Source organism: Mya arenaria, chromosome 9 (assembly GCF_026914265.1).
Source record: "Mya arenaria isolate MELC-2E11 chromosome 9, ASM2691426v1".
Taxonomy (NCBI): Eukaryota; Metazoa; Mollusca; class Bivalvia; order Myida; family Myidae; genus Mya; species Mya arenaria.
In genome coordinates, this window is record NC_069130.1 from 25278706 (window position 1) to 25350794 (window position 72089).

The 72089-nt window shown below is 35.0% G+C and overlaps 3 protein-coding genes and 1 long non-coding RNA gene across 4 annotated transcripts; 3 read left to right on the forward strand and 1 right to left on the reverse strand.

The window, feature by feature from the left end:
* Positions 1-6052: 6052 nt before the first annotated feature.
* Positions 6053-26671, reverse strand: LOC128245881 (uncharacterized). Its single transcript, XM_052964101.1, has 7 exons — positions 25529-26671; positions 21506-21656; positions 21041-21243; positions 20007-20754; positions 12906-13069; positions 11874-12606; positions 6053-7669 (listed from the first exon to the last, which is right to left on the reverse strand). The coding sequence occupies exons 1-6, from the start codon at positions 25789-25791 to the stop codon at positions 12153-12155; spliced, it is 1983 nt and encodes a 660-aa protein (XP_052820061.1). The 5' UTR covers positions 25792-26671; the 3' UTR covers positions 6053-7669; positions 11874-12152.
* A 9524-nt stretch (positions 26672-36195) lies between these two features.
* On the forward strand, positions 36196-38044 carry LOC128246671 (uncharacterized). Its single transcript, XM_052964985.1, has 3 exons — positions 36196-36311; positions 36800-37120; positions 37961-38044. Exons 1-3 carry the CDS (start codon positions 36236-36238, stop codon positions 37978-37980), a joined length of 417 nt encoding a protein of 138 aa, XP_052820945.1. The 5' UTR covers positions 36196-36235; the 3' UTR covers positions 37981-38044.
* Positions 38045-38112: 68 nt separating this feature from the next.
* Positions 38113-52661, forward strand: LOC128203303 (hemicentin-2-like). Its single transcript, XM_052904669.1, has 13 exons — positions 38113-38163; positions 40558-40845; positions 41850-42140; positions 42712-42993; positions 43728-44015; positions 44382-44702; positions 45073-45372; positions 46601-46750; positions 48808-48829; positions 50248-50336; positions 50976-50991; positions 51173-51252; positions 51513-52661. Exons 1-13 carry the CDS (start codon positions 38142-38144, stop codon positions 51566-51568), a joined length of 2205 nt encoding a protein of 734 aa, XP_052760629.1. The 5' UTR covers positions 38113-38141; the 3' UTR covers positions 51569-52661.
* An 11206-nt stretch (positions 52662-63867) lies between these two features.
* LOC128202816 (uncharacterized) lies at positions 63868-68816 on the forward strand. Its single transcript, XR_008255813.1, has 3 exons — positions 63868-64004; positions 66784-66980; positions 68736-68816. It is a non-coding gene; the product is annotated as an uncharacterized LOC128202816 (long non-coding RNA).
* Positions 68817-72089: the final 3273 nt, after the last annotated feature.

A 72089-nucleotide genomic window follows, 5' to 3' on the forward strand; every position in this document is an offset into this window, starting at 1 on the left:
ATGCCTGCACCCATGGCCCTTAAACTTTACTTGGAATTGGGCCTGACTAGTATATGACCCCTTTTGTTTTTGGGGGTCATCTGGCCAAAGGTCAAGGTCTCAGTCACCTTGAATGGTAAAAGGTTGTCCGAGTGATAACTCGACAATGCCTGCACCCATGGCCCTCAAACTTGACTTGGAGAATTGGCCTGACCAGGAGATGACCCCTATGGTTTTGGGGGGTCATCTGGCCAAAGGTCAAGGTCACAGTGACCTGGAATGGTAAAAGGTTCTCCGAGTGATAACTCGACAATGCCTACACCCATGGCCCTCAAACTTGACTTGGAGGTTGGGCCTGGCCAGAAGATGGTCCCTATTGATTTTAGGGGTCATTGGGCTAAAGGTCAAGGTCACAGTGACCTGGAATGGTAAAAGGTTATCCGAGTGATAACTCAATAATGCCTGCACCCATGGCCCTCAAACTTGACTTGGAGGTTGGGCCTGGCCAGAAGATGGTCCCTATTGATTTTAGGGGTCATTGGGCCAAAGGTCAAGGTCACAGTGACCTTGAATGATGAAAGGTTGTCCAAGTGATAACTCAACAATGCCTGCACCCATGGCCCTCAAACTTGACATGGAGGTTGGGTCTGACCAGTAGATGACCCCTATTGATTTTAGGGGTCAAAGGTCAAGGTCACAGTGACCTTGAAAGCAAACTCGACAATTCCTGGACCTATGGTCATCAAACTTGACATGAAGGTTGGGCCTGCCCTGTAGATGACCCCTATCGACTTTGGGGGTCATCAGGCCAAGGTCAATGTCACAGTAACCTTTAACGCAAAAAAAGTTAACAAATCTTCTCCCACTGATATCTCAACAATGCCTGAACCTATGATCATTAAACTTGACATGGATGTTAAGCCTGACCAGTAGATCACCCTTATTATTTTTAGGATTCATAGAGCCAAAGGTCAAGGTCACAGTGATCTTGAATGGTAAAAGGTTGTCCGAGTGATAACTCAACAATGCCTGAACCCATGGCCTTCAAACTTGACTTGGAGTTGCATCTGACTTATAGATGACCCCTTATGATTTAAGGGGTCATTGGGTCAAAGGTCAAGGTCACAGTGACCTTGAACGAAAAAAAACTTGTCTGTGTGATAACTTGACAATGCCTGCACCCATGGCCCTCGAACTTGACATTTATGTTTCTGGTGACCAGCTGATGACTCTGGATTTTGAGTTCATAGAGTCAAAGGTCATGGTCATAACACACTCTATCCTCACACTTTAATGGTCATAATCTTAAAACTGCCTTAACGGCAACAAATCATCATTTCGGTCCATGCATATTTCATTCAATTGTCCATATAATCCTGACAACATGGCGCTCAGGGGGGACATACTATTTGACAAACATCTCTTGTTTTAATTTTTGTAATTGAAATCAGTTATATAAGACAAATTGCAGATTTTTATATTTAAATTCAAAAATTTATGTTTCATGCATTTTTCTTAAACCGCTACTCTTAAACTGTGAGTAACATTAATTTTCGAACAGAAATATAAAAATGTACGATCTGATTTTTTTTGTCAACAATTTTATATCATTGGTTTGAAGATATTTACGCAAAAAAAAATGCTCTTTCCATACAAAAAATCAAAAAGGATGCAAAAATGGTATATCTGTTAGAGTGAAGCTTTAATTAAGGCCCCTTATTACCGTTAATACCATGGGTTTTGTTTCTAGCGCCGTATGCACAATATTTCCCATGAAGACAATTTGTGTTTCTTCAGAGCGATTCCACAGAAACACAAATTGTCTTAGTTTCAAATATCTTTTGAATGAAAACAGTGAACAAACTCTTCGTCATTTAGCCAAATTTTAGCTATTGTAATGAATCATTAAAAACCCTACCGACATTTTACACAAAACTTTTAGATAATCACAGAAGCATGTATTTTCCTTTTGATAAATGTGTAACCACTTTCCCACACTTTTTCTTCCCTCTGATTGTAACAACCCACAACCTGGTTATTTAGTTATAAGTATATTATTGTATAACATTATATCACATGTATGTATATGCTAAGTGTACCAATAAACTTGGTTATCATCAGTGTAAAACTGATGATATCACAGGTAATAGGATTTTTTGTTGAAACGGCGTACCAAACAATAAAACTGCTTCGTTGTTGCTCTCTGTATTAAAGTGTCGAGTCTTTTCTCTGTCCCCTTAAGCAGCCTTCGTGTGAGTGTAATGTTACAAACTGTTTTGACTAAAAGCAATACATGATATGAAATAAGATACAGTCAAACCTGTATTAAGTGGCCACCCTTGGGAAATGATCAAAGTGGCTGCTTAAGACAGGTGGCCACTTAATCCAGGTTTGACATTTCCGCCACATTAGCTTTATTCAGAGATGGATTATGTTTCTTGACCATGTATCTCCTTGATGCCTCTGCTCCCGGATAAGAATAAGGATATTAAAGCAGCAGTTTACCGTAACACATACAAAAACCTGAAACGTTTAACTATTTGAACTAGTGTGCATCAATTTCAAAACGATTACCACGAAAATGGTCTGTGAAAATATATGACGAACACATGTTTTTCAGTATGTTTGGGTGTTTTGGGGGAGAGCTTTGCGTTTCCATAGTTTTCACATCGTGGAAGATAGGGTTACGGTTTATTTTCAGGTTCTTTAAATTTGAAAGAACGATTTATTCCTGTAAAAAGGTATATAAATGGGTTGAACCCACTATCCCCCTGCGCACCAAAAACTCCTTCATTTTCTCTCGTTTTCTGTATATAACAAAAACTATATTCTGTAAGTCTAAATTTTTACCAAATCATGCCAAATCCTTAGTTTGGGTGCATCATGTATCATGTTTACTCCATAAAAATCGCAAAGTGCAAATCTGGTGTTTGCATTTTAAAACCATTTTTGAGATATAATATGTACTTTGATACCGATACCATATCTGAGCTATTTGCATGATAAAATAATGATTCTAATTTATAATACTTGTTTCAGTTTCTAGTTGCATGCCTGTTATTTCAATAAAGGAAAACAAACGTATTCATGGTCGTGAGATCAGATGAAGAAAGTCAGTCCTGTGTATTGTCTTACATAAAGACCAGTCTTCTTGTCTCATCGTCAACAGCCCGCGTCCTTGTAATATGGGTCATCCTTGTGTCGATTTTGTTTTAAAAAGTACATTAGGTAAATTCAAAAGAGTTCAAGTGTTCTGGAAAAAGTTGAATAAAATGATTATGTCGATGATGATCTCCTAATATTTCGGTTTCTTCCGCTATATTATCATTCATAAAAACTGACTTCAAATCGTAATTGAATAAATGTCAATCTATACAGTAGCTTACGCCCCGAACCATATACACCTTCGTTGGCTGACTGGCCGGTCCTTATAATGTCATATGACCCTCAGTGGACTGGTGTGTTATATTTCTTAAAAAATACCTGAAAGCACCTTTCCAGACTAATAATAGCCAAAGTGTTCTTTGGAGCGGATCCTTATAACCATTAACTAATAAAAAGTTCGGTTCTTGAGGATGTGGTGCACGTCCAAAGATTCGCTCCCGAAGTTGCGTCCCCTCTTGCCCCAAATCCTGGACCCGACCCTGATTTATACATATTAACTGCGTAAATGCAATGTTTGTACAAAAACAAGGTTATTTATTACTGGTTTCATGGAAAGATATTTAATGCAAATTGGTTACTGTGAAAGCGCTAAAGGTAATTAATTTGGTAAAACTGTTTTGTGTGTGGATTGCGCATTGAATGCTTTTTATTCCTCGATGGGTGTCACCTGAGACGGCGCACCTGGCTTTAACGCGGAGACACATACCTTGCCTCTACAAAGTATCGTCTACAAACTTTTTGTTCTCATGGCTGGTTATGGGTCTTTCAACGCATGTAGAGATCGAAATAAAAAAGAGTTTGCATTGTCTAAAGCTACTGGGCAAATGAGCTATATATTTGGCATGTAACATAATGTTGCCTGTTAAAATTGTTCAAAAAGTGCCCATGTTTTCAGGGACGGCAAATGGGCACGCTACATGAAATGATTCGGCCATAGACGGGACGTGCTTCTCATGGTAGGCAAAAGGCCTCACAGCAATATCGTGACCGGGTCTATAGTTGTGGATATCAATACTCATGAAAGTGAAAGTCAACAGTTCCGTTTGGTTTCTGGCTTAGTTCATTATTGGCAGAATCGTGATTTAACAGACTCGTGCGCTCTTTAATCGGGTATTTTTATTTCGAAACAAAATATGTATATCCCAAGTTACAATGATGAAGATGTTTTTAGACACCTTCCCATGTCGTTTAATAAAAGGTTTATGAAATCGTCTAGATTCATCCTTAAAATAGATTGCTCAAGCGCATACGTATAAAAATAGTAATTTGAATAACTATTTAAATTAATTACAATTTTACGAGACCCATGTATGGCATACACTACAAAGCTGGGTATATACGAACTGTTGTTATTATTACAGATGTTTATCTTTTATTTATATGTTGTATCTAGTTCCTCTTAGAAAGGAGAAATATATTTGTCAAAAGTCGAATTGTTATAGAAGCTGTTTAAATATTAATAAAATGACACTTCACAAAAACAAAATTATGCACGAAAAAAACCGGCTTTAATGGAACGCTACTTTAGGAAACACCGTTTCTACTAAACCATCCCATCACAGCTTTGACCGATATTTGTAACCGCGTACGTGGAATGTTATTTATAGAGAATGCGGTTACCTTGTCATCATGTAAATGTATGACAAAATGGAATGTATAACTGCAATACGATATCCAACAACTGCATACCATTTAAAATATTAAAATGGTTAGATTGATGTTTATGATACAGTTTCAAACAACATGCCCGAAAATCCTGTTTTATATCAGTTTACTTTTCTATACTTTTAGTCTGAATTTCACTGCAATCGTTCATTCGATACTTCAAATACCTTGTAAGCTTAAAGGCGATATGACAATTATCATGAATTATCACTTATGTTTGTTAAGCTTATGTTCTGACCCCGATTTCTCAACCTGCCAAATTAGTTATTTAAGCTTGATTTTGCAAAAGAAAAACTATTTATCATGATTTTCATCACGTCATTTTCTCTAGAGATATCAGAATAAAGACAAAAGCACGTAGTGTACCAAAACAAACGTAAGAGTGATTAGTACTTCGCAAAGCGTTAAGAGCCGGCGTTCCCTCGAGGTCGGAGCTTGGTCCCGAACTTTTTTCCTTCTATTTTCATATAAAATATACCTACGATGCATCGAAACCTTATTATGTCGAGGACTCGAGCAATATACTCGGTCCCATCTACACAAATCATGCACAAAACCTTATGGCTCCCTCGAGGTCACAATTTCACACTTTTTCCCAAATGCGTGTTCCAAAATAAACAAACAATTGCTAGGTATTAAAATTTTCGCAAGTTGTAAAAATTGCATTGACAGTTGAAAGGCAATTTGATAGGGTGTGAAAAACCGTTTAAGACTGTTAACGCATGACCGATAGTAGTTGATATGGGCATTTAAGAAGATAATTATGAGAAGTTAGTGACGAGAAATGTAAATGAGTAATAAAAATATGAATAAACACTACCATATCGATCCAACATCGGAATCTCTGAAAAGTATTCCTTCTTGTCTCTTTGTTTTGCAATATGGCAGATTTTACGTTTTGGTGACCAAAAAGTTCCCGGCGAATATTGATTTTTAAAATTTATTGCAGATTTGTGATTTCAACATAATCTTTTACAGCAATTTCTTATCTATCATATTTTAGAACATTTGCAATGATTTATTCATGCATTTTTATTAAAAAAAAAAGAATTTTGTATCACCATACCATTTGTGCTAGTGTTACAATATTGCCGGTATTTTTTTAATATTTTGATCCAAAGAAGTATTTTGTCTTGCACTATTTGTTCATTTATCTATAAAACTGATTGTACAGACAAAAAATAAAGATTGTTTCGTTTTTCGTAAATAAATTTATTGAAACAAACCCAAATTGGACAACAAGACAGAAAATATTTTCTGCAAACATAGGTTTTCTTTTTATATCAGATCAGATAAGCTATAAACATAAATGTTTTGTTGTGATGATATAAATGTCTCTAGTATGGTGCAATTATCATTACCTTTGATATTAAACATATATATTATAAATTGCTAATTGCGAGTATGTGCTAGTGTTACCACAAGACAGAATGAGTAACATTAGCAGTATGTCACATTAGCAATTGGACAGAATGTTTCACAACAAAATAAAATACAGACCTACCACAGACTCTTTAAGCTTGATACAGTATTAAACAAACTATATAAATGATTGATAAACACAGTCAATTGATAATCACATAAAAATCATAATAATCATACAAGATTTGACGAAGATGTAGTGTGACAGATGTACACATTTTATGAGGTTCTACAGTTGAAAATAGTTTCTTTGACTCTTCATTTAGTTTAAATGTTGATATAATGTTTTACTCATTTGAGATTTTAACAACCTGTTGTTACAATATAATTCTATTGCTTCTCATATAGTTCCTACTAGTTTTGTTCATGTTGATTTATAAATACACTGTTGACCTAAGTTTATATGGTGTCAGACTGAATGACGAATCCTGGAAACACTGTTCACACAGCTGTTTGATTAAACAATCTCGTAAAAAATATACCAATCTGGATAGAATAACTTCCAATACGAAAAACCAACAATAGTACTAAAGATCAGACTTTTGTGTGTCTTAAAGGCCAGGTTTAAGCCTTTTAAAAGTGACCCTCCCCCTTTTAAGGCCCAATTTAAGGAATATTTGTCATGATAATCCCCTGCTGTGCATCTCCTTCTAATCACACTGGTTTGACAGTAGGGGCCAATTTCCTGTGTTTACCGGTAGGGTTTATCGGCTCAGGGCCATTAAGGGTCCATTTCTATCTTAAAATCTCCCATACTGCGCAGCAGGATACTCAGATCGGAGATCTGATAAGACAATTAGGCAATTATGCACCAATCAATTGTAACCACGGCCCCCCAGGTCCGGGGGTATACTGGGGATAGCCGGGGAAAAGGGCCGTGTTTTTACTTTACAGGTGGCCCCGCATGGCCGTGTGAGTGCGGTGGTTTTGTCTTAGTGCCAAATTTAGCGGAGATATCGACTTATATAGAGTCTCTGGGGTGCGGGGGGCATTTGGCCGGGGTTTTACCATCAGTTCGTCCCCACAGTGCGAGGATTTTACCCGGGGTTTGCTGGACCAAAAGTCTATTCCCCGGACCTGGGGTGGGGGAGTGGTTACAATTGACTGGTGCATTAGATTAAGATCCATTTACAGAGGCTGTGTACAAATACACAGTGTCATAAGAGATTGATCAGAAATCTTTACCCCGAACTGTATATGCCTACACAGTGACATGGACACTGATCAAAAGATCTTATCATAAAAAAGGCAAACAGACAAATTCCAGAACTTTAAAACCTGTAACAAGAACCACCCCACCTGCAGTAACCTTGCATAGAATCCAACCCGACACAGCGAAAGACAATTCTTTTAAAATAATGTTTAATGTAAGTAAATTGCAACAGTCAAACAATTCAGACGATTTACACATCATCTTCTTGTCTTCAAGGGTATGGTTCTGAAAAAGAAATTAAATTATTACATACTTTCTGTTGAGATATGCAGGCCTTCCAGCGTTCCTACTTTTTCCTACTTTTCCTACTTTTTTAACAGCTTCCTACTTTTTCCTACTTTTTTTCTAAAAAACTCCTACTATTCCTACTTTTTTGAAAATAAAGTCCACAAAAATATTAAAGTTTGATCTTTGTGCTTCTTTTATTTGCAGAAAATGAACAAAAGATATCAAACTGGCTGGTTTCTGTTGTTGAAAGGTGTGGCAACATGTTCCACTTTGACTTGCATCATCTTTTCACCCACACAATTCAGCAACAGAAACCGACCAAGCATCATTCACTTAAATATTCAATGTGGCATATAGAATGGTATGATTTTGCATTAAAAACATCTCCTCTAGGTAAGTTAATAGCTATTAATAATTACATATTTAACCAAAAATATTCCTACTTTTCCTACTTTTTTGTAAAAAATATTCCTACTATTTCCTTCTTTTCTGTCAGAAAACCTCCTACTTTTTTCCTACTTTTTTGTTAGTGGCTGCTGGAAGGCCTGGATATGAGAGTGTTCTAAGTTATATATGTTTGCCTCTAACACAAGAAGTCGTGGGTTTGGTTTGATCCCAACCAGGGGTACTTTCTCATTGCCTCACAAAACTAACACAATACGTAATGTTTTCTACCAAGGGAGCAGATTTGAGAGATTAAATTCACAGAGCTGTCTTCACAATCTTACAAACTAAAACAAAACACTCGAACGTAAATGCCATAAATTCAAACATTTTAAAGTTTTAGCAACATATCATTTTAGATACTACTTTTACTAACACTTCTTATTGTTTCGCTACATTCAAAAACAGTTTTGTTTGAAATACTACAAGAATACAACGTCAATTTATTATCTGTAAATCTATTCATCAGACTCCTTCCACATGGAACAACATTTAGTTCGTCAACTTGCGCCACAATACCACTGGTCATAATGCACCAGTCAATTTTAACCACACACCCTAGATCCAGGGGTGGGGTTCAGGGAAAATAGAAAAGGTCTTATCAGATCTCCAGGGGTGGGGTTCAGGGAAAATAGAAAAGGTCTTATCAGATCTCCAATCTGATAAGACCTGCTGTGCAGTTTTCAATGTTTTATTATAAAAAAGGACCTAAACTAGGCCTTTAACTAATTTATCGTATTTTTATTGTATATATATATATAAATAGGTTTCCGGACAATTCGGCACCAAACGAATTCGGCATACATACCTTTTCGGCACTAAGTTAATTCGGCACCATCCGACTGGATACCAAGATAATTCGGCACCGTTTTATTTATTTTTTGCTCATGTATTTAAGCATTAAGGTTTTAAATGCTTTTCAAGAAAATAATTCCCCGAAATATTTATAGAGCAACTTTATTTTTTATTGTGTTTTCAATTCTTATTTCTGTATTCATTTTCATTGATATACCGTACCGTTTTCTAAATTTTAAGAACTGGTACAAATATTTTAAAGCATTTAAATCCGGTTTTTTTTGTTTTACTGAATTCAAAAGGAATGTTCGAGATAATAAACAATACACCTGTCATAATAAAAATGTTAACATTAAAACTTTATGATGATACTTTCGTTGTTAAAAAAAAACATATGAAAGTATTTTGCAAAAATGAAAATAAGATGCTATGGTATAATACCAAATTTGATATGATTTTTATAAAAATGAACTCGTTAAAGTCGATTTTAAAGGTAAATTCATTTAACACGGAAAGGAATATAATTATTATTTAAACTTAAATCATTTTATTGACAGATTACTTTCTTATTCCGTATGCATAGAATACTTAAATCGAATACCTTCATGAACTACTAAAAACATAATGAAAATAAACAGACGAATTTATTACAGAGTTATTTGTTGTGTGATGAGATTATTATCTATGAAAACACATGTCATAGTGTGTCGGCATGTGTCTCGTTAATTAGCTCTATCCGTTCAACCCCTGGTGTGAAAATTAATAATAATCTTTAACATACCATTGTTTATTGATAACCATATGGTTTAATTGAGTATAGGGGGGTCGCGTGGCAATTTTCTGAATTATATTACTGTGCGTATATATTCAGTCACACTGATTTTCATTTTTAGTTGTAGAATTTTTCTATTTAATTTTTAAACGTTCCGATTAGTTGTTGATAATCTGTATTGGATTTAACAATGATCGACGATTTGTGCATAAAGTGTCGCCGTCTTGTGAGGCATAGGCAAAAGGAATGAACTTGTATATCATGTGGAAAAAACCCCACATGAACAGTGCCTTGAAGGTAAAATCTTTCTTTTTATATGTTAAATGAAACTTTTTTTAATTATTATATTGTTGCATAAAAACTTCCAATGGGTATTTTGTTAGTATAATAAGTGATTGTTTTAGTTTACGTACTTGTTATTCATGTGTTTTCTTTTCTGCATACACATATGCTATTCTGTATAGAAATACATAAAATAATTATGTTTTATCTGTTTTAAACTACAGATGGAGCTGAGACATGTTCGTTTGTGTGCGGGCCATGCGAAGAAAATATTCCGGAAAGGGAATCATGTATAAATGCCGACGATAACGCATAGAGAGCGCGTTCCGTCGTCTTCGGAAAAAGGCAACAACCCCCCAAATTTGAGATTCTCTGTGAATACATAGACGACCAGTGGATGGCCAACTCTTGCTGGACTGTGTGCAAGTAGTCTTGCTATCGTCATTCTGTCAGGACAAACAATGACTGCGAAGGTAAGCAGAAATCTAAATCCCAACTTAAATAATAAATAAAGCATTATATTCTAGTAGCATTATCGTTCAGCTGCACCGACTTAACATTATGTGCAACTATAATGAACAATTGTTGTGCCATAACATAACATTAAAGTTAAAGATAAAGCAAACTACCGATCGCGTGCAATAAATTTTGTTTAAAAATAGTTTTATACCAATATAAACAAGGATGGCACAGTAAAGCGGGTCGCAGTAATTTTCGGTTTTACGTTCTTGTGCCATTGCTGCAGCGTGAGGCCGAGACTGTTGGACGACAAATACAGCTTCAGCCTTTCTTAAGTCAATTGGGGCAATGTATCGACCCATTTGAAAATGCAAAGCGGAGTATCACTCTGTATGTACTAACATAAATCAAAGTACATTATAATTGTCACAAGACAAAAGTTATTTATTAAATAATTTGTTTTAAAATAAGAAAATATGCATTCATTTCGAATACTACAAAATAAAGCATTTAAGTATATTTTAGATTTTAAACAGCCAAATGTTCGCTGACATCTGTTCTAATTCTCTAAAAATCGAAATGGAGAAAATAGACTTAACATTGTTTCATGTTTTACCCATTCATTTCAGATCCATTTGGTGTTACGTTTTAGCTTCACGAAGAAACTTACGCCTCAAGGGAAGATCAGCTCAAGATCCAATCTTTGCAAACTTTCATGTATATTCAATTATTAACTTAAAATTGTACTTGCAAATGACTATTTATGATAATTTATGAATTGCCTTTAAATTTTGAATTAAATTTTTGACAATGAACGTGTCTTGTAATCATTATTTACCCACAGCGCACGCGTTTTACTGATGTTAATTATAGTTACAAAAATAAGAAGCAAAATATCCCCCAATAAACAAATGTATGCGTATGCTATTAAAATAAGAATGTTCATAATCTTGAGCCATCTGTTATTACTGAAAAAAAAACGATACATGATACTCACATTGGATGATCGAATGTTTTTTGAAAGGTAGATTAAATCATTAATTGAAATAAACGAACCATATAACGAATGCAAGTGAGAACAGTTGAGTTAAAGATAATTTGAATTTTGTGCCGAATTGACTCTGCTTTATGGTGCCGAGTTGACGGGGTGCCGAATGTGTTGGTGCCGAATTGACTAGGCCGAATTCGTTTGGTGCCGAATTGTCCAGTTACCATATATATATATATATATATATATATATATATATATATATATATATATATATATATATATATATATATATATATATATATATATATATATATATATATATACTTTAAAACGCCCAGTGGCCATAAACACATTTAGTTTAATTTGTTGAAACTGGTTAGTTCGACAATAGTAAGAATCAGAGCTATATCATCAAACATATCGTTTGTAGAGCAGTTTCCCTTCAATAATTGACGAACCACTCTATGGTAGCGGTGTCACTGCTATGCTCCCTGTCTTGTGTTCCCCGACCGTCCATCGGGACATGTCAACGGAACCCGTGGTCGAAGCGTTTGTGAACCACCAGTACGGATTATTCTGAAAGCGTCGATCCGCCGTGGAGCCGGGGGTTGGTTCCAGACTCACAGAGCGAACGTGAGTGGCGCCAATATCTGCACCATTAATGACAATGTTATCTGCTTCCTGAACTTCTATTGAATCGGATCCATCAAATCTCATAATGTATCTAACTCTCGCGCCTACTTCACCGCGTCCGTTAGCGCCACTTTAGAACCGGAAGTAACCGTTCCGTATTTGTCGTGAGCCAAGACTTTCCGCCAAGGCCTCGTGTCAATGAACCACGTCACTTCCGTCGCAGTGATGGCGCGGCTGTCCGCTGTCTCTGTTGCCTCTCCGACGCGCAGCTTCAGTGTTGTCTGTGTTCCTGTCGTAGTCACCATGCTCCAATCCCAGACTCCTGTAGAATCAAACTCCTTGATGTTACTGTTGCCCTTCAAAACCTTGCTTATGATCATGGCGTTGACGTGGCCGCCGCGGACGCTCACATGTTCGGGTTCCACGGACGTGTAGTCAATCAATAGCTTCACACGGTTGCCGCGCTTTACAGCTGATCGCAGCATATTTAGGGAGCCTTGCAGCTCGTTTCCCGCCGAGTCATGCTGATAAGCCAGCTGCCAACACGTGTCCGTGTACCTGGAAGATAACAAACCATGTAACGTTTACATTATATGATGGCGTTCACGGTATTTAAGTATTATCATACATTCTAACATATGACAGTCATTGAAGAAATTAACATTTGTATGTTGCATTTTGCACATACTTAACACTAACATACTGAAAAAGAAATGGTTTATAAATAAGCCTTAAAACTTAAGTACATAGACATATTAATTGACATTTCAGTCTAATCTGATATCCATGAACAAACTGCAACAAACTGCGACATGCCGCCATTTGGTCCATTATTTAAGTTTATGTATTGCACTTACCACGTGATTTGCCTGTTTTCACTGGTGGCACCAACAGAGGTGTGTTCCCCTATTCTCCACCTAGACATGTAATGGCCTCCACCTATTGGAACCACCAATAGTCGTTGCCCTGGAACTCGATATTGGGCGGGGCTAAACTCTGACTGACATGCCAAACAGCCTGACCAACAACCAGGTTACCGGTATCGGAGATCTTCAATGACATTTTTGATAATTTAATAATTATATAAATTAATGGGAACAATTTTTAAGTGCAACAGATCGACATGATGAGTGCAAATATGCATGCAGCTTACTTAGGGATTGTTTAGATAAAATGGTTTCCAATAAATCTAATGGATCAAACAGATTATTTTATTCACCAACAAATATTTTTTGAAATTTGATCTGTATTTAAACACTTGAAACTTCAATTATTATTTACGATAATGCAGTTGAATTTTATTTATTTAGGAATAAGTTTAAAGGGGATATATTTACTTCCACGTTATCCATTTTCGTAGTGTAACCCAAACTCTCGAGCACTCCGCGAACGTCAGCGCCGTGTCTGACGTCAGTGATGAAGTCATTCAAATGACCATTCAAACGTGTTCCGCCGCTCGTGTGTTTGTATACAAATGGTCCGCTATCCCTTTAGATAATAAAAATGTTATATATGCTGAAAACTTCTTTTAAGAATAGTTTGAGCAATTACGTTTTCGTCCCGTGCTCTTGTGAAATTTAAATAACTACGGTAGAAAGTGCAGTATCTTTTACAAGCCGCACATCAATCTTCAACCGCTAAATACGTGTTACTAATTTTCAACGGTATTTGGATATATGTATTCAGTACTCGTATATGATTCAGACGCCATTTTAAAACTATATTGATGTCATTTCTTAATCTTAATCTCAACTAAGTTTCCCTTATAGCAGCATAAATGTATCTTTTACTGTATTACATCTTTTTAAAAACGCATTCTCTCATAAAAGTGTAGTGAGAGCTGTAACCCCTTGAAAAGCGCGCCAAAAAAGCTTATTTTCGAGAAGCCTTTCAATATTACAATCCTATTAATAATGTTCTTTTTATGTTTTTTTTTTGACATTTCCGTTTATTCAAAGAGAAAGGTTCTAATGTATACAATCCAATCAAAGTAAAATTTATATGCACAAATATTGTATAAATGGTATATATTTTCTAAATAAGAAATAATTGGGTTGATTTTATAATCGGTAAAAAACATAAACATGTATGGTTTTATACTTTGATGGTGACCCAAAGTGCAGGATCCCTATATAGTCTCCGCTTATTTTAAGAAATACTAGCATTCATATAAAATAACACTTTAATGTTTCTTAGTGCAATACATTAAGACTATCGGTTATCTTTACTAACTATTCTAAGCCTATCTTCGTTAATTACTTGTATATTGTTTGATCATATGTTGAATGATATGATCTCATTCGACCATAAAATGTTTTATATTGTTATCTATCAAAACGTTAAAACAAGATTTTTAAAGAAACGAGAAAAAAGAAAGATAAAAGATATGTTAAGTACATAACATATTGAACTTATGTTTGACAATGTGTTATGTACTTACATTTTTTTCTGTTGAACAAGCTGTATTTTATTAAAATCCCAGAATTGATGAAGCAGTGTCTCTTCTCAGCTTTCGCAAAAAGAGAATAGCTTATCATCAACTAATTTCATTTTATATCGGTTGTATTTTGCGAATTATTCTTGTTTCTAACCATTGGATATATGAGTCTCTTGTGCAATTGATTACACAACTATATGCAACATTACTTGTTATATTAATATTTTCAGATAACAACACCCACGTGTGTTAGCAAGTTGGCATATTAGGGTTTCAACAAAATTCTATTAAGGTCCTGTTTTACCAAAATAGTATATACGTAACAATTTAGACATAGATTGTTACAAATAGCAAAATCAACGTCTCTTTTCCTTCAGGTATGAAATTATAATGTAAAAAAGTTTATTTGGTTGCCAACAACCAATTGTGAAGCAACCAGACAAACCATTTTACCATCGAATAAGTCTTTTACATAGTGTAATACCTTAAATAATAAGGCTTGTATGGATACATAATATTCATGGTTATAGAATCATGGCATTATAAAAAATGTTTTGCATTATCTATAATATATGCTATTTATTTATAATTGTATATGATTTCTACACAATAATCAAATAGTATGGAAACATTGGATGTCCATGTCTCTTCAACTTCTACAAAATCTGACAAATATCCATTTAATCGAACAGCGATTAAGTATAATATAAAAACACTCTAATTCACATATCTCCAAATTGAAATTATGCTTAGGTGTTCTCAATACATTTAAACGATACAGAATAAAACGCATTTTCAAGGTGCATTAAGAGTACAGAATTTTGCACACAATTATTACATCATACAATAATCTAGTGTTTTAAATTATATTACGACCTTCAACAAATCCAGTTTGGTCTATAGAAACTAAAACATCCAACACAGTTTTCAATCTTTTTGCTATGCTACATGAAACTATGTTGTAAGTGACTTTAAGCAAATTGATAAGTCTCCATTTTTCAATAATGGTTTAGGTTTATTTTCCTTTGGTACACACACACGCGTACCTGACTGGATATAATAAAACACACTAGGTAGGTAGGCATATGAAACTTGAAACTTGAAACTTGTTTATCTGATTAAACGCCTATTTTTACATAAAATACTCAATGGCGTTGTACAATACAATGATAAAATATTTTAAATAATTTAAAGATATAATACTATCTAGACATCAAACATACTTAATTTGAAATAAACAAAAAAAATTAAATAATTAAGCTAAATACATCGTTAAAGCAAATAAAACACATGACATGAAGTAAGATAAATTAAAATATCTAAAAATAAAATGAATATAAAACATAAAATAAACACTCATCGCATGCTAATTTATCACAGTTAGTTTTCCACTGTTCATTGTTCTATATGATAGAATATGTTTAAATTCCAAGAAACTAAAATGATTATAGGTATTACCTTGATTTTGGTCTCGAATCGAGCGTTTTGGTGACGCCATTTTGCACTGAAACCAACCATTTGGTCACGTGGATTCTCCGCCGTGAGTACCAAAAGGCATTTTTTAATCGCTATAGAAATTTGCATGAAATTACATTGTGATTGTATTAATCTTTTTTTGCCATTCTGCCCGGAAGGACAGGAATAGTTGTCCTTTACTGATACATGTTGTTTAAATTGATTAAAGTATCATTTAATTACAAAAAAGTAATCGGAAACAACCTCTTATATCCTCTCCTCTGTAGAATCAGATAACGTATGCAGTCGCTTATTTCATTCCAAGAACACCGCCCCGTTCCTTCATAAAAAAATGTATCAACATGTTAATGAGTTTGCTAATGACAAAGCTTTATAAATAATACATGAGTTAACCCAATTAAGTGGCGCGGGTGCACGTATGAGGAGGCATTCCAGTCCTAAGTAAACAAGGACATTTATGCACAACAAATAATCAAGAAATAATCATAGCGTGAACAAGTACTACATTGATACAAGACTATCGTCATATGAATATGCCCATAGATATTTAAAGTTTTTTCTTTGAAATGTGGTGAAACCTTAATCTACGTACTTGCGCTAAACGCCTATATTTGACAAGGAAATTTGCCGAGAACATCCGGCCCCAATATCACGAAAATACTCGAGTCAAATCTCAATCTCAGTCTTAACTCTTTTTATCAAATTACAGCATCATATGATTCAAAATTGTAAATCTTTTACCCTTTTTAAAATTGCATTCTTTCATTCATTATCTTGATTTAAAAAAAAGCTCAATATTTTACAGAAAACAAATGAGACCAAAAATTGTACTTGAGTCAAATTTATTATTTTTGTGTTTTACTCAAGTACATTTTGTGCTACAAAAATATTTGTTTTTAGAATATTGAACAAAAATGTTAATCAACATAATGCATGTGTGAATATTTTTTTTAAAAATAGTAAAACATTAGTAATTTTTAATAATGCCATACTGTAATGTGGTAAAATGAGTTGAGACTGACATTGAGATTCGACTTAAGTTTTTTCGTGATACTGGGACCCGATTTACTAATGAGAACATAAACGAGAATATATCCACCTTTTTGTAACTCTCAGTAAATTTTTCAGTGCTGCCCATTTTCTTTAACTAAGCGTATCCTGCCTTTTAAGCCAAAATTAAAAATGACCGCATACGTCACAGCCTCGCATATGACGGGCTATGGTTATTTGATTATTGTGAAAAATATCTGAAAATTACAAGAGGAAAACGAAATGTCGCTACGTTATTATTAACAATGCTTCATAGGAATATTAAGGTTATATATTTCGTTTGTAAAGAATGATATATGCACAAGCATATACATATACTAAGTATGATGTCCAGACAGTTTAAATCAACTATTTACTTACTTCAGCATCGTGACTCCACGAGTATGTTTTAGTTATATTTAATTAAGGTTGTTCCATAAGTCACCATAAGTTCAACCCGATGTAGGCAAACTGTATGAGAATTTTGCATGAACTTGTGCAAGCCAAAATCTTGAAAATATATTTTGTTAATCCTTCGGGGGGGGGGGGGCGTTAATAGCATTATATGTTGTGTTTTAATCTATGTATAACATCATTTAGTTTAGGTATTTGAAACCAATCACGAAACAAAGTACCAGAAAATGAGGACTGCAGACTTAAGTATGAGAATGCCGTTTCAGACTCTAACGTTTTATATAAAATCTATTCAATAAGCGGCATTGTACTCGAAATCGGAGATGATCGTCAAATTAATATAATAAGGTCAGTAAATACCTTGAGCTCTAAAGCACCGTGCGATTTTGAACAAGAAACACCGGCCGCAAGAATGCTGCTGGTCGAATGATGTTTGAACAGAAGACCTCTTCATGTTGATCAAATCACATTTAAACCACATTGAATAGCCATTTGTGAAAAGCGTCTTCTTGGACAGTGGGCACATCTAAATTGTAGTCAGCACAGGTCAATTGAAAGCGGTTGTATTTGTCGTAATTTTCATGTTTTGCACTTCCAGTCGATTAAATATAAAACACAGTGACTGATTTTTTAAATTCTTTTAGTTAGTTAAATAAATGTTCCCTATTGATCGTTTCGAACACATTATACCATTCGCCAAAAGTTTTATTTCCAAAATAGGTCTTTAGGGGGCCTTTTAAGGCATGCAAAGTTATATTGTTTCTTAAATAAAGTATTTCCAGAATCAAATGAAATAATTACGAACACCGAACGTACCTATCACTGGCAATGGTCTTCTGAAAATATTACCTAATGTTCGTAATTGAGCATAGATATCCTTCAGGTATGGTATATATATGTATATCGAGTACGTAAGACGGACACATTGCATCAAATTTCGCCGTGGGTAGTGACCAGTGAATATTTTAACACAAATCTGTATGTGTGTGTGTGTGTGCGTGCGTGCGTGCGCGCGTGCGTGTGTGCGTGCTTGTGTGCGTGCGTGGTTTAATATTTTCTTTAATCCTCAGTAACGTTGGTCTATCTGATAAGATACAAAATCCTACGATACCTACGGGACTTGCTCCTAACGTTATGGGGTTCTTTAAAATTAACATGAACTGAGCCAGGTATAATTTCTGTTAAGTATAATGTATCCTCATTTGTACAACCACCTCCATCATCATCATCATCATCATCATCATCATCATCATCATCATCATCATCATCATCATCATCATCATCATCATCATCATCATCAAAACAATGCAGCAAATGCAGCAGTAAAAAATCTAAAGAGTGTTCATGTAAATTAACATTCATACATACATACATTTCTTGATAAACATACCTAGTTTTTATATATAGTATGAATGCACTGTGTTGTTTGTGGATTTTTGTGCTGTTCTTCCATGTTTCATGTTTGTGGGTTTTTTTTGTGTGTGTTTTATGTCTTTGGCATTTGCCCGGTGCCATAAAACCGGAATTTTGTTTAAACTGTTTGCTACTGAGTTTTTTTACTGTAGTTTTTCACATAAGTTATGCTGTACATGCTGAACATTTTGACGTTTATGTTCCATTTAACACTTTATAATATTGCCATACTCAGATTATAAGTATCTTCCATGGCCGAGAGTGTAAGATAGGTTCATTCCGACCGAGCGTAGGGTGTTTTGCGGAAACGAGGTTTACCGAGTTTCCGCAAAACACCCTTCGCGAGGGTCGGGATGAACCTATCCTACACGAGCGGCTATGGTTGATGCTTTTTCTCCCACCTCAGTTAAACAAAACTTATTGGTCTGTATTACATGCTAAACCTTGTTTCAATGTTTAATATGTGTAATAATAAAATTACTACGCATATTTGTGAACGATCTGACTTGAAAACTTTTTTTTAGTTGATACTTGCAAGTCTCACTTTTATTTCTCATTCTGTTTGTAAACTAAAGATTTATTTGAATGAAGTAGTTATTTGTTCATTAAATCAGGAGAAAAAAAACGTGATATATTTGTGATGAATTTAGCTTTTGATATAATAAGTGTTATGTAACCACCTACGATTGCCTCCTTTAGTTTCATTTTCTGTCATAAACAAGGTAAATATTCTCATCATTATGTTTTAATATAGTGAACTTGGTCATAACACACAAACATTGGGTTAAGTGCATTTTTATCGGCGAATTGAATTACTTAAAGATAAATTGAGGTTTTTATTTCACTCAAGTTATTGTTAACATTTACGATAAACGGGTAGTGAAATTCAGATTTTTGTAGACGAATACTATAATAATAGTAATTATAATATTGATAACATAACAAAATTTACATCATCTTTCGTTCCATAGAATATTTGAATTAGTATCGTAAGCAAGTTCTAGAATTTGGCATGTATGGTACATGGCACCAAGGGAAGTCAATATCATTAGCAGAACATTCAGGTCGTTAAAATGTAATTCATATATATATACTTTAAAAGGCCCAGTAGCCATAAACAAGTCTTGTGTAATTTGTTGAATCAGAGCTTTATCATCAAACATATCGTGTGTGTAGCAGTTTCCCTCTAATAGTTGACAAACCACTCTATGTTAGCGGTCTGACTGCTGTGCCCTCTGTTTGTGTGTTCCCCGACCGTCCAGCGGGACATGTCAACGGAACCCGTGGTCGCAGCGATTGTGAACCACCAGTACGGATTATTCTGGAAGCGACGATCCGCCGTTGAGCCGGGGGTTGGTTCTAGACTCACAGAGCGAACGTGAGTGGCGCCAATATCTGCACCATTAATGAAAATGTTATCTGCTTCCTGAACTTCTATTGAATCGGATTCATCAAATCTCATAATGTATCTAACTCTCGCACCTAGTTTCACTGCGTCCCTCAGCGCCACTTTAGAGCCGGAAGTAACCGTGCCGAATTTGTCGTGAGCCAAGACCTTCCGCCAAGGCCTCGTGTCTATAAACCACGTCACTTCCGTCGCAGTGATGACGCGGCTGTCCGCTGTCTCCGTTGCTTCTCCGACGCGCAGCTTCAGTGTTGTCTGTGTTCCTGTCGTAGTCACCATGCTCCAATCCCAGACTCCTGTAGAATCAAACTCCTTGATGTTACTTTTGCCCTTCAAAACCTTGCTTATGATCATGGCGTTGACGTGGCCGCCGCGGACGCTCACATGCTCGGGTACCACGGACGTGTTGCCAATCAATAACTTGACACGATTGCCGCGCTTTACAGCTGATCGAAGCATATTTAGGGAACCTTGCAGCTCGTTTCCTGCCGAGTCATGCTGATAAGCCAGCTGCCAACACGTGTCCGTGTACCTGGAAGATAACAAACCGTGTAACATTTACATTATATGATGGTGTAATATTATCATTATCACTATACATTCTTACATATTACAGTCACTGAAGAAATATACATTTGTATGTTCCATTTTTGCGCATACTAAACACTAACATACTGAAAACGAAATGATTATAAATAAGCCTTATAACTTAAATACATAAACATAGTAATTGACAAGTCAGTTTAATCTGATATCCTTTAACAAACTGCAACATGCCGCCATTTGGCCCATTATTTAAGTTTATGTATTGCACTTACCACGTAATTTGCCTGTTTTCATTGGTGGCACCAACAGAGGTGTGTTCCCCTATTCTCCACCTAGACATGTAATGGCCTCCGTCTGAGGCGAAATTACTGAACCACCAATAGTCGTTGCCCTTGAACTCGATATTGGGCGGGGCTAAACTCTGACTGACATGCCAAACGGCCTGACCAACAACCAGGTTACCGGTATTGGAGATCTACAATGCAATTGTTGATAAATTGCATTTAATATATATATAGGAATTGGGACAATTTTAAGGGCAACAGATGCACATGATGAGTGCAAGAATGCATGCAGCTTACTTAGGGGATTGTTTAGGTAAAGTAGTTTCCAATAAATTGAATGGATCAAACAAATTATTTTATTTACAAACAAACATGTTCAGAAATTTGATCTTTTTATGATAATGCAGTTGAATCTTATATATTTAGGAATAAGTTTAATGGGGGTATATTTACTTCCACGTTATCCATTTTCGTAGTGTAACCCAAACTCTCGAGCACTCCGCGAACGTCAGCGCCGTGTCTGACGTCAGTGATGACGTCACTCAAATGACCATTTAAACCTGTTCCGCCGCTCGTGTGTTTGTATACAAATGGTCCGCTATCCCTTTAGATAATAAAAATGTTATATATGCTGAAAACTTCTTTTAAGAATAGTTTGAGCAATTACGTTTTCGTCCCGTGCTCTTGTAAAATTTAAATAACTACGGTAGAAAGTGCAGTATCTTTTACAAGCCGCACATTATTAAATCTTCAACCGCTAAATACGTGTTACCAATTTTCAACGGTATTTGTATATATGTATTCAGTACTCGTATATGATTCAGACGCCATTTTAAAACTATATTGATGTCATTTCTTAATCTTAATCCCAACTAAGTTTCCCTTATAGCAGCATAAATGTATCTTTTACTGTATTACATCTTTTTAAAATCGCATTCTCTCATAAAAGTGTAGTGAGAGCTGTAACCCCTTGAAAAGCGCGCCAAAAAAGCTTATTTTCGAGAAGCCTTTCAATATTACAATCCTATTAATAATGTTCTTTTTTTTTTTTTTTTGACATTTCCGTTTATTCAAAGAGAAAGGTTCTAATGTATACAATCCAATCAAAGTCAAATTTATATGCACAAATATTATATAAATGGTATATATTTTCTAAATAAGAAATAATTGGGTTGATTTTATAATCGGTAAAAACATAAACATGTATGGTTTTATACTTTGGTGGTGACCCAAAGTGCATGATCCCTATATAGTCTCCGCTTATTTTAAGAAATACTAGCATTCATATAAAATAACACTTTAATGTTTCTTAGTGCAATACATTAAGACTATCGGTTATTTTTACTAACTATTCTAAGCCTATCTTCGTTAACTACTTGTATATTGTTTGATCATATGTTGAATGATTTGATCTCATTCGACCATAAAATGTTTTATATTGTTATCTCTCAAAACTTTAAAACATGATTTTTAAAGAAACGAGAAAAAAGAAAGATAAAAGATATTCAAGTACATAACATATTGAACTTATGTTTGACAATGTGTTATGTACTTACATTTTTTTCTGTTGAACAAGCTGTATTTTATTAAAATCCCAGAATTGATGAAGCAGTGTCTCTTCTCAGCTTTCGCAAAAAGAGAATAGCTTATCATCAACTAATTTCATTTTATATAACAACGAATTTGTCGGTTGTATTCTGCGAATTATTCTTGTTTGTAACCATTGAATATATGAGTCTCTTGTGCAACTGATTACACAACTATATGCAACATTACTTGTTATATTAATATTTTCAGATAACAACACCCACGTGTGTTAGCAAGTTGGCATATTAGGGTTTCAACAAAATTCTATTAAGGTCCTGTTTTACCAAAATAGTATATACGTAACAATTTAGACATAGATTGTTACAAATAGCAAAATCAACGTCTCTTTTCATACAGGTATGAAATTATAATGTAAAAAAGTTTATTTGGTTGCCAACAACCAATTCTGAAGCAACCAGACAAACCATTTTACCATCGAATAAGTCTTTTACATAGTGCAATACCTTAAATAATAAGGCTTGTATGGATACATACTATTCATGGTTATAGAATCAAGGCATTATAAAAAAATGTTTTGCATTATCTATAATATATGCTATTTATATATAATTGTATATGATTTCTACACAATAATCAAATAGTATGGAAACATTGGATGTCCATGTCTCTTCAACTTCTACAAAATCTGACAAATATCCATTTAATCGAACAGCGATTAAGTATAATATAAAAACACTCTAATTCACATATCTCCAAATTTAAATTGTGCTTAGGTGTTCTCAATACATTTTAACGATACAGAATAAAACGCATTTTCAAGGTGCATTAAGAGTTCAGGAATTTTCACACAATTATTACATCATACAATAATCTAGTGTTTTAAATTGTATTCCGACCTTTAACAAATCCAGTTTGGTCTATAGAAACTAAAACATCCAACAGAGTTTTCAATCTTTTTGCTATGCTACATGAAACTATGTTATAAGTGACTTTAAGCATATTGATAAGTCTCCATTTTTCAATAATGGTTTATGTTTATTTTCCTTTGGTACACACACACACGTACCTGACTGGATATAATAAAACACACTAGGTAGGTAGGCATATGAAACTTGAAACTTGAAACTTGTTTATTTGATTAAACGCCTATTTTTACATAAAATACTCAATGGCGTTGTACAATACAATGATAAAATATTTTAAATAATTTAAAGATATAATACTATCTAGACATCAAACATACTTAATTTGAAATAAACAAAAAAAAAATAATTAAGCTAAATACATCGTTAAAGCAAATAAAACACATGACATAAATAAGATAAATTAAAATATCTAAAAATAAAATGAATATAAAACATAAAATAAACAATTATCGCATGCTAATTTATCACAGTTAGTTTTCCACTGTTCATTGTTCTATATGATAGAATATGTTTAAATTCCAAGAAACTAAAATGATTATAGGTATTACCTTGATTTTGGTCTCGAATCGAGCGTTTTGGTGACGCCATTTTGCACTGAAACCAACCATTTGGTCACGTGGATTCTCCGCCGTGAGTACCAAAAGCCATATTTAATCGCTATAGAAATTTGCATGAAATTACATTGTGATTGTATTAATCTTTTTTTGCCATTCTGCCCTGAAGGACAGGAATAGTTGTCTTTTACTGATACATGTTGTTTAAATTGATTAAAGTATCATTTAATTACAAAAAAAGTAATCGGAAACAACCTCTTATATCCTCTCCTCTGTAGAATCAGATAACGTATGCAGTCGCTTATTTTACTCCAAGAACACCGCCCCGTTCCTTCAGGAATAAAGTGTATCAACATGTTAATGAGTTTGCTAATGACAAAGCTTTATAAATAATACATGAGTTAACCCAATTAAGTGGCGTGGGTGCACGTATGAGGAGGCATTCCAGTCCTAAGTAAACAAGGACATTTATGCACAACAAATAAATAACGCAAAGGCATTCAGGTTAAAAGAGGGAAGTTATTAAACGATCATTATATGAATCTTTTTCAACCACTTGATTTAAATCACGTTAACATGGCATGTATTGGCATGGCAACAGAAGGCAAAAAAATGATTAGTATATTTTTTTTAAGAATTATAAGGACCAATTATCCTTCTCCCTGGTTCTACACATATAATACAATTTATACCGAAATACATAATAAAATGGACTGCTATCCTACATTTCATTAAGTCATGGACTTCGTTATCATTATAATAATTTGCTACTCAAACTCCACAATGACATTGCATAGAACATTATAAATGGTATTGTTATGGTGATAAGCTTTTAAAAGGTTGGCGTGCAATTTTTGGCGCGTTATTTTGTGGTTGAGCTCAAACTCCACATGCAGGGGGTATACAGCTCCCTCTACACTACATTACAGGTGATTGAAACTACGATCACTATTCCAAAGAAAAATATAACACCGCCAAAACATAATTGAGTACAAAACTATGCTTTTGAGCAATAATTTAGAGTCATAATTTGCTCTAAAACTATGTTTCTTTGCAATATTGACGAAAGGTTCTATGAAATACGACGCTATTAAAAGAGCAAAATCACACAAGATTATGCATCAGTCCATGACCTTATGTGATAAAATGAATAGACTTTGGGAGTGTGGTAAGTATTTTCGTGTGATATTGCATTGGCTTGCAGAAAAGCTGAAGCAATACTCGATGCTCAAGTAGGGTGTTTGTTCCAGTAAAATGTAGTATTATGTCAGATATTTCTAAACTATTAAATTAGAAGACTTTGTCTCTCTGGTTTTGGACACATTACGTATTTTTAAACGCTAAAGTTTAACTACGGATTTGGAAAGTTCATAGACTGTAAGTTAAAGTTCTGTTTAAACGAACTGTGTTTGTAAATTTCTTAATAAAATGATCTAATAAGGACTTACCTCACAAACCAATTGATCTGCGAGGTTCCGAAGTCCGTGCTGTGTAACACGTGGTTGCCGACGTAATAACGCATCATTTGGAAACGTCCTGTCGAGCAGACATTTAGGAACCACCAATATGCCTTTTCTTGGAACGTTTTCCATGACGCTTTGCTGATGTGAAACAAGGCCTGTCCGCAGATATTATCCCCGACGGTATGGAGGTTTTGGACGCTCATGAATTCATTATCCCCCAACTGTATTCTGACGTCACTTCCGCTCATAGCCGCAGAAATGAGGTCAGACTTTGAGCCATATGTGACCACACCATTCGTGCTAGTCGTAAGAATATGCGTCCAGTTTTGAGGACATGAACCTAGCGTAAATTAAACTTAAAGTATCTTTAGAACATTGTTATTCGGCTTAGACACAGATCAGATTAATTTTAACAATTGAATGTAGATATACGGTTTCTATAACTAATGTGCCGCGAAATGATTGACAACCATTAAAGCATCACCTTAACCAACAATTAACCAAAATATTTGTTAAAATTCATTGTGTAAAGAAATTTATTTGCTTTCAGCATTGATATCAATATTAGATTTTAAATCGGTCAGAATATTCAATTTGTTCATTAACAAACGATCTCACTTATACATACATACATATCAACGCTATGGAGGATACACGCTTGTGTCAGTGTTAGATCGAAATAAAAAAAAACAAAACATGATCCTCCACTCCAACCAATACGATCTGTTTTAATTATATGACGAATAACGATATAAAATTACATTTTGTGGAAGGTATTTTTTTCAGAAAAACACGCCATATGTATGCGAGCGTAAGCGTCATTTCAGAAATAGTCAACAAATCAAGTGCTAAATTCGAAATGAGAGCAGATTAAAATGCCAAAACAGTGAAAAAAACAACAACATGTTATTTCACTGCTCAAAACATAATTTTAATTTCACTGATTAGTCTGTACGAATCAACGGAAATCATAACATAAAAAATAATACGTACATGCCAAGCTCAAAATATTAGCAGGAATCAATGCCAATGCCACGACGAAGTATACCAAATAATACCGTCATTTTCAGTCACTATAGTGATATGTTTAATATCGTAAATAGTTTTCTTGCTGGTAATGTTACAAAATATGCGGATCAAAATGCCGGTTTTCGTTTAGGTTTGGCGATTTATAGGGAAGTTAATGGCTATAAGCCGGATGTGTTTCGGTAGTTAGACTTTTTATTAAGTTTAACAAACGGAGCAGGAAAATATAAGAAAACAGAATCAATAAGTTATTGCCACAACATGCAAACGATGTGTGGCTAATTATATTACTTACACGGATCTTTTGATCTATTTATTTAACGAAAAGGAAAACTATTGTCGATGGTTGAAAATTTTGCCGAGCTGATATATCTTTATAACTCAATACGGGCACGCCGATGTGGTTCCCCTTGCTAAATCTATCTTATATCCCCTGCGGTATTGGTAAGTCTTACTTTCCCTTTATCGTAAATTACTGATTGTAAAACTTGACATAATTACAATTAAAATGAATCAATTCATCGAAACGCAAAGAACAATCATACACAAATCTCGGTGAAGTTATACGTCTGTACAATTAAAATGCTTATTTCATTAAGTGATCAGTGAGTCTGTTAAAATGGGCTCTTTACGGATTGTTTACAATGTTCTCTCTCACAAAACAATTAGTGGAAAGATTCGGTAAATTTCTAAGCGCCCACTAAATGCTGTACACATAGGCACTTTTCACAGAACTTGAGGTGCGTTTGTTAATCAAGTCAGTCAAATATAATGCTACATGAATGGGCAAAGCTGGTATAGCGGGTGCACACTTTAAGATAGTTACCAATTTCCACTTATGGAAGTAAATGTTCGTTTTTTAACTCCTAGAATATACCAGGTATCCTGTCATCTTTGACGTCAACTCCCTGAAGAGTTCACCACTCAACCCACTAATTTGTAATTCGTCATCGATGCTCTCCTTGAAGTTTAAGCATGCAGAACGAATATTATACATTAAGTTACACATATATCAATGCAATGAAACCTAAGTGGTCTGCCATCTTTTCCCTATCCCCAATTGTCGAGACGACCCGCCTTAAAACAATGATGTCATAAACACAATCAGATTTTTATCTCGACTCTGAAACCATAACGGCAAAAATGGAGAAGACAAATGTTTGCCTTACTTCATGATACATTCGCATACCAACCTTCGAGGAACCAACCACTTGTTCTCTCCCGCTCATTGCCCACTAAATGCATCTACCGCTGTTGTTCCTGAACATCAGTTATTATAACTAAATATACTTCTTTTAGCATTGTAGTTACATGCAAAACGATTACATTTGTGTTGACCCGATACGTTTTCTAGTTCATCAAATAAAAACTGCTATATTGACCAATCGTTGCTATAAGTGCATCTACTTAAAATCTGTTTGATAATTATTTTCTCGTTGAACCCATTTCGGGACGATCGTGTTATTGTGATCCCTACATACATTATATGTATTAAGTGCGATATTTTAAAATGCTAGTGGCATTTCGATTGTCTGTATTAATTGTGACCTCGTGCCCCTCAAGGCAATCGACTGAGCTAACTCTATGGACAGCTTACAGCTTTCTAAAAGTGGAGCTTGAACCACTTTCAGTTTGAGACCAACAACCCATCACGACGCTTTTGTTATCTACGTCCTCTAAAAAACCTCCAAATCCAGCTCCACTGGCGTCACAATAAACGACGGCCTGCTCAACTTGATTGGGCCCAACAGAATAGTAAAAACGGTCTGTGTTCAGGAAAGATCCTTATATGATCGTAAGCACTTCGAATATCAAATGCAATAACATCCTCTCCTTTGCGAAACATTCGTTTAACTACTAATTGATCTTCAAATCAACAAAAGTACTTTTAATTAAATCTGGATTTATGTGACGGCATCAATCTTGGCTTACCCTTTTGCCGTTCGCAACTGTCAACGGATTTACCACAGGCTCACCTGCCTCAGAAACACAGCCCTTTTAAAATATATTTTTAATTTCACTTCTAACAAATGCCTGATTGTCCCTTGCTGACCTATTATTATTATTTAAAATACAGATTTTGAAACATCTCTTTATGGTAAATTATAACCCCTCTGAACAACTTATATACCGAAATAGATTCACTGGTATCTGCATTTTTCCGACGCTCATAACATGAATTCAATCTGCCGACAGGTGTTTCAACTGAATTGACAAATTCTAATTCTCTTAAGATCTCTACTACTGAAAGCAACATAGCTCAACAAAGGTTTATTCATCTTATTTATCTTATTTTTGTTGTAGCTACACCACCACCGGGCATTAAAGCCGTACACTCGGCCCTCCAATGATGTGCGAGCCCGCAACGAAACACCTGTCAGAATTCATTTTTCGACAGTGCTCCGTCGGGCGGCCTTTTATCTTTTCTTATCTTCATTGTTTTGCCTGCTTGTATATCCACTTTTACAAATCAACATGATCCTCGATGATTCAAAACCCAATGTTGATAGTTTTGTTTTGAAAGCATTGGATTTGGCAGGAATCAAAGTGACTTTAAATACAGGCTACGTCGGAAGGCTATTTTGCAACGTAAAAGTAAGATTTTGATATTTGCATTAACAGAGCTTTTGGTATGATAATTTGTCTAATAACGTATATTATTTCTGACTTTTAAAAGCGATTGTCGACATGGTTTCATTTATATGCAGCACTTATGGCAGTGCTTTTAAGTAGATGAGAAATATGGTGTCGCATGAAAAGAATCATAGTAATGATCGCGTCTTCACTTGCTGTGGGACTGCGTTTCCTACACACGATTAGCTCTGACATCACACATACTGATAAATATTGGTCATGATGATAATATGATACAAACAGGCCAAGCAAACGGTGGACAAGTTGATAAACTTGCATCTGCACCGAGTACGTAACAAAGTATACGTAAGAGAGCGTAAATTGTTTATTCGCATTATTCGCACCGATGTTTTCTCTCGATATCGATGACCCAGAACCGTCACTTGATAAAACCATGATAAGATGTTTATGTGATAAAATTTAAGTAATATTATGAATGAGCATAGTAAAGGTAAATATAAGGAGGTCAGAATTATGAAAAGAAGCAGCATCATTAGTAATATCTACAACCATGGATGAAATGTAGTCGTCAAAAGTTTCATCAATACCGCAAACTATGTCGTGAATATATACAAGAACAATGGACCTAATATTGAACCTTGGGGTACACTTGCTCTCATAGCAAGGGAAGGGTAAAAGTCGAACCCTGAACTCGTTGTTTTTTATTATGTAGGTAATAAGCCAAAGAAGCATATTTTCATGGAAACAATAACATGTAATTTAGACAGAAGGCCTGCTTGTCAAACACGGTCGAATGCTTTGCTAATGTCGCAGAAAACAACTCGAATTTCTTTCCTATTATCAAGAGCCTCTCAAAATGCAGTGTAAATAGAAGCTTATTGGTTAAAAGTTGAATCACAAATACTAAATCCACCTGAAAGTAAGTAAGAATATTGGTTTTGAGAATATAGTTATATATAAAAATGTTTCTCTGAAATACTTTTCTAAGAGAGTTAAGAATTGATATAGTTGACTCCTTAGTTAGATTCGCCTTTCTTGGCAGCTTTCCAAGATTCTGGAAAAGTATACAAAAATGTATAAGAAATTCCGTACACGCACTCACCCTGAGTGATAGTTGCGGTTAGACAAATGTACATATCAAAACCGAGAAAACCGCAAAACGACAGATCCATCAATACAGTTCTCCGGGAAAACTAACCTGTCTTCTTTATCGGAGGTGTTAATCTCGTTAGTACACATTTAGCTTAAGTGTTCCTCTTTCCGTTCAACCTTTAGACATAAAATGTATTTTCCAATAAAGAATGCGATTATTTTCCTATTGCTGATTGATACGTTTTACCGCTGAACGGTTAAAGAAAGTATGCGTTTTGTTTGGTTGCGGGATCGGTTGTACATGTACCTCAGTTCGTTCAGTGTTTACACCGTATTTGTACTTACCGGTCGGATGTCATCTTACAAAGTTGCATCCGCCTTTTTAGCAGCAATTAAGCTGATATTGACTCAAATTAAACGTTTGAACATGTATCCCCTACACGTGTTGAAGGAAGGATTCAAGCAACAGTGTTGCAGTTATAAAAAAATGGAGGACACTTGGACATTTACTAACACCAGCAGCAGCCTTTAAATATAAGGTAGGGAGAAGTTATATATGTTTTGTTCACAAAAAGATATATTATATTAAAGCCTGTGTAGTTTAAATCTGAACGTATAAGGAAAATGCCTGGCAAATTACCTTGTTATTCTTTTTATTTAAGAAAGTGTCATATATGCTGTTTCTAACCGTAAAAGCCTACTTCATATTAAGACGCCATATGTCAAAGCGCCAACCTTCGTGTCCGCAACATTATTTGAATGGTATGGCTTTCATTGTCCAACTTGTGTCCACTATATAACATGTCATCCCATAGCAAGATCTCGCAACGGATTGGCTCGACTTTTAAACTAAGACACTGTTCAGAGCGCATATTCCAGACACTTAAAAAGCAAGAACGCACTAAGAGTCAGTTGTAGCTTTAAATGTCGCTCTCCTTCCGCGGTATCATTTCATTTGATTCGTTGTACATTATCTGAACAGTTCCAATGCATGGGTTACGTTTAAATGCTTTACATAGAAACTGATTAACTTAAAACTACCGACCTAACTTCGGAATAATACATCGTTAATAGCGATAGAATTCAATTTATTGCCTAAGAAATAATTTATTTATGATACCTTCAAGGGATATAACTCATTACGCAGTTAATTATAAGTACCGAGTTTCTGATTTTGATAGTATTATTTAACCGTCTCATCTCGCTTATCTCATAGCGTAATAATTTCCCAGTTCATTTATGCTAACCCGGATGACGCAGTATTTTTACAAGCTTTCATAACCACCCTCCCTCACCCAATATTAAAGCCAGTGCGTTTTTAACGTATCATACCTAATAAGGTCCTTTCAATGTTCATTTATAAGCCATGCCTGTTTGTGTTCATATTATTTTTATTCCTTTTCATGTTGTTTATATTTTATTGTTACAAGCTTTTATTCCCACAGTACCTCACCCAATATATAGGCCAGTGCGTTTTTATCTTATCGTACCTAATAAGGTCCTTTCAATGTTTGCCTATCTGTCATGCTTTCTACATTTTGCTATACTGTTTTCTTATCTTTGCTATACTGATATATTATCATCTGTATTACGTAATGCATTTTGTATTATTTGATATGTGCTATTGGAGGGCCTTTAATTTACCTTCAACTTTGTTTCGGCCATGTATATCGTTCGTTTGTAACGATATACGTCGGCGTTTAATTTACCCCCAACTTTGTTTCGGCCATGTATATCGTTCGTTTGTAACGATATACGCCGGCGTTTAATTTACATCCAACTTTGTTTCGGCCATGTATATCGTTCGTTTGTAACGATATACGCCGGCGTTTAATTTACCTCCAACTTTGTTTCGGCCATGTATATCGTTCGTTTGTAACGATATACGCCCGCGTTTAATTTACCTCCAACTTTGTTTCGGCCATGTATATCGTTCGTTTGTAACGATATACGTCGGCGTTTAATTTACCTCCAACTTTGTTTCGGCCATGTATATCGTTCGTTTGTAACGATATACGCCGGCGTTTAATTTACCTCCAACTTTGTTTCGGCCATGTATATCGTTCGTTTGTAACGATATACGCCGGCGTTTAATTTACCTCCAACTTTGTTTCGGCCATGTATATCGTTCGTTTGTAACGATATACGCCGGCGTTTAATTTACCTCCAACTTTGTTTCGGCCATGTATATCGTTCGTTTGTAACGATATACGCCGGCGTTTAATTTACCTCCAACTTTGTTTCGGCCATGTATATCGTTCGTTTGTAACGATATACGCCGGCGTTTAATTTACCTCCAACTTTGTTTCGGCCATGTATATCGTTCGTTTGTAACGATATACGCCGGCGTTTAATTTACCTCCAACTTTGTTTCGGCCATGTATATCGTTCGTTTGTAACGATATACGCCGGCGTTTAATTTACATCCAACTTTGTTTCGGCCATGTATATCGTTCGTTTGTAACGATATACGTCGGCGTTTAATTTACATCCAACTTTGTTTCGGCCATGTATATCGTTCGTTTGTAACGATATACGCCGGCGTTTAATTTACCTCCAACTTTGTTTCGGCCATGTATATCGTTCGTTTGTAACGATATACGTCGGCGTTTAATTTACCTCCAACTTTGTTTCGGCCATGTATATCGTTCGTTTGTAACGATATACGTCGGCGTTTAATTTACCTCCAACTTTGTTTCGGCCATGTATATCGTTCGTTTGTCACGATATACGTCGGCGTTTAGTTTACCTCCAACTTTGTTTCGGCCATGTATAATGTTCGTTTGTCACGATATACGTCGGCGTTTAGTTTACCTCCAACTTTGTTTCGGCCATGTATAATGTTCGTTTGTCACGATATACGTCGGCGTTTAGTTTACCTCCAACTTTGTTTCGGCCATGTATAATGTTCGTTTGTCACGATATACGTCGGCGTTTAGTTTACCTCCAACTTTGTTTCGGCCATGTATATCGTTCGTTTGTAACGATATACGTCGGCGTTTAATTTACCTCCAACTTTGTTTCGGCCATGTATATCGTTCGTTTGTAACGATATACGCCGGCGTTTAATTTACCTCCAACTTTGTTTCGGCCATGTATATCGTTCGTTTGTAACGATATACGTCGGCGTTTAATTTACCTCCAACTTTGTTTCGGCCATGTATATCGTTCGTTTGTAACGATATACGTCGGCGTTTAATTTACCTCCAACTTTGTTTCGGCCATGTATATCGTTCGTTTGTAACGATATACGTCGGCGTTTAATTTACCTCCAACTTTGTTTCGGCCATGTATATCGTTCGTTTGTAACGATATACGTCGGCGTTTAATTTACCTCCAACTTTGTTTCGGCCATGTATATCGTTCGTTTGTAACGATATACGTCGGCGTTTAATTTACCTCCAACTTTGTTTCGGCCATGTATATCGTTCGTTTGTAACGATATACGTCGGCGTTTAATTTACCTCCAACTTTGTTTCGGCCATGTATATCGTTCGTTTGTCACGATATACGTCGGCGTTTCATTTACCTCCAACTTTGTTTCGGCCATGTATATCGTTCGTTTGTCACGATATACGTCGGCGTTTCATTTACCTCCAACTTTGTTTCGGCCATGTATATCGTTCGTTTGTCACGATATACGTCGGCGTTTCATTTACCTCCAACTTTGTTTCGGCCATGTATATCGTTCGTTTGTCACGATATACGTCGGCGTTTCATTTACCTCCAACTTTGTTTCGGCCATGTATATCGTTCGTTTGTAACGATATACGCCGGCGTTTCATTTACCTCCAACTTTGTTTCGGCCATGTATATCGTTCGTTTGTAACGATATACGCCGGCGTTTAATTTACCTCCAACTTTGTTTCGGCCATGTATATCGTTCGTTTGTAACGATATACGCCGGCGTTTAATTTACCTCCAACTTTGTTTCGGCCATGTATATCGTTCGTTTGTAACGATATACGCCGGCGTTTAATTTACCTCCAACTTTGTTTCGGCCATGTATATCGTTCGTTTGTAACGATATACGTCGGCGTTTCATTTACCTCCAACTTTGTTTCGGCCATGTATATCGTTCGTTTGTCACGATATACGTCGGCGTTTCATTTACCTCCAACTTTGTTTCGGCCATGTATATCGTTCGTTTGTCACGATATACGTCGGCGTTTCATTTACCTCCAACTTTGTTTCGGCCATGTATATCGTTCGTTTGTCACGATATACGTCGGCGTTTCATTTACCTCCAACTTTGTTTCGGCCATGTATATCGTTCGTTTGTCACGATATACGTCGGCGTTTCATTTACCTCCAACTTTGTTTCGGCCATGTATATCGTTCGTTTGTCACGATATACGTCGGCGTTTCATTTACCTCCAACTTTGTTTCGGCCATGTATATCGTTCGTTTGTCACGATATACGTCGGCGTTTCATTTACCTCCAACTTTGTTTCGGCCATGTATATCGTTCGTTTGTCACGATATACGTCGGCGTTTCATTTACCTCCAACTTTGTTTCGGCCATGTATATCGTTCGTTTGTCACGATATACGTCGGCGTTTCATTTACCTCCAACTTTGTTTCGGCCATGTATATCGTTCGTTTGTCACGATATACGTCGGCGTTTCATTTACCTCCAACTTTGTTTCGGCCATGTATATCGTTCGTTTGTCACGATATACGTCGGCGTTTCATTTACCTCCAACTTTGTTTCGGCCATGTATATCGTTCGTTTGTCACGATATACGTCGGCGTTTCATTTACCTCCAACTTTGTTTCGGCCATGTATATCGTTCGTTTGTCACGATATACGTCGGCGTTTCATTTACCTCCAACTTTGTTTCGGCCATGTATATCGTTCGTTTGTCACGATATACGTCGGCGTTTAGTTTACCTCCAACTTTGTTTCGGCCATGTATAATGTTCGTTTGTCACGATATACGTCGGCGTTTAGTTTACCTCCAACTTTGTTTCGGCCATGTATAATGTTCGTTTGTCACGATATACGTCGGCGTTTAATTTACCTCCAACTTTGTTTCGGCCATGTATATCGTTCGTTTGTAACGATATACGTCGGCGTTTAATTTACCTCCAACTTTGTTTCGGCCATGTATATCGTTCGTTTGTAACGATATACGTCGGCGTTTAATTTACCTCCAACCTTGTTTCGGCCATGTATATCGTTCGTTTGTAACGATATACGTCGGCGTTTAATTTACCTCCAACCTTGTTTCGGCCATGTATATCGTTCGTTTGTAACGATATACGTCGGCGTTTAATTTACCTCCAACCTTGTTTCGGCCATGTATAATGTTCGTTTGTAACGATATACGTCGGCGTTTAATTTACCTCCATTTTTGTTTCGGCCATGTATATCGTTCGTTTGTAACGATATACGCCGGCGTTTAATTTACCTCCAACTTTGTTTCGGCCATGTATATCGTTCGTTTGTAACGATATACGCCGGCGTTTAATTTACCTCCAACTTTGTTTCGGCCATGTATATCGTTCGTTTGTAACAATATACGTCGGCGTTTAATTTACCTCCAACTTTGTTTCGGCCATGTATATCGTTCGTTTGTAAGAATATACGTCGGCGTTTAATTTACCACCAACTTTGTTTCGGCCATGTATATCGTTCGTTTGTAAGAATATACGTCGGCGTTTAATTTACCACCAACTTTGTTTCGGCCATGTATATCGTTCGTTTGTAACGATATACGTCATTTAATCGGAATAAAGGACATTTTTCAATTTCCAACCTGGTTTGTCAGTTACTCGAAGCAAATGAACTCAACCCATACTTTTAAGAGAGTACTCATAGATGTGTTTATTGACTTTTGCGTACATGATAATTATATTTATCTCTTGTTTGCTTCCTCAATCAATATTTTTTAAACTTCCTCTTTAGTATGCAGATTGAAACTGTTAACTAAAGTAAAGCTCTTAAAATGCATGCATTATAAATAAGAGAAAATAATGGGATTAATGGAAAGTATGTTTATTAGACGGTTTGCAGTGATTATGATTTTTACGATGATTACACAATGTAAAGGTACGCATATACTTTTTTAAGGAGAATATACTGATTTAATGCAACACAAAATGCTATACGTCACTGACACAACTGTCTGTAAAAAAGCAAAAACTGCAAGATTATATTTCATTAATTTATCTACACATACGCCGTACTGTAAATCCAAAATTAGAACCATTGCATTTTGTATAATAGCATAATTGCATTATAACAAAATATGTAATTTCAATTTAAGTTCGTTAACAGTCCATTAAAGGTAATTTGATTTTTATGTTGTTGTTATAGTTATTGAAGCAATATACTGTAGTTACCATAGAGTTGTGACAACATAAAAGTTAAAACTGTTTTAAATATGTTTTTCTCTAACAGTCTCATTGTAAAGTGTAGTAATAAATAATTTGGCAGTATTCAGCAACACACCAATATAGAACAATCGCCTTACTGCCAAACATATGTTTAGAACATATCGTTATGAGCATTCATAAATGTCTATGTACTTTTTTCAGGAACGGTGCTTCTGACAACTGACAAACAGTATGCGACTTTGTATGGACAAATAACACTTACGTGCAGTGTTAATATGGACGGTGCTAACGACGTTAACTTCAAAAGAGGCAGCTCTAAGCTCTTTCAACTTGGCTCATGTGATATATTTGAATGCCAAACCGTAAACACGACAAAATACAAAATATTAAAGAATACCCAGACAAAGAAGTTTGACTTGGTTAACTTAACGATCAATGACTTCAGAGAAACTGACAGCGACAACTATCACTGTGAAGTGGTGAACAATGGAGACTCTGGATCCATTTTTTTAACTTACACAGGTAATTAATTCTGAATGGAATGTTATTGAAGAGTTATATTATATATAGTTATGCAGAGGAATTCATTAGTTGTATGGTTAAATGTTTGGATAGTATGTGAAGATACTTTATATGTAAGTGCAAACTTTGAAAATAATTAAAAACAAATTAGTGTTATTCTTTTTGTGCTTAAGTTGAATGAAAATTGCAAAATGAAGCTGCACGATGAAACACACTTTTGAAAAAAACTTTTTACTGAATGCCAAGTTTTATTTTTGTATTAATTTACTAGATCAACTGTATGCAATCATACCATTTATATTTTTATATCATTTCCATCTTAGCCCCAATTCATAAAATTGTTTTACGGGCGAAAATTTGACCGATTTAATATTTTTTGTATTTTTGGGATTCTTCACACATTCCGTGGAATATGTTTCATTTTGTTTTATATTGAGGGACAAATATGATCCTTCCGTTTAATTATATCACATTTCGAATCATAAGCAGTAGTACCTTCAAATGTCCTCGATCTTCTTACTTTACTTGCACGAATACCGATGGTCAAGTTTATTGGTGAATGATTGAGCATCGTCTTTCCAACAAACAAAGAAAATAGATGAACTTGCAGCAAATATAGACTAGTGTGTTAAAAGTTTTAAAACGAGAACGGTTTAATCATTTTCCAATACAAATAGTGCAAAACAAATGTCTTATTAGGCTTATTTAGATGACACAACCACTTTCATACGTGTTTTACTTTACAGTTGAACTATCATCGTTAGCATTAGAACCTAGCACGGATCCCATATCCGTCATTGAAAACCTTAACCAGCAATTCATGTGCGTTACTTCTTTCAGCCGTCCAGAAGCTGTCGTGAAGTGGTACTTAGATGATGAACAATTAACTTCCGGAATAGTCACAGTCACTTCACAAGATTCAACAACAAGTACTCTCGTATACACACCCGAACAGTAACACCAGGGCAGGAAAATCAGTTGCCGGGGAAGTAATGGTGGACAGGAACTGATTTCTACAAACATGCCAACACTTAACATTCTATGTAAGTGTTTTTATTTCCTAATCTTTATTTGTTTGTTAATGATATGATTAGCTTCATATTTTGTCATACAAAAACTTTGATATTTAATTCAACAACCTTTTACACAACTGTTTCATCATTTCTATTCAACGGTGAGCTCGCCAATGTTGGCGATTCGCGGACAAAGCGACAAAAATGGCATATTTAAGTTCACAAGACCTAGTATAAATCTACTTTGTTTCAACATTCTTTATTGACAATAACCGAAGTTTATTACTATGTGTTATATCAGGATTATCTTAAAATGTCTAGATACGCTTTAACTTTAAAAGCATTTATATATTTTAAGTTTTTAAACAATATGCATAGTTTCAATCTACCTATCATGTAACATTACTGCCAGTATAAAGGTTTGTTACACAATTAATGGTCGGAAAACAAATTATACATTATATCTATATGCAGACTCTGCATATTCGACACTAATCGAAGATTAAATCTTCCAAAGAGCCAAACGATTATCAGTGTATTTTTGGTATCGGGAGATCCCCAACACCCCACCGTTCATAGTAAATTGTGACAGATTTATTCGTAAATGAATGTCAGTATTTAACTATTATATATGTTTGCGGTACATGAATCATGTGTTCTCTTTTAGCCCAATGCTTAGTGCAAATTTTAAGTCTCCGGGAGGATCTTACGAATACACTCCTGGTTGTTAATCATGTTCGGTGTAAATCACCTCGTTACACGGGATATAACTAACCCAGGTTAAAATAATTGTTGAGTTTACCAATTACCCAGTACTAATCTTTTAACTTACTCCACGCAGTGTTACTTCCCATACAGGATAGGAATCACTGCCACCATACAAAGCACGTGATCAAATATCATATTGGTAAGGATCATACTGTTTCTGTATTTTAATATCAATGTACCTTGATTGAAAATTGATAAAAACTATCCAGAAATGAGTGAAGTATGAGTATGTTAAAAATGTTTATTCAGTTTATATAGCAGAAAACCACCTATAATCGCTCATAGTGACATATATCTTTTCTGATAGTTAGGGAAGATCACTGCGTAGGGAACTGGCCTTTTAAACGCATAGCGCCAGGCAAGGGACCTACTGGAACAATTTTGAATGTATTTCGGTATGACGCGGCCGTGGATGGAACTCATAATATTCCGCACCCGAAGTGAACGATCCACCACTATGCCATCGGACAGTTTTATTTTGGTACGAGGACTATTCATTAGATTTAAGGAGTACATAGGACTCAAGTGTGTAAAGCGCAGTGTCTTTATCCACTGTTTCGTAAATGAGGCCATGGTCCTTTGAATTGTGAAAAACTATTCCATAGGCACGACAAATTTTTGAACAATAAAAGTATTTTTATTTTATTTTTGGTCTGTCTATCCATCCGCCTGTCTGAATATATGTTTGTCTGTCACCACAATGCGGAATGGAGTAATTGCATAAACGTCTGAACAATGCTTTATCACATATGACAGACGTTTGGAAATACTGCTTCGGTGTCTCCTGACTGCCTCCTTTGCTACTTTGTTTAGATTTAGGAATTATTATAATACTTAGGCTGAACGTCAATGTCTACAACGGTGTACTTTAATATTTCAAATTACAGTATTGAAGTATTACTTACATCGTACAAATTTCACCCGACTTACTCGATTCGTTCGTTTATCAGAAGCTATCTCGCCACTACAATGGCAACGAAAAGCGATTTACCCATGCGCGTAACACGCTCAAACGTTGCTAAACTCGACCTACAGAATATAGACTATGCGTGATTCTTCCGTACCAATGCTTCACTACCCTTCAGCTCTCTTGCCAAGCTTGACCACGAATTTGAAGAAGGAGGCTATCGTTTTGCAAAATATCGTGACTTTGAGATGTACGATTATACATGAACATTGAATTAAAATGTTTTTTTTTGGTTGTATTTTTATTCAAGTTTCGTTTTTCAGAAAAATATTTTTCATGGAATAAATTTTTTTTTTTTACTTTTTAACATGTTCAATATCCTGCTATTGTATTTAAGCAACAATACGGTGACCAAAGACACATATAGTTATCAGGCTTACCATCCATGTTTCCGGATAAACCGGATAAACTGATCTGTAACTGTACGTCTGGTTGTTTCTGTGTCCTTGTTCTGAATGCCACACAGCAGCTGTTGGGTACAGGTTTCTGAGGTAGCCAATCAGGATCCAGTACAGCACCCTTACCGACCAGAATCACGTGATGGTCATGTGATCATAGCACTGCTATCCTTTTGTCCCTCTGAATCTGTTTTTTGTCTACCGATTTTCCATAGGGACTTCCCCTGTGCGTAAATGTTGTATTGGCAATAGGCAGGTGTCACAACAGTAAGTCCACTTTGATTATTTCAGATGGACCAAGTGTTCCAACGTGTACCTACGAAGGATCAGTTGTGCCATCTTTGATTAAAGTAAGGGAAGGACTGGAGGTTCGACTTAACTGCAGCAGTGACGGAAACCCGACACCAACATTTTCATGGTCACATCCTGGAGAGAGTCCCCAAAGTCCTCTTGTTTTGAGTAACGTTCGACGCACACATAGCGGAGTCTTCAACATGACCGCAAGCAGCTATATAGTCCCTTCATATCAACATACTGTGAATTCGTCTAATTCCGTCATAACAACTGTCGAAGTATTATGTGAGTATTATTGTTTCACGCCTTTGGATAGTATGTTGTATATATAACTGTTAAATACTTAAAACGGACGTGTAATTATACTGTCTTAGATATGTTGGGAGCAACGAGTTTTATGATAATGTTTACAAGTTTTTGCATCAGTTGTGCGAGAGAAATTGTACGCGATTCGAACGATTTAGTTTTTGTTTAATGTTAAAACCTTGTTTGTAAAGTCTATGAACGATTTAAGGCACGCTTAGATAAACTGAGACACGTTATAATGAAACATAAATATGGTATTAGTTATACTTTAAGTTACTACATTAGAACTATATCATGTCGATTCATAACGAGTTAACTCGAATTTGCACAACAGAAAGTTAACGGGATAAAACAATGTACTTTGCTAAAGATAAACCGGCAGGTATTCATAAAGCATAATGATTTTTTAAAAGTGTATAGTCAGGTTAAATGAATAGTATAAGGGTTATTTCAAGTGTGTACTTTTAACAAAAAAATCAATGAACATTAAGTATTCCAGAAATTATTAAGTGTTTGAATTAAATAAATAGTAATAAATAAATTAAAAGTGTTGGAAGTAAGAAAATTAAATAATATGTTATGCGAATACCGACACTACACAACAAGTGATACACAGAAGAACTTATGATATGCAGCTTTGGTAAATATAGTCCGGTATACCCTGAACGAAATCATGGATAAGCAAAGATGTGCCTCCTTGCATTTAGATGATCAGCTGCTCGACAATATGCACATATGCTATAAAAAGTTGAATGTCATCTATTTGGCCGATCCTTATTAGTTGCGATAAATTGCAGAATGAGTTCGATTTTACACGATTGGGCGATATCTCCTCAACATAAGACGTCTATATCGTCGTAAAGAAAGAGGGCACACTCTTGTGTTTGTGTTTAACGTATAAAAATCTACATCAAGATGTTACAAAATATATTGTACCTTTCCGATCAAGTCATAATTGTGAGCTTGTTTGTACAACCATGTAGATCCACCAGATCATCCGAGCTGCCGCGTTGGATCAGCAAATATCACAGCGAGTAGCATAAATGCTATAAGAGGAATGACTATTTCTATGAATTGTTCCTGCGATAGCAATCCTGCGTCCAGCTACTCGTGGTCTATGACTGGGTTTTCTTCGCCAACAACAGGACAGTATCTTGAGGTGCCTGTTCAGAACACGACTACGGTTACATTGACCATTAGCAACACTATGCAGTTTTCAAGCGGAAATACGGAACAAGGGAGGCGGGAAATTTCGTTCGTAGTCAATGTTCTTTGTAAGTAACTTTATATTTGGTTTATTAGCATACAATGCAAAATGGAATTAGGTGCAAGTATTGTTCGGAGGCAATGAAAACAGCGTGCGTCTAAATTGTGCCTGGTTACATTCTAGTTTTAGGTTCATAAGGAGTGAAAATTACTTATTCTTCTTTAAACCCAGGTTTTTAGTAATTATCAAAAAGGATTATTTTTTTTATTAAATAATTAAGTGAGTTTCTCTATACTCTCAACAATTTGAAGAATGTCAACATTATCAGATTTTTCAAGAAGCGTATTGCATCAAAGCCACATAAACTGGGTGTTTAATGTATTCAGAAAAAAATGCAACCAATGTACATTACTACTCAGATAGAGTTTGGTGTAAAATATAAACAAAATGCAAGTTTTGACTTGAGTATTACTATATAAAATTGTTTGAAATTGCAATTCGTTATTGTCGTATTAGTGTTTATCCACAAAAACGTTCAGTAGGGTTGGTGATGCAGGTGCGTATATATTCTTTAATTGTCAGCGTTATCTTCGATTCCCCTTACGACATACTCTTAAAGATGATCAGCTTATTTATAGTTCCTCCTGTGGTACATCCGCTGAAGAACGTAGTTGCACTCGAACGAGGCAATATTACTGTGGCTTGTGAAATAACTACCGGTATTCCAAGCAAGACTGACTTTAAATGGGAGAGAATGTCTGATATGACCCCGGTCTCCATGGAGCAGACACTTGTTATCGCCAACATAGCTCGAACACAGAGTGGTCACTACAGATGTTCAGCCTCCAACGTCATGGAACCTACAGGAAGTGCAGCAACCGTCGGAAACAGTACCAATACAGTCTACATCGATGTGCAATGTAAGTATGAACAATATGTCATCGATATTTTCCTCTCTTTATGAGCAAACCCTTCGGACTGTAGTGCAAGAAAAAGATTTTGGCTCGTTTTTTGAAAATAGTTTTATTAAAAATTAAAACAAAGTAATTTAAAATAAAAGTTGAGAAAAGAGAATAAACTAAAGTAAATTGAAACACATCAATGTCTTGACATTCTAATAAGAAAAAATACATTAATTTATTCAGCTTAAAATTACATCAAAAGTAACATTATTTAAGATGTTCTAACAATCTAATTTTTTAACACATATAAAATAAATTGATACATTGTTGTTTGAAATGAAAATTGTTTTTATCGACACTATCCCACGAACAAAGCTGATTTATATTCATAACATACATACATTTGAGTGTAATATGACTGTGCTGATAGTAAATAAATATGCTTAAATATGTTTCATTGTGTTTATTAACGAAGAATATACCAGTTTGGAAATATTTATTGCAATCAAACAATTGTCCCGGTTTAGAAGCAAAAAGCATATTCGATTCGATATTCAATAGCATTTGATTAAGAATACATTATTTAATTTCATATTAATTGTAAGAAAAAAAAATCTCAATGCGAATTTGTACATAATGATCTTTGTACCATTGTTATTGTATATGATGTATCATTTCGTTGAAATTGCATATAAATAGCAAGAAAAAAACGGTTACGGTCAAAGTTGTTACATTTCTTTTTTGTATTTCAGATGAGGCCAAAGTGACTTCATTTACATTACCAAATGTTGCTCGTGGACAAAACTTTGAAGTAAATGAAAACACAATAATAATATTTTATTGCCAAGCTGAAAGTAATCCGTTGCCAAATATAACGTTGTCTAAACAAAATCAATATTTGAAGACAGCGAGTAACTCAAACGATTTGGAAATCACGATCACCAAAAGTGTATGTGAGGACGAAGGCACGTACCAGTGTATAGCACGAAATACACACAATACTGAAGATGATATCAGATCCTTGAGACTATTTGTTAGATGTAAGTACAATGTTATATTCTTTATCTAATGTACGTCGTTGAATATTAATTTAAATTATCTAATTTATACCAACTACTTCATTTTCACTGCCCGTATTTAGGTATAATCCCATCATTTCTAACAAAGCCATTTTGACGCATGTTTAGTCCGTTTGTGATGTCCGTACGTTTTGTGCCCAACATTGTCCTTCTAGCTCTTATTTTGTGCTTCTAAGCAAGGACTATACTTGCATGTTTGACTTATTGTCTTGTCAATTTTTGTTTTGAATTTTACCATTAAAGTAATTCTGTTTTCCTCGGCGGCATTTTTTTTAGATATTTTCCCAACCCATTTTCAACGAAATGATACATTCTTTCTCTTCTCAGGTGCTCCTCGTGCATCGTCAATGGTCCAAAGAATCCAGAACGTCACAAGCGCTACAGGAGTGCCTGCCGTATTAGTGCTTACGCTAGTAGCCTTTCCACGACCAAGTGTTAAGGACTTTGTGTGGGAAAAGGAAGTTTTAGAATCTGATACGTGGCATGTCGTTTCTAATGACACAAACATCGACATTATTATTTCTTCAGACGGACTTCAAACTAAATTATTCTTCACTTCTGTAGAGAAAGAATATTTCGGGCTTTACCGCGTACACGTGAACAACGAGCTTGGGAATTATACTGAAACGTTTAGACTGCAGTCGCAAGGTAATGCTCGAAGATCGAAGACTTATTACTTTTGGAGTTTTCATATTTTTTACTCAGCTCCGGATCTAGGGAATTTATATTTACATTACAATATTCATTATGATTTTAGAATGACATAGAATCCGCATTTCAAAAGACACATAAGATAATGCTTATTATTTATCTATAACATTATTGACTCTTTTTTTAGTAGTTCAACAACTATTCAAAAACTTTTTATTTAGCTTATCCGTTTTTTGAAGACATATATTGATTTATTGGTATTATTGCTGACCCCGGCTTCGCTGCCTTTGATGTGGAAACCCTTTTACCTTTGCTTTAACTATCGAACAATATAACTAGAAGTAACATCGTAAACGTTTATTTTTAGAGCACCCACATACTCCTTCAAGTCTGCAACACTTTCAAAAAGCCACAGTTGACAAGGTATACATTGAATGGACACCCGAGTTTGATGGAGGTTTGCCTCAAACGTTTCAAGTAGAGTACAGGGATGTTGGATCTTCTGTCTGGAGGAATGAAGCTGTGATCGCTGGACACATTAACCACACCATTGTTGGATTAAGTCCAAATACAAAGTATGAAATAAGAGTATATTCAACAAATGGCATTGGAAGATCAAAATCATCAGATGCAATTACAGTTACCACATCGAAAGGGGCTGGAATGGGTGTGTACTGGGTTCTTTATTATATTCAAAAGTGAGTGCATTGCAGTTTGTAAATGTCAGTTATTCCGCTCATAGCGTTGATACGTTTAAAAACAGAACAGAACAGAACAGAACAGAATTTATTACACGTAAACTATACAGTTTTTTGTGTGTTTCATATACATAATAAATATATTACAATTACAATTATACAGTGTAGTGTGAACTATTAAATAAATATTACAATCAACTTTTTTGAAGGATGAACTGAAATTGTAAATCACAAATCTACCAAACTAAAAAGTATACAGAACAGAACATATTCTATAACACGTAAATTTAACAGTATGTGTGTTATGGTTACATAGAAACATATCAGCATTACAACTAAACTAAGCTTATATAAAAATAGTTGTCTTTATGGACGATATTTGAGCAAAAAAAAAATTGCTGAAGAGTTCCAACCTTTTGGTATCTTATTTTTAACACTCCTTATGATTTGCCACACTTGATTTCGTCATAGAGTTTTACACAAAAAGTGTTGAGGTACTGTTTGCAAAGCGCTATGCTCCACCCACTTATTGGTAGTTTATCTTAGGTGAAATACAGAAAGCAAATAGTGTTGGTGGAACGGGAAGTATGTCCCAAATATTCTTAAATGTATTTACTCTTCTTCTTAATCTTGTTCAGTCTTCTTGTATTTCTGATGTTCAAAGTTAGCTTCAGCTACTCCGAGTATTATACATGAGAGTGACCGAGTGATTTTAAGACTTTCCCAAACATTTTTTGGTAACCAGTGAAGTCTATGAATGGTCTGAATAAGTCATGTGTCTTTGGTGTAGGCAGATCTGGCATTTGGTTTTAGTTTCCTTGGTCAGTTTCGCGACTGCCACCACATGTGTTAAAATGTGAACCATTGTCTTGATAAAGGAGCATTTCTCGTTTGACACATTTAATACGCACTTTTGCGAGTTATCCGATCTTATTTATCTTTATTTGACATCAGCAATTAAAACGTCTGCAAACAAAGTGAACTTGGGCATTATAACGCAAAATTATAAGTCAGATAACTTTAGTAATGCTGAAGCCTATACACTCAGTTGATAACATTGCATGTAAACGCACGTAATGGATAGGTCTTTTACACTTATAAAGCGAATAAACAATGCCCAACATGTTCACTATTAAGTATAATTTGGGGTAGTATAAGTCTACTTTAGAAGTTATAATAACCTTATTTCTTTTCCAGAAGACATAACTCCAAATAATGCTGCTGTTATTGGTGGTGTAGTTGGTGGAAGTCTCGGGATAGTCGTGGCTGTACTCGTCTTAGTGTGCATACTGAGACGAAAGTACACATTGAAGTGTTCCTTTACCATGTCTCTGTCGAAGAAAGAAGGTACAAAATGTGTAACGCAGTATGTCTAATTTAGATCCCGTATCATATATTAAAGTGACACTCTTATTCAAAATCAATGCATACACACGTATAACAAACACAGGTTTTGAGTGATAAATCTTAAACAGACAGGCAGACAGACAGACAGACAGACAGACAGACAGACAGACAGACATAAATGTTTATTGTCGTAAACATGTTATGTAACAGTTTCTTGACAAAATATAGAAAATATAAACACACATATAAATATTCAGTATGGTCAAAACAATTCATGGCCTAAATACAAAGAAAGAGAATACTAGAAGTGAGTTAAATTAAAGAACATTTTTTTTTAATAATAATGAGGTATCAAAAAAAGGGAAACACGATACTTATCAAAATCAAACTGTGGGGTCTATATTAAATACAGTAATGAAGTATTATGGGAGGCTATTTACAAATGTCATAATACTTGAAAGATCTAAACGGTGTTATTTATTAAGGAATTTCTTAACATAAATGCTTGATTTATAAATTTACTTAAGCTACTTAGTATGCTTACGTTGTTTGATAACATTAGTTCGATAAACTTGTACATACTTGGGTTTCTAATATAATATCTGTTAATCATTTTTTTTCTGAAGTCATTATATACAGGACATATGATGATGAAATGATATTCATCCTCTAAATCATTAGAGTTACAAACAGTACAATAACCTTGGGCTCTATCTATTCTATTTCGGCCATATCGGCCGGTTTCTATATGCAGTTTATGAGCATGTATGCAGTATGCAGTAAACTACTAACAAAATAATGCATTTATGGAAAATATTGATAACCGATAAGATTGTAACCGTGTATTCAATAGCTGCAAACGCAAAAATTAAATGATGGTGAATGGTAAAAGATTTACTTTGATTTACTATCGTATCATTAGGTAGAAATACCGTGTTAACTGCAGATTTCTTTCAAATTAAACTCGGTATTCTTTATAAAAAATCTTATCTGTGACATTTGTTCATCCTTTATGGTTTATTTAAACAAATGTTTTAACAATCCCATCAAATGTATGAACCCATCAAATGTATGAATTGTGGTAAATCTTATTTGGGTGTACTAGTGCACCTTTAAACTAGCCACTGCAATTACAATACGCAACACGTTTTACCTATTTCAAACTAAAAGGGTTATAGGGTTATCTTCTGAAAAGATTTTCGTGGGTTTCAAACTTATTCTTACTTGTGGATACTTACTATGTGTTTTACAATCATTCTAAAACATAAAATTTATTACAGCCCAAATTAAACAATTAATTTAAAATGGCTAAAGATGGTCTCCTTCCCTCTGTATAATTAAACCACCAGCAAATCCACATACTTTTTAATCCGAAAGGCATTTAATATGCCATTTTCAAAAGCATGTTGTCAATAAGAGGTTTCATGGTAGTCTTTGTTTTGAATAACTCAGCCTTGAGAAATCTTACACTAATTGATAAACAATGCAATAATACAGTGGCAAACACAGTAACCCAACGTAAAATAAGGAACATGGCTTAAGCCTAACACGCACTTAACGTAGGAAAGCACATTGTAATAAAGCTACTTATACACTTATCCTTACTTAGTTTAAAAGCTCTTTCCCTTCATGTTAGAATAAAAAATGATTTACTATGTTGCACAATTTAAAGCATTACAATGTTATATGTATGTCTATCGTTTTTATATAGCGATATCTCAAAGTCAGATTTGAGGGTGTCACCCAACCCTACTTGTAACGCCGGATTCCTGCTCATTTTGGGCATTTTTTCGGGTGCCGATTTTAGGTTACACGGATTCCATTTGAAAATGAACAAACGCAAATTATAGTAATAAAAATGACTTTAATTTTTACATTTATTGTCATTATTTTTTAAGAAATCGTTCACAAAAATCTCGGTGGGTTCCGGCCCCAAAATAATCTGTATTCCAGATTTCAGGGTAGGGAAGACTCCCCCCGGTTACCTGTCTAAGGAGTCTCTTGTTTATAGATAACTAATGCATCTCAAAATAATTGGTTAATGACTTTTTTTTCAGATGTATATTCAGATCAAGATAGGTAAGTTTATATATATATATAGATGTGAAGACAACATGTACCACTATTTGGCAGTATTTCCACTTAGTGAATCGTTGTCCGTTTGCATAAGCATTAGTAACTGGAGGACGGACGGTGCGCGCCGCCCATTAAATTGTCCGCGATTTACCTTTCAGGAGCCTTTCTTCAATACTTCAATACCAGACTGGGCATTGTGTTTTTAGCAGATATCTATATCAGTTCACGTTAACCAACATTGTCGCCCAGGTCACAGAGTTAAGGATATTGAATAACTTAAATAAATGTTGTCCGCGCGGAAGCAGGGTGAACATTCATCAAGTATATCAAAACATGGAAACCATGTTTATTGGCAATACATCTTGGCCGAATAAAATAACCAGCTATGCCTACTCAATCATTTCCGAAATTTAGACCTGGAATTGCTTAAATTACACATGCTTTATATTGTTCGAGCTATAACTCGATGTACTTTTTTCCCGATCACCAATCAATACACTATGTGTATGTGTATGAATCGAAGATCTTGCCAAGGTTTGATAACCAGCCATCTTGCTAAAGTGTCTTCAGAGTAATGACCATTTAATTGCTTAGACTCCACAAACTATATATACTGTCGGCTCTCACACTTTTTCCAAACTTGTTCACCATGTGCAAAGTATCTCGGACATGCTGAAAGTCCAAGAAACTTCAGAGTTATGGTCCTTGAATAGAAGAAAAATTAGAAATTGACTTTCAGCTCAAAAGTTTGCAAACGGTTGACTATCTAGCTAGAAATCCCAATTAAACCAGCGTAATGTCCCATAAGTAGACCAAAATTATAGGAATTGACCAATCATCACTAAGGTTTGTCACCATGATTATAGCAAACACATATCAAACAAGTTCGATAACTAGCTGGAAATTCTCAGTCACTTATGTGTTATGGTTTCTGAACTGAACAGTGTGATATATATACAGGTAAAATCACAATTATTGCAGAGTTATTACTCAGGAATTGGTAAACAATATATCATCATCTTAGTGCAAGAACTCAACATCTGCTTCTATTTCTATATGCAGTTATTGAGTTATTGCTCTAAGGTGACGATATGTGCAGGGTCCGATGTCTAATGTTTGACTAATGTACACCACACTCGGTGTTTTAGAACAAAGCCAGTATTATTTTGCGACAGTTGGCACTCTTGATCTACAGAACATGTTTCCAAAGATTTGTAATTGATATGTATCATACTGTTAAAATTCGAAAAAAATCAAAGTCTGTACATGGAACAGCGATTACCATTTATTGTTGGTCTTTATAATAAAAGTTCGTAAACCAGTATGTAATCTGTCAACATCAAATCGTTTAATGTTAAAATAACACGTTACTATATTAATCTAATCAAGACGTGCGAAACTATTACAAATATTTGTTTCAGCAATGGTGTTGACAACCCGGGAAATAACGCCGCCGTAGAGTATGAAGTTGTATCATCGACAAAAGAGACGTCCGTCTACGATGCGTTAAGTAAGTTAATGCTTCCGTGTAAAGTATGGGCAAATGTTCATTTGTTTTTTTTTTATATTTATTCTCCAAGCGTTAAAGTTTTTTCTGGTTGCCCTAATTTGTTAAATATCAGCAGGGCAGAGCCGCAATATCAATTCTCAATATAAAGTAAACAGGATTGATAAAAGAATATGTAATTTAAAATGAGTTCCTACGGAACTACCATAATTTGGTTGTCTTTATACACATGTATCGATGAAAAGGTGAATTTATTAGTCTCTTTCTATTAAAAAGACGTGCTTTGGGATGGCACTTAGGGTCATTGTGGTCAAAAGGGAGGTCAATATAGAAAAATCTTGTCCACTCAATAACTTGTGTAAGGCAAGTATATTGATTAATCTTTAGAGTTCATGGAAAGTTATTGAAGTCAAGGTTACCTTTACTAAGTATTGTTAAAAGGAGCCCGCCCATTTAATAACCTGAGTTGGTAGTGAGGTATTGTAAAGAAAGTTAGAAAGTGTCCTTAATGATGTCGAGTTTCTTATTGATTTGCGAAGGCTTACACCTTCATAGTTTTAACTAAATTAGATTAATGGTTAATTCGAATATGGACAGGAACATTAAAACTTATATTGATGCTTATTTTGTTATTGGTTTCAGGTGTTGAAAACGATAGGTAAGAAATAAAAACAAAACAATACAAGACTATAAAAATGAAAAAATAAATAGAATAAGAGTTATATCACTAAAAAGAAGTTTATTTATTTATAATTATTAAAATCTTAAAAAAACAATCATATTTATTAATCATACCGAAGTTAATTGTCATGTAACTTACGTTTTGAAAATCCTTTCAGACCCGAGAATCCGCATGTGTACATGCCGTTGGAGGAGTCCAATCCAAAGTCACATGCTTATTACGGGAATGTTAAGAGAGGTACGAATGATCTAAAATACTAGTTGAATTATCAATATAATATCAAGTCATACGTTTATTTCTAACTTTGTACTTAAAGTGTTTATATATTAAAACATTACATTATCTTATCAATACTTACTTTGCTGTTTGTAAGCTTTACACAACAAATCTACTCAACTACCTATAACATTATAGCAACAATTATTTAAGTTTGATAACATCGTGACCCAAACATTCGTTCTGTTTTCTAAATCTTGATAATTTGTTTTCGTTTGCAGGGGATCCCGTTTACAAAAGTACCGTGCAAAAAGACTCAGTGCAGACAGTGCTTTAAATGTTTAAACAAAACCCCGAGTTCGTAGGAAATATTTAATTATTCAGTCAGCATCATCTGTAAGGTATCTCGGCGCAACAAGAGTATGACAACCTCTGCTATTATGAAAACGCTAAAATAGAATCGATCTACAGAAAAAGCATGCATTTGTCAAGTCATACCACGAACCTACTTTCAACAGCGCGTCAACAGTGCCACTACGAGTATGCCTTCTCATTTTGGTAACTTAGTTTGACCAATAAATTAAAAGATAAACTTCAAATAACGAAGAATAAATTTACTGGTATTAGATATGTCTTTTATCTAAAACCCAAAGCTCATATTGATAATGACCTAATTGCTCTTTTCATTTTCTGTTCAAGGGTTCATGTTTTTGTTGTGTCTTAGTTCTAACATTATTTGGATAAGATCTTTACCAATATTTGTATTTGAAGCAGAAAATTGTATTTTTTTATCAAATAACATGAGATGTAAACATGTTTAACAGTCTGCACTATTGTGACCAAAATGGAAATAAGACGTTGAGGCTTTTTTGTGTTATTCTCCGTTAATGTGTGTTTGTGTGTGTGTGTGTGTGTGTGTGCGTGTGTGTGCGTGCGTGTGTGTGTGTGTGTGTGATATGGTCCATTTTTGATATGATCTTCTGATATATCCGTTATACAAATTGATAATATTTTAAATTGAGATACCATGTGTTGCATATTTGTTATGTTATGCTTATTCATAGCTATGAAATTCTTTACCATGTTAGTAGATATGCTCTATCTACCGAGGTTAATTAAAGTATACATTTGTTGTAACTTGTTTTAATTTAAAAGATATTTCTGCTAAACAATGTTTAAATTGTGATGCATGAAATGAAAAAAAATCTTAACAGTAATAGGACGGTTATTACCTAAAATGACCCTTGAAATACTCAGCCTTAAAATATGTTAATACGTAAACCTCTTCCTAGTTGATATATTCGTTTTAAAATTAAATTAGAATTAAACTATTGTAAGGAAAAGGGATGTTCTGTCAATACATGTATAGTATGCGGTATATTTTGTATGCTATTGCAATACACTAGTGCCTATATGAGCTGATATATAATTTGGGCAGATTTGTTTAGAAGAGAAATATGAAAAGTATTCAATTATATTTTCTGCATATTTCCGAAATTCTTCATTTGCAATATTTGCTTCATTAATACGATGAGAAAGTGCGCCGAAAATACAGTGATACAAATTGTAACTAAAAGGCTTGCTTTTCATTAAAAGAAATGGTAAAACAAATCGTTGATTTCAACAATTATATTAGTTGGATGTAATATAAAATCATTTGTATTGTTTTCTTTAAAATAATATGACGATTTGTTTCTTCTATGTACTAGTTAGAACATATTCTGTACTATCTTTATGATTAAGAAGGACAAAGCGAAATATTTTAACACCGAGTTAATTTGGGGTACATAGCCGATATCTTTGGCAGTAAGTATAGGTTATGATGCACTGTTGCCCTTTAGATATGCCTGTATATTCAATCTCCATTGCTACTTGAAAAACAATATGTTATAGCAAGCACATAACAGCATTACGGCAAGAAAACAAGAACACCATTCAATATATCATGAATTTAATTCGAACAAACAGTGACTTAGTACAACACTGATTTATGAACATCATGGGCCAAAGCAATGCTGCATCACTCGTCAATAGAGTATGGATATATAACTGCACCCAGTTTTGACTACGTTGAACAAAAAAAAACAAGAATTGAAGTTGATAATAAATTTAACACGAGATTTTAAATTTACAGTTAATGTTTGACTTACATATTTACTAGTATAACAGTGTTACAATTGAAAATATAAACAAATTGAATTAAAAACAGTATAAAATTGATATGGTTATAACGGCTCTTGTCGAGAGTCGAACTCACAACTTCTCTGTGCCTCAATTACTGATCTAACATATGCAATTAAATTATAAGGGCCATTTCTTACACAATTTAGCATTGACTTTGAATTAATTTAAAATAAATTATTTAAAAGCCATCTTAACGATAAAAAAATAATATTATTACAACTGTTCATTGATATCTTTTAAACTATTGAACGTAACATATATATAAATCTAGTAGTGTCTTTATATATCATTTACGCATGCCTTACAATATAAATCTTTGATATTCTGCAAAAAAGCAGCAATTCAAATTCAATTGTATGATCGCCCAGAAAGTTACACCAATCAGCATGATAATGACATTGACAAAGAAAATCTACTAGGAATGTGTGAAGCCTCTTTCGGTTACCCCATTTCTGTGGTGAATGAAAACATCCCACTTAAACCAAAAATGAATTATCTCTTTTCCCGTGCAGTTTTTTTAACATACAACACTCTCATATCAAGATAATTTTTCTCCATTTACCATGTGGTGACTGTTTACACACTCGTCACACTAATAGTTCGTGGACCGTGACTTGGGACGTGCGGGATAATTGTTTTGAGATTAGATACTTGTTTGTTGGTTGCTCCATATTTTTGTACTTCAAAAATGTGTCTAGTTCGAATTGATAATACACAATCAAAATGGAACATATTTTACTATAACCGTATTGAGTATTTTTTAACAGTTTCTAAATTTATTGTTTTGGCGTATTTAAACACTGCATGTATATGGTGCAGATATCAATCGGGGAAAACAGTTGTACCCTTATCTTAAAAAGGTGAGCTTATTTGAAAGGCAATATTTCTTGAGTTTATAAAAAAGAAAAAGGATAAATATAATACTAGGTTAGTGTCGTGGATGGAATTATTTTATAGGCAAGGCAGAAGAGTTTATCCGATGAGCTGAAGGTGAGCCCGCTAAATTCCGTAGCCGAGCCACTAACCTAGTACTCTTTACTTATATCCAACTTGCTGAGATCATTTAAATGGACATGATATTGGCCTTTACTTAACACATTCAGCAATAATAGTTGCGTTTTTAGTAGCCTCGTTCGCTCTGTCGTAAGGCCGTTTGAATTTATCCTGACTCCTTTTGAAATTCACAGAAATAAACTGAATAAAAATTAAGATACATTGGTCATTATAAATTGAAACTAGAAACCCAGTTGGTCATTGTTAAATAGTAAAAAAAATAAAGAGGTATCGACTGATCTCTTTATATCTCTGATGGTTGTTTTATGTGTAATACGGTCTGGCTTTGTTTGCCTTCCTTGCGTTGAGACCTACTTAACAAAAACGTTATTTAGGGTCGCGCTGAAGTGTTGACCAAATAGCTGACGATATAGAAAAAGAGGGATGCTGCTGAACAATTGTTGACCATATAGATAAAGAAGGGATTTTTACGAGTAAAATGAAAGTAATATGAAGAGTTGTGATATTCCTATCCAAAAGCTGAATTCAAAGTTAAACAATCTCCATTTTTTGTCGAACATTCAAAGCATGCGGACAAAAGTTAATCCGTTGGTTAACCACGACCGACAATCTTTTTTATTAGTACTTTTAGTTTTAAATTTATCCAAACTGAATTACTTAATTGATCGATATCAACAACCACGAAACAGTAACTTATAAATAGTAAGTAAAACAGATATAAGTTAATGTATTCGGTCCTGAAAAGAATTACTTACACAAAGGTTCAAACAATATCTTTATTAATTTAATTTTACAATATCAAGATTGATTGCCATGCCACATTATCATCATTATGTTAAAGGAACGTTAAAATTGTGATGCTCGAGTTGCTAAGCTAAAACATCGTTGAAAAGCGCATCCCGACAATATGGACTATTATCATTTTATTGATTTTTTAGTGGCGGGGCTTGGGTTGTAATATATGAATCAAGACAAGACATTGTCAATCGTATGTATTTGTTCGACTTCAACAATATAATATATTCGTATTGTAATACACCAACTCCGTCCGTCTAATCCGTCCTTCACGCTTTTGTGTTTCGTCCATAACTGTGTCAATCACTGTGGAATTTCAAAACCTCCAAAAGGATCAAAGTCGATTATCTTAAATGTGTATACACTTCTTAAATAGCAACAAGATTTTTTTAAATTCACTCACTTTTATGTACATTTAAACAACTTACTTAGGTTGAATAACACAAACATATGGCTAAATAACGAAAATATGACACCCTGGTAAATCAAATTTACGATTAAGATCGTTCCAGGTTAAATGTTCTTTCAGCATTCGCACCATCAAAACGGTCAAAACCGTTAGTGAAGGTCTTTAGCGTTGGTTGGTAGTATGGGCGGTGAACCAATGCTATGCCATTGGCCCTTGAAGTGGTAAGCGTTTTCCAAATAAGGATAAAATATTAACAAAGACTAAGATTATCGGGAATAACTTGGAAGGCGCTGTATATCGGGGCCCTCAGTTATATAACATTTGGCATCTTTCTCTTGACTGACCATCATAAGCGTACAACACCTGCCAGAACCTTTCCAGGACTTGCATGAAAATAAAAAAAGAAAAGAATAATATGAAACTTGGCAAAATCGTGTTATACAGTATATATCAGTTTGTTTTAAAAACTAATTTTCCAGTTATATTGTCTAAAATATTTCGTGGTAGTTTTATTATCGTGCTTATTTACCACCCAAAACACATATCAGGTTTGTTCCCGTTCACTACAGTCCGTGTTATATTATCCTTGAGTTGATTAATGGCCTCCGTCGTTACATTCATTACAGTCCGTGTTATATTATCCTTGAGTTAATTAATGGCCTCCGTCGTTACATTCACTACAGTCCGTGTTATATTATGTTTGAGTTAATTAATGGCCTCCGTCGTTACATTCATTACAGTCCGTGTTATATTATCCTTGAGTTAATTAATGGCCTCTGTCGTTACATTCACTACCGTCCGTGTTATATTATCCTTGAGTTAATTAATGGCCTCCGTCGTTACATTCATTACAGTCCGTGTTATATTATCCTTGAGTTAATTAATGGCCTCCGTCGTTACATTCATTACAGTCCGTGTTATATTATGTTTGAGTTAATTAATGGCCTCCGTCGTTACATTCACTACAGTCCGTGTTATATTATGTTTGAGTTAATTAATGGCCTCTGTCGTTACATTCACTACAGTCCGTGTTATATTATGTTTGAGTTAATTAATGGCCTCCGTCGTTACATTCATTACAGTCCGTGTTATATTATGTTTGAGTTAATTAATGGCCTCCGTCGTTACATTCACTACAGTCCGTGTTATATTATCCTTGAGTAAATTAATGGCCTCCGTCGTTACATTCATTACAGTCCGTGTTATATTATCCTTGAGTTAATTAATGGCCTCCGTCGTAACATTCATTACAGTCCGTGTTATATTATCCTTGAGTTAATTAATGGCCTCCGTCGTTACATTCACTACAGTCCGTGTTATATTATCCTTGAGTTAATTAATGGCCTCCGTCGTTACATTCACTACAGTCCGTGTTATATTATCCTTGAGTTAATTAATGGCCTCCGTCGTTACATTCACTACAGTCCGTGTTATATTATCCTTGAGTTAATTAATGGCCTCCGTCGTTACATTCATTACAGTCCGTGTTATATTATCCTTGAGTTAATTAATGGCCTCCGTCGTTACATTCATTACAGTCCGTGTTATATTATCCTTGAGTTAATTAATGGCCTCCGTCGTTACATTCATTACAGTCCGTGTTATATTATCCTTGAGTTAATTAATGGCCTCCGTCGTTACATTCATTACAGTCCGTGTTATATTATCCTTGAGTTAATTAATGGCCTCCGTCGTTACATTCATTACAGTCCGTGTTATATTATCCTTGAGTTAATTAATGGCCTCCGTCGTTACATTCATTACAGTCCGTGTTATATTATCCTTGAGTTAATTAATGGCCTCCGTCGTTACATTCATTACAGTCCGTGTTATATTATCCTTGAGTTAATTAATGGCCTCCGTCGTTACATTCATTACAGTCCGTGTTATATTATGTTTGAGTTAATTAATGGCCTCTGTCGTTACATTCACTACAGTCCGTGTTATATTATCCTTGAGTTAATTAATGGCCTCCGTCGTTACATTCACTACAGTCCGTGTTATATTATCCTTCAGTTAATTAATGGCCTCCGTCGTTACATTCATTACAGTCCGTGTTATATTATCCTTGAGTTAATTAATGGCCTCCGTCGTTTCATTCACTACAGTCCGTGTTATATTATCCTTGAGTTAATTAATGGCCTCCGTCGTTACATTCATTACAGTCCGTGTTATATTATCCTTGAGTTAATTAATGGCCTCCGTCGTTACATTCATTACAGTCCGTGTTATATTATCCTTGGGTTAATTAATGGCCTCCGTCGTTACATTCACTACAGTCCGTGTTATATTATCCTTGAATTAATTAATGGCCTCCGTCGTTACATTCACTACAGTCCGTGTTATATTATCCTTCAGTTAATTAATGGCCTCCGTCGTTACATTCACTACAGTCCGTGTTATATTATCCTTGAGTTAATTAATGGCCTCCGTCGTTACATTCATTACAGTCCGTGTTATATTATCCTTGAGTTAATTAATGGCCTCCGTCGTTACATTCACTACAGTCCGTGTTATATTATGTTTGAGTTAATTAATGGCCTCTGTCGTTACATTCACTACAGTCCGTGTTATATTATGTTTAAGTTAATTAATGGCCTCCGTTGTTACATTCATTACAGTCCGTGTTATATTATCATTGAGTTAATTAATGGCCTCCGTCGTTACATTCACTACAGTCCGTGTTATATTATGTTTGAGTTAATTAATGGCCTCTGTCGTTACATTCACTACAGTCCGTGTTATATTATGTTTGAGTTAATTAATGGCCTCCGTCGTTACATTCACTACAGTCCGTGTTATATTATCCTTGAGTTAATTAATGGCCTCCGTCGTTACATTCACTACAGTCCGTGTTATATTATGTTTGAGTTAATTAATGGCCTCCGTCGTTACATTCACTACAGTCCGTGTTATATTATCCTTGAGTTAATTAATGGCCTCCGTCGTTACATTCACTAAAGTCCGTGTTATATTATCCTTGAGTTGATTAATGGCCTCCGTCGTTACATTCACTACAGTCCGTGTTATATTATCCTTGAGTTAATTAATGGCCTCCGTCGTTACATTCACTACAGTCCGTGTTATATTATGTTTGAGTTAATTAATGGCCTCCGTCGTTACATTCACTACAGTCCGTGTTATAGTATCCTTGAGTTAATTAATGGCCTCCGTCGTTACATTCATTACAGTCCGTGTTATATTATGTTTGAGTTAATTAATGGCCTCCGTCGTTACATTCACTACAGTCCGTGTTATATTATCCTTGAGTTAATTAATGGCCTCCGTCGTTACTTTCACTACAGTCCGTGTTATATTATGTTTGAGTTAATTAATGGCCTCCGTCGTTACATTCACTACAGTCCGTGTTATATTATCCTTGAGTTAATTAATGGCCCCCGTCGTTACATTCACTACAGTCCGTGTTATATTATGTTTGAGTTAATTAATGGCCTCCGTCGTTACATTCATTACAGTCCGTGTTATATTATCCTTGAGTTAATTAATGGCCTCCGTCGTTACATTCATTACAGTCCGTGTTATATTATGTTTGAGTTAATTAATGGCCTCCGTCGTTACATTCACTACAGTCCGTGTTATATTATCCTTGAGTTAATTAATGGCCTCCGTCGTTACATTCATTACAGTCCGTGTTATATTATGTTTGAGTTAATTAATGGCCTCCGTCGTTACATTCACTACAGTCCGTGTTATATTATCCTTGAGTTAATTAATGGCCTCCTTCGTTACATTCACTACAGTCCGTGTTATATTATGTTTGAGTTAATTAATGGCCTCTGTCATTACATTCACTACAGTCCGTGTTATATTATCCTTGAGTTAATTAATTGCCTCCGTCGTTACATTCATTACAGTCCGTGTTATATTATGTTTGAGTTAATTAATGGCCTCCGTCGTTACATTCACTACAGTCCGTGTTATATTATCCTTGAGTTAATTAATGGCCTCCGTCGTTACATTCATTACAGTCCGTGTTATATTATCCTTGAGTTAATTAATGGCCTCCGTCGTTACATTCATTACAGTCCGTGTTATATTATCCTTGAGTTAATTAATGGCCTCCGTCGTTACATTCACTACAGTCCGTGTTATATTATCCTTGAGTTAATTAATGGCCTCCGTCGTTACATTCACTACAGTCCGTGTTATATTATGTTTGAGTTAATTAATGGCCTCCGTCGTTACATTCACTACAGTCCGTGTTATATTATCCTTGAGTTAATTAATGGCCTCCGTCGTTACATTCATTACAGTCCGTGTTATATTATCCTTGAGTTAATTAATGGCCTCCGTCGTTACATTCATTACAGTCCGTGTTATATTATCCTTGAGTTAATTAATGGCCTCCGTCGTTACATTCATTACAGTCCGTGTTATATTATCCTTGAGTTAATTAATGGCCTCCGTCGTTACATTCATTACAGTCCGTGTTATATTATGTTTGAGTTAATTAATGGCCTCCGTCGTTACATTCATTACAGTCCGTGTTATATTATCCTTGAGTTAATTAATGGCCTCCGTCGTTACATTCATTACAGTCCGTGTTATATTATCCTTGAGTTAATTAATGGCCTCCGTCGTTACATTCATTACAGTCCGTGTTATATTATGTTTGAGTTAATTAATGGCCTCTGTCGTTACATTCACTACAGTCCGTGTTATATTATCCTTGAGTTAATTAATGGCCTCCGTCGTTACATTCACTACAGTCCGTGTTATATTATCCTTCAGTTAATTAATGGCCTCCGTCGTTACATTCATTACAGTCCGTGTTATATTATCCTTGAGTTAATTAATGGCCTCCGTCGTTTCATTCACTACAGTCCGTGTTATATTATCCTTGAGTTAATTAATGGCCTCCGTCGTTACATTCATTACAGTCCGTGTTATATTATCCTTGAGTTAATTAATGGCCTCCGTCGTTACATTCATTACAGTCCGTGTTATATTATCCTTGGGTTAATTAATGGCCTCCGTCGTTACATTCACTACAGTCCGTGTTATATTATCCTTGAATTAATTAATGGCCTCCGTCGTTACATTCACTACAGTCCGTGTTATATTATCCTTCAGTTAATTAATGGCCTCCGTCGTTACATTCACTACAGTCCGTGTTATATTATCCTTGAGTTAATTAATGGCCTCCGTCGTTACATTCATTACAGTCCGTGTTATATTATCCTTGAGTTAATTAATGGCCTCCGTCGTTACATTCATTACAGTCCGTGTTATATTATCCTTGAGTTAATTAATGGCCTCCGTCGTTACATTCACTACAGTCCGTGTTATATTATCCTTGAGTTAATTAATGGCCTCCGTCGTTACATTCACTACAGTCCGTGTTATATTATGTTTGAGTTAATTAATGGCCTCCGTTGTTACATTCATTACAGTCCGTGTTATATTATCATTGAGTTAATTAATGGCCTCCGTCGTTACATTCACTACAGTCCGTGTTATATCATGTTTGAGTTAATTAATGGCCTCTGTCGTTACATTCACTACAGTCCGTGTTATATTATGTTTGAGTTAATTAATGGCCTCCGTCGTTACATTCACTACAGTCCGTGTTATATTATCCTTGAGTTAATTAATGGCCTCCGTCGTTACATTCACTACAGTCCGTGTTATATTATGTTTGAGTTAATTAATGGCCTCCGTCGTTACATTCACTACAGTCCGTGTTATATTATCCTTGAGTTAATTAATGGCCTCCGTCGTTACATTCACTAAAGTCCGTGTTATATTATCCTTGAGTTGATTAATGGCCTCCGTCGTTACATTCATTACAGTCCGTGTTATATTATCCTTGAGTTAATTAATGGCCTCCGTCGTTACATTCACTACAGTCCGTGTTATATTATGTTTGAGTTAATTAATGGCCTCCGTCGTTACATTCACTACAGTCCGTGTTATAGTATCCTTGAGTTAATTAATGGCCTCCGTCGTTACATTCATTACAGTCCGTGTTATATTATGTTTGAGTTAATTAATGGCCTCCGTCGTTACATTCACTACAGTCCGTGTTATATTATCCTTGAGTTAATTAATGGCCTCCGTCGTTACTTTCACTACAGTCCGTGTTATATTATGTTTGAGTTAATTAATGGCCTCCGTCGTTACATTCACTACAGTCCGTGTTATATTATCCTTAAGTTAATTAATGGCCCCCGTCGTTACATTCACTACAGTCCGTGTTATATTATGTTTGAGTTAATTAATGGCCTCCGTCGTTACATTCATTACAGTCCGTGTTATATTATCCTTGAGTTAATTAATGGCCTCCGTCGTTACATTCATTACAGTCCGTGTTATATTATCCTTGAGTTAATTAATGGCCTCCGTCGTTACATTCACTACAGTCCGTGTTATATTATCCTTGAGTTAATTAATGGCCTCCGTCGTTACATTCATTACAGTCCGTGTTATATTATGTTTGAGTTAATTAATGGCCTCCGTCGTTACATTCACTACAGTCCGTGTTATATTATCCTTGAGTTAATTAATGGCCTCCTTCGTTACATTCACTACAGTCCGTGTTATATTATCCTTGAGTTAATTAATGGCCTCCGTCGTTACATTCACTACAGTCCGTGTTATATTATCCTTGAGTTAATTAATGGCCTCCGTCGTTACATTCACTACAGTCCGTGTTATATTATCCTTGAGTTAATTAATTGCCTCCGTCGTTACATTCACTACAGTCCGTGTTATATTATCCTTGAGTTAATTAATGGCCTCTGTCGTTACATTCACTACCGTCCGTGTTATATTATCCTTGAGTTAATTAATGGCCTCCGTCGTTACATTCATTACAGTCCGTGTTATATTATCCTTGAGTTAATTAATGGCCTCCGTCGTTACATTCATTACAGTCCGTGTTATATTATCCTTGAGTTAATTAATGGCCTCCGTCGTTACATTCATTACAGTCCGTGTTATATTATCCTTGAGTTAATTAATGGCCTCCGTCGTTACATTCACTACAGTCCGTGTTATATTATGTTTGAGTTAATTAATGGCCTCCGTCGTTACATTCACTACAGTCCGTGTTATATTATCCTTGAGTTAATTAATGGCCTCTGTCGTTACATTCACTACAGTCCGTGTTATATTATCCTTGAGTTAATTAATGGCCTCCGTCGTTACATTCACTACAGTCCGTGTTATATTATGTTTGAGTTAATTAATGGCCTCCGTCGTTACATTCACTACAGTCCGTGTTATATTATGTTTGAGTTAATTAATGGCCTCCGTCGTTACATTCACTACAGTCCGTGTTATATTATCCTTGAGTTAATTAATGGCCTCCGTCGTTACATTCACTACAGTCCGTGTTATATTATCCTTGAGTTAATTAATGGCCTCCGTCGTTACATTCACTACAGTCCGTGTTATATTATCCTTGAGTTAATTAATGGCCTCTTTCGTTAACGTCGTTTTTCAAACTATTTAGATGTTTTATTATCAGCTTTTAATTTGTCGCCAATTTGAATACTCGCTGAAGAGAATGGCTTATCAGAAATAATCTTAATTACCTATTTACCCGTCGGTAACTCCTACAATATGTTATCAAACAAGAACGGAATATTAATGCGTAGAATGTGTTTCGTGTGACTACAGTTAGTCTCTATTGGTAAAAGAGGTAGAATGGATTGTTTAACAGTTCGGTGTTTTGCGTTTTGTTTTGTGTTACTTGTGCTATGCCCACTTTCATGTTTCTCTTATACCGCTGACCAAGTGTTTAAGTTCCTTTCTGGTCGATTGACAAGTGTTGAGATAACTGTTGATATTTATAAAGATAAGATTGAGGCCTTTGAAGAAAGGTATGGGGATCCAAAGTCGTCGGAAAGTGATTTCGAATTGCCAGAAATTTCTCAGAAAATTGAACAAAAACTTCAAAAGAATATTCAACAGAGAACACTGGGTTTGACTCGTGCCTTCACCAAAGAAAAGTTAAACCTCCAAGCCTTAATTGGTTCGGCGAGGTTGGAATACCAAGCAGATTTACAGAACAAAATCGGTACTTTGGAAAAGAAGATAAGCGCGAATCTACAATCTAACGTTGTTGACATTAAACGTATCTTGCATGGTACTGAATCAAAAACTAATACTGACATTTTGGAGTTACACACTGCACTGAACAAAGAGCGAAACGACGTAGATGAACTGGCAACAAAAGTAGATACTGTAAGCCAAGGTCTTGACAAAGTTACAGAATTGACCAATAAGATGGAATCTCTACTCAAAGCAAATCAAAAGCAAGGCCTTGACACAATTACAGAATTGGCCAGTAGGATTGAATCTCGGCTCACAGCAATTCAACATGAGGTGGAAAATCTAAAAAATAGTAAGTTCTTGGAAAATGATATTAGTAAGGTTACGAAATTTTCATGTTCTAGTTCGTGTGAATTAAAACTACTTTTTGGGTGTTTTGCAATTCAGTAAAGTGTATTGTGTACACATTAGTTTTAGTTAAGGTTAAAGCATCGATCGAAATCAAGAGATATATATCAAACTTGTAGTCTATGTCATGCAAGAGTGTGTATTATACTTAAACAAGGCAAACGGTAACAGAATTTACAATATCACGGAGAACGCAATTATCGCGAGAGTCGTTCAGCCTGACGTTCAAGTGGGCAGAGCAATTTAGTTAGAAACTTTCAACTTCAGGTTTTACATTGCGGGCGAAACCAATCGGTACTGTTGAGAACAATAGTTCACCTCAACACAAACTATACTATTGCCATATTAAGCTATATGTAAAGATACTGTGAAATTAACTGGCTTTTTACTAGAACTCAGACAAAATGTTACTTTTAAATAAAAAAATATATTGGATGTAATTCATCCCTAATTGCTGTAATAAACCAAATAATACTTTTAAATGGAACATATGATGTTAATTGAGACAAACTTTTTTTAAACGTTACGTTACCTCAAGTGACCATTTTGATATAAAATACAACTTTAGCTAGTCCGTGACTGGTTCTGCCTTTACTGTTGGCTTTCTTGTTTCATTTTCTTGCCCACCGTTGAAACATTCTCTCTGTTTAGGCTATTTAAACATTAGGTTGGCACCCGATTGATCGCATAGGCCATTTTCGTAGTAGAATTCAAGCGCTTTAAGCCGGGCATATGGTTTTCCCTTTATCGAGTTCTGTTGAAGTTGTGTTAAAGCTGTGTTGAGTTCAGACACAATTAAAACACAATTCCATTAATAGTAACATACAGCTCTGAGATCATATCTCATGATCTTAAAAAATCGACATTTTGAAAATGCTGTTCTATTGCACTCGTGAAATAAAATAAGATGCCTTTTTTGGAGTTTTATTGGTATTTGATATATTTTTCTAATCGTCCTTTTGAAAAACTATTTGCTACGCCGCTACCTGTTAGACGTCCCTCACGCAAAATGTTGACTCCTGCTAACGTAGCTGTCATTTTTGTTTGCGGTTCGTTGATTCATAATAATAGTTAATTATTTACTCGTTTTTGAGTGCAAACACGTTTTGAACATTAATCGTGCACTTTAATTAATGAATCTCTGTTCCAAATAATAACAGTTAATGTATGAAAGCACTTTTAAAATGAACAAAGCACGAACACATAATCAAATTTCACTAATCGCCATTTGCTAAATGACAAGTGGAAAGGTCGAATGTGGAAGAAAACTAATTGTGAATGGATTTAAAACAGCTTTTAAACTTTGGCTATTTAATTACCCCTCCCGCTCCATTGTCAGAGATTACTCTGTTTCGTTTGAAGAAACATCGATTTCCAGAAAAAGAATAAAATACCAAGCTTTGTTTTTGACATTTTCTTAGGCATGACTTGGATATTTGCTAGATGATAAAAGATCGAGGACATGGTCGAGCAACGGTTTTTGTCTGCAATTTGTTTAGTAAGAAAGCAAATAAAATGTTCAAACATTCAGTTTTATGTTCAAGAAAAGGTTTGAGGAACGGATTTCTGTTTATTTAATAGCAGTAATTTATGTTTATTTCCAAAAATATCCCTTTTAAACATATGCATTTTATTTCAAATTATCATATTTAGGAATATTTACTGGTTCAAAAGTGATGTGTTTAGGCTTCATCAATGAGAAATAACTACACATGATTTAAAAAGTAGTTCTTAAAGTTCTTTCTCACTCCTTGGTTTGCGGTAAAATATCCATTGATATTTTCACTGTTGTTATTTAACTGATGAAACTCCATATGGAAAAGCATGAAATAAGTTTCCATTATTTACATGGCACTTTATACACCAAACGCAGCCAATATTCACATGGTGACAGTAAAATAAATATATTATTTATCAAGCCAATATGAATAATGTCTATGATTGATGTTTAGGTCACCATTCATATCTAGCTTCTAGGTGGCCAAAAAGCTAAAGCCTCTATTTTCATAGAACTTCGTTATGGTCGATTGGACATTCTGAGAGTAGCTGGAACAGTCAATCTTTAACATCTTTTTCGGAGGTCTCGATGACTTGAGGAATAATAAACAAGGTCTAGCCTTTTACGGAAACTCAAACTGTACGTGATACTTTCGAATATCAGAAGACCCCGACACAGGTCAACCACTAATGGCTGAGTAATGTACTGTTCAGAAAGGAGTTCAATTACCATTTTTTACCAACATTCAGTCACAAGGGCTTAGCTTAGCTCAATTTGACGTCACATCTTCGATGAGATCCTCTCATAATTGTCATGTGAGGTTAAAAGTCATCTGGTGTCATTTAAATAAAGAAACGTAATGGTTAACTGACATTTTAGGTCAATTTAGAGGTATAAAACGCTGTCCTAGAGTTTGATCAGGGATTCTGGAGATTTAAGAAATTCTACAAACATTCTATATCCGTAAAGCTTCTGCTGCACACAGACACACATGCACGAACGCACATGTCGCACGCATACATACACACATAAACAAACACGCACGCACGCACAAACCATCACAAACAATCCGTGCCTGACGTTTTTTGTTCTTTTGTAATAAATGATTAGATTTCAGATGCAAACAGTAGTATTACACTTTTCTGCTTTTTGCTACAAAACTAGCAGCACATGTAGAAAAGGTAAAACATGTATGAATAGTGTTGTTTTCTTTTTACCACATCAGTCACGGAAGATGCGATTATATGCGAGCGTTTAAAAGGTCACATCGAGTGTGCCCAAGGCCAGAAGATAACCGTGTACTACGCCAACTATGGACGAACACACAACGGAACTATCTGTCCCCCTGGACCAACATCAAACCCTAACTGCCGTGCAGCAGACTCCTACACAAGGATATATAATGCTTGCAACAATTAACAGGTATATTAGTTTATAACCGTATTGATATTACCTGCATATGGTGTTCCGTTACCATTTTAGGGGTTAAATATTTCTGTATTGAAAAATAACACCTGCTTAGTCAAACATTGCAATACTCGGTAATACTGTGCATGTTTATGATATTCCTTTATAAAAAGCTGCATTGAATCAGGAATAACTCAACAACAATTACGCGCAAAACCATTTTCATTACATGTAGAAGATTCAAACCATTCGGACAATTGTTACCCCGTTGGTTTACCATGGTCGAGTATCTATTTTATTAGTACTTTTTGTTTTAAATGTATTTAAACTGAACTAGTTTATTTATCGTTATTAACAAACACGAAACAGTGACTTACAGATAGTAAGTAAAACATTAATCATTAAATTCAGTAATACATTTTTCTGAATTTTTTGCTACGAAACTAGCAGCACATGCAGAAAAGGTAAAACATGTATGAATAATGTTGTTTTCTATTAGTTTGTGACCATATTGATCTTACCTCGATGAGAACTCCGGACAGCCATTAAGCTATGACGAATCATTCTCAAGTGAGCGGTCTAGCAGTTATTGAATTTGTATAGCTGTTAAGCTTGGACAGATCACTTATAAATATGCAGTCTAGCAGTAATTAACTTTGGACAGCCGTTTAACTGAGACAGATCAACCTTAAATATTCAGTGTAGCAGTAACTTACTCTGGAGAGCCGTTAAGCTTGGACAGATAACCCTTAAATATGCAGTCTAGCAGTAACTAACTTTGGACAACCATTAAGCTGTAACAGGTCACTATTAAATATGTAGCCTAGCAGTAACTAGCTTTGGTCAACCATTAAGCTGTGAAAGATCAATCTTAAATATGAAGTCTAGCAGTAACTAATTTTGGACAACCATTAAGCTGTGACAGATCACTCTTAAATATGAAGTCTAGCAGTAAATAACTCTGGGCTGTGAGTCTCACAACTAAGAAAAGAAATAATACAATGTATTATATGTTTTCTGGTTTTTAGAGGTTAATCAGTAAAATAAAAACGATATATCACTCTTACAAACATTGAAATTAGCAAATTTATATCTGTTACAGTACTTAAAATTTATCCCGCTCTTACTTTCAAATCAAAACGCCAGTGCACACATGGACGTGATACTATTTATGAACTCAGTGTATGTTTACCACATGAGAAATTGCGTCGAAGATGCTTCGTTGAAAAGCAATATTTTGCTTCGGATGATGACTTTAAACAAAGATATATTTACTACCACTATTTAAAAAGAAACATGGCGCAGTCTATGCTCATAGATCCCCACCTTCGGTTCTTTACCAGAGTTTGAATGAGAGTGTAGCTTCCTAAAACACTTCTAGAAACCTTTTCTCAAAACCGCCGCCTGATGGAGCACAATCAAAACATTATTTTGAAAAAAGGTTTGTGAAAGTGTTTGAGGAAACTAATCACCTAATCAAAGTCCGTAATAAAACGAAAGCGGGGCCTTTTAAGCGGCACAGACTGCTCTTTGTTTCATTGAAAATGGTGAAGAAAAAGAAAAGTTATTTTGTTTTAAGTCTTCTTTCGAAGCAAAATGTTGCCGTTCGATGTAGCATTTATGACTTTATTTATCACATTGTATACACATACTGGAATTGGAACTACAACAGTATTCTATTATTATACTTTCAATAGTTATTATTCTATCAATGTATTTTAATGGTAATATTTTATTATACTATCAAAGTGTTTTTCTTTGTATCAATAGCGATGCGACTTGGCCGCAAACAATACAGTGTATGGAGATCCGTGCCCTGGAACGTACAAATACATCGAAGTAAAGTTCGCCTGTTTGTGGGAATAAATCATCTAAAGCATGATTATAAATCACATAACAAACCAGTGAAAATGTAACTGGGCAGGGAATGAAATTGATTTAAAACTAGTATTGAGATATTCAATATTAAATTGTTGTTCGTCTTCATTCATTTTTAAGAATATAAATTTAATGTACAAACGAATATGCTTAAATGACATATGGCAAATTAAACTATAAAATTTAAAGTTGCTTTTTCTTAAGTTACGTAAGCACCAGTAATTTTTGCCTTTAAAGTTATTTAAATCCGATGATATATGAACAAATATTAAACCGAATGCAAATAGAAACATTTCAAATGTGTTTGTTCACCAGGATGAGTTATTAAACTTCCATTATTTTCTATAGGGTATAATTTGTAGCCAAACGCATGTCTTATCTGTATGATTGCCTTTGAAGTGATTTTATAAATATTTGTCTTGGTTTTATTTTCAATGGATAAGAGCTATTGCATAAACAAACTTTCCTGATTAATCTACATGCATAAGTGCGTGTAAGGTACACAAATCCATCATTGATTGTCTTGTTGGGTGACAATTTATTGTATATAGTTTGAAATAAATGATATTTGAGTGAAACATATTTGTGTTAGCCTTGCCAGATTGTGTGGGGAGAGTCAAGCCGAAATGTGTACGAACAATGTGTATAAAGAACAATGTATTGATGGATACAATAGAACAGCAGCAGCAACAGTAGCAGCAGCAGAAATAGTTTGTCGTAATGCAGACGTGTATGTGTGGGAAAGCAAGAAATTCGGGCAGAGGTACGAAGGTTGAAGGTCGAGGCTCTCATTTGAAAATAAACAAATCAACATTCATTTATTTACTCACTTTGAATGCTTTGAAGTTCAATGTTACTGGCAATCATTCCATTCTCGATATCCCATTTCCACTCTTGTTTATTCATTAAAGATAATATGCGGTAATGAAACTCGTGCAAATATAGATATATAACGTGAGACTGTCAAAATGAATACTTTTTAATTGAAAAATAATTGATATCTCTTTATGAACAGTTTTCATTATACTCTTGGTGCTTTTTGGTTTATTAGTTACCATAGAGCCGGTCATCAGTAAACACACATACTCATTGATACAAAAACAGATTGGTTCTTGGTTGACAGGTAACCATACAGAGATGTGCGCCGCAAAGAGTCTCGTCTGTTAATCTATCGTTATTTCTGTAACTTGTTTCACCACACGGTGCCTTTGTTTCAATTTATTTAAACAGGATTATAACAGCACGCGGGGTGGATACAGGCATTGACGTAAGAGGGGGAGTTACTAAGGAGCACAAGCTTTTGACATTCGCTCCTCCCTAATAAGCCGAATTTGAAATAGTTTAAATTGTTTGCGGGAGGATGGGCTACTCCAGATATTGTTTACAATTCTAGTCTTAAATGGTGCAAATGTAGCGTATTTTTGCATGTATGATCCGATATAGACATAAAAAGTAAACATGGACGGTTAAAGGCGAAGGAGGACACAGGATGCACCCCCGCCCCCAGGTGGATCCGCTAGCAGCACGTGTCAAAGTCATGATTATCACTTCTATACAACCTTTCTATACAGCACTATTGTGACTGGTATAAAAATGACATAGTCATTCGTCTATTCATGTATGACGATCCCCGACTTTTGTGACTTACCTCTGTTGAACACAGACGGTCATTCGTCTATAGATGTATGACGATACCCCGTCTTTGTGACTGACCTCAGTTGAACTGAGACGGTCATTCGTCTATTCATGTATGACGATCCCGCCATCCTTGTGACTGACCTCAGTTGAACAGACACTGCCAGTCGTCTATTCAAGTATTACGATATCCCACCTTTGTGACTGACCTCAGTTAAACAGAGAGGGTCACTTGTCTATTTATGTATAACGATACTCCATCTTTGTTCTAGACCTCAGTTGAACAGAGACGGTCATTCGTCTATTCATGTTGAACGATCCACCATCACTGCGACATGCCACATTTAAACAGAGACGGTCATTCGTCTATTCATGTGCCATTCGATATAAAACAAACTTCACTATTTCTTCTGGCTGTTGATTCAGGCGTCTTGGATTCTATTATTTATCGTGGTTTACTTGAGCCTTTAAAAGATATATAATGGAACCCAGGATTTCGCGGGTAATGGATATGGTACCCGGGTCCGAAATATATACACTTTCATGGGATGTAGGTAATAAGAAGATGGAGACATAATACCACACGTAATTTATTTCTGTATTCGTAAATATTAAACAAAGATAAACTGACCACATTACTGAACAACTTTTTATCGACTTTAATTTATGTAAAGCACTGTTTTTGAAATTGTTATTATAACATTGATTCTCGATACCCTTTATTATTGTATTTTTTATTTGATATTTTTATGAATGTGAGATGTGTTGATGAATTCATCCGTTTTCTGTTACAGATTTTTGAGGTGACAATACAATAAAACGAAACGGCACACAATGAATCACCAAGCATCACACCCAACTTTAAGTTTGCAACAATATGCAATAATTCAAAGATATGAATGTTCTCCATAGGATCACAATATCTGAATCCCCATATTTTATAACATAATATTGGCAACACAATAACATCAAATAATGTAAAGGCATCTGAATGGATAAAAGTACCCAAACTTACAATAATATGCAACATTATGATATTCACTGGTTGATAGAGATTTAACAGTGAAATAAATATGAATTTCATACTGTTTAACTGTTTTCTTTTTCAATTTAAGCACGCTCTCAGTTCCAAATCAAACATCAGCGCGCTCTGGGCTGGGACATTATTTCAACGACGTCATTTCAGAAATGACTTTACGAGCACATACAGAAACAGCTGGTGCGTTTGTTTTTCTAAAAAGTGTAATTAAATAACTTTTAATTCAAATTTCCGGAACATAATAAAAAAAGTGTTTAAGTGTAAGAAAGCAATATATTTTACCTCATAGAAACCAAAAGTGAATATTTTGGTGTTCACTCGTTGAGAAACATAACGAACTAACACTGAAACAAAAAATATTCTCTATATGATATCAATTCATTATATGTAAAGCGACTACAATATGATAAAAAAACAATAAATAGATAACATTCTAGTTGTTGTGTAATTCCCACACCTTGTCAGATAATCTTTACAAATCCACCTTAATAACCTGTTTTTCTCTCTATACAGTTACACGTTACAGAACAGAAATGTGTGTTTTTTTCTTGAAGGACAGAATCACTGTTCGA

Excerpts from the sequence above, each read along its gene's own strand:
- LOC128245881 (XM_052964101.1), bottom strand. The coding sequence starts at position 25,791 with ATGAGCGGAAGTGACGTCAGAATACAGTTGGGGGATAATGAATTCATG. Across the intron at positions 21,657-25,528 it reads CAGATCAATTGGTTTGTGAG|GGATAGCGGACCATTTGTAT; the intron begins GTAAGTCCTTAT and ends TATTATCTAAAG. Across the intron at positions 21,244-21,505 it reads CGAAAATGGATAACGTGGAA|ATCTCCAATACCGGTAACCT; the intron begins GTAAATATACCC and ends ATTGCATTGTAG.
- LOC128203303 (XM_052904669.1), top strand. The coding sequence starts at position 38,142 with ATGCCAACACTTAACATTCTAT. Across the intron at positions 46,751-48,807 it reads GTCTCTGTCGAAGAAAGAAG|ATGTATATTCAGATCAAGAT; the intron begins GTACAAAATGTG and ends CTTTTTTTTCAG. Across the intron at positions 51,253-51,512 it reads TTACGGGAATGTTAAGAGAG|GGGATCCCGTTTACAAAAGT; the intron begins GTACGAATGATC and ends TTTCGTTTGCAG.
- LOC128246671 (XM_052964985.1), top strand. The coding sequence starts at position 36,236 with ATGGGATTAATGGAAAGTATGTTTATTAGACGGTTTGCAGTGATTATG. Across the intron at positions 36,312-36,799 it reads GATGATTACACAATGTAAAG|GAACGGTGCTTCTGACAACT; the intron begins GTACGCATATAC and ends TACTTTTTTCAG. Across the intron at positions 37,121-37,960 it reads CATTTTTTTAACTTACACAG|CCGTCCAGAAGCTGTCGTGA; the intron begins GTAATTAATTCT and ends TACTTCTTTCAG.